Below are 72,089 nucleotides of genomic sequence, written 5' to 3'. Positions count from 1 at the left end.
GAGGCCATAGAGCACAGCAAACAAATAATCATGTGTTTAAATATCCTTGTCGTTTTGAAAAATTACCATTGTCACCTGCACAGAAATGCCATGCGGCCAACATTGAAGAAATGTGCTTCTCAAATCTGTCATTAACACTGTTTTCCACACGCTTTTTTCATTGCATTGCCATATAATCAATTGGTCATTGATGCGTCACGAATAACGACAATGCGTCGAAAATTAAAGAAATGTAAACATGAATTATGTTATTACTGTCTAAGCATCGCAAAGCTGTATGCGTAAAGGCGTCTGACGTCACAGTGGCTTGTCTGAAACAAAGGAATTAGAGAAACATGTGCTTACAGGGGCGTCGAACCGCCTTCTCCCGCTGATGGAGCAAAGTTGCTACAGTGACAAAGACAAGCTCCGCGCTCATGGGCAATTTATATGAGGCAACTGTGCTGCGAGTATCTAAGTAGTCGTCGTGCATGGATAAAATGCAATGTTTCAAACAGATCTGATGAATTCACCTACTTTGAAAAAGTGTGCGTTAGGGAGTTCTTTTGACACAAAGCGAAAATCTACAGTGAAGCGTCAATCAGCAGACAGCCGTGTGTTCTTTAGTAATGAGCCTGTTGTCAAAACGGCAGAAAAAAATGTTCACAAACGAAATATTGTTTCTACACTTAAAATGAACAAAGAAAAAATGAGCTAGCCTGATATAAGTCATGTTCATGACGATGCAAATGTAACGAGATTTCGAACTGTTCTGTTGCACACGTTGGGACTCATTTTATTTTTCTACAAAAAACATTTGCCATGACGGGAATCGAACCCGGGCCGCCCTGCGTTACAAGGTAGATGCCTATCCGCTAGACCATTTGGGAAAACTTGATATGTACACCCTAAGATATCTAAGTGTCATTTCGATGAGGTCTGTAGCAGAGGCCATAGAGCACAGCAAACAAATAATCATGTGTTTAAATATCCTTGTCGTTTTGAAAAATTACCATTGTCACCTGCACAGAAATGCCATGCGGCCAACATTGAAGAAATGTGCTTCTCAAATCTGTCATTAACACTGTTTTCCACACGCTTTTTTCATTGCATTGCCATATAATCAATTGGTCATTGATGCGTCACGAATAACGACAATGCGTCGAAAATTAAAGAAATGTAAACATGAATTATGTTATTACTGTCTAAGCATCGCAAAGCTGTATGCGTAAAGGCGTCTGACGTCACAGTGGCTTGTCTGAAACAAAGGAATTAGAGAAACATGTGCTTACAGGGGCGTCGAACCGCCTTCTCCCGCTGATGGAGCAAAGTTGCTACAGTGACAAAGACAAGCTCCGCGCTCATGGGCAATTTATATGAGGCAACTGTGCTGCGAGTATCTAAGTAGTCGTCGTGCATGGATAAAATGCAATGTTTCAAACAGATCTGATGAATTCACCTACTTTGAAAAATTGTGCGTTAGGGAGTTCTTTTGACACAAAGCGAAAATCTACAGTCAAGCGTCAATCAGCAGACAGCCGTGTGTTCTTTAGTAATGAGCCTGTTGTCAAAACGGCAGAAAAAAATGTTCACAAACGAAATATTGTTTCTACACTTAAAATGAACAAAGAAAAAATTAGCTAGCCTGATATAAGTCATGTTCATGACGATGCAAATGTAACGAGATTTCGAACTGTTCTGTTGCACACGTTGGGACTCATTTTATTTTTCTACAAAAATCATTTGCCATGACGGGAATCGAACCCGGGCCGCCCTGCGTGACAAGGCAGATTCCTATCCGCTAGACCATTTGGGAAGACTTGATACTTACACCCTAAGATATCTAAGTGTCATTTCGATGAGGTCTGTAGCAGAGGCCATAGAGCACAGCAAACAAATAATCATGTGTTTAAATATCCTTGTCGTTTTGAAAAATTACCATTGTCACCTGCACAGGAATGCCATGCGGCCACATTGAAGAAATGTGCTTCTCAAATCTGTCATTAACACTGTTTTCCACACGCTTTTTTCATTGCATTGCCATATAATCAATTGGTCATTGATGCGTCACGAATAACGACAATGCGTCGAAAATTAAAGAAATGTAAACATGAATTATGTTATTACTGTCTAAGCATAGCAAAGCTGTATGCGTAAAGGCGTCTGACGTCACAGTGGCTTGCCTGAAACAAAGGAATTAGAGAAACATGTGCTTACAGGGGCGTCGAACCGCCTTCTCCCGCTGATGGAGCAAAGTTGCTGCAGTGACAAAGACAAGCTCCGCGCTCATGGGCAATTTATATGAGGCAACTGTGCTGCGAGTATCTAAGTAGTCGTCGTGCATGGATAAAATGCAATGTTTCAAACAGATCTGATGAATTCACCTACTTTGAAAAAGTGTGCGTTAGGGAGTTCTTTTGACACAAAGCGAAAATCTACAGTCAAGCGTCAATCAGCAGACAGCCGTGTGTTCTTTAGTCATGAGCCTGTTGTCAAAACGGCAGAAAAAAATGTTCACAAACGAAATATTGTTTCTACACTTAAAATGAACAAAGAAAAAATTAGCTAGCCTGATATAAGTCATGTTCATGACGATGCAAATGTAACGAGATTTCGAACTGTTCTGTTGCACACGTTGGGACTCATTTTATTTTTCTACAAAAAACATTTGCCATGACGGGAATCGAACCCGGGCCGCCCTGCGTTACAAGGTAGATGCCTATCCGCTAGACCATTTGGGAAAACTTGATATGTACACCCTAAGATATCTAAGTGTCATTTCGATGAGGTCTGTAGCAGAGGCCATAGAGCACAGCAAACAAATAATCATGTGTTTAAATATCCTTGTCGTTTTGAAAAATTACCATTGTCACCTGCACAGGAATGCCATGCGGCCAACATTGAAGAAATGTGCTTCTCAAATCTGTCATTAACACTGTTTTCCACACGCTTTTTTCATTGCATTGCCATATAATCAATTGGTCATTGATGCGTCACGAATAACGACAATGCGTCGAAAATTAAAGAAATGTAAACATGAATTATGTTATTACTGTCTAAGCATCGCAAAGCTGTATGCGTAAAGGCGTCTGACGTCACAGTGGCTTGTCTGAAACAAAGGAATTAGAGAAACATGTGCTTACAGGGGCGTCGAACCCCCTTCTCCCGCTGATGGAGCAAAGTTGCTACAGTGACAAAGACAAGCTCCGCGCTCATGGGCAATTTATATGAGGCAACTGTGCTGCGAGTATCTAAGTAGTCGTCGTGCATGGATAAAATGCAATGTTTCAAACAGATCTGATGAATTCACCTACTTTGAAAAAGTGTGCGTTAGGGAGTTCTTTTGACACAAAGCGAAAATCTACAGTCAATCGTCAATCAGCAGACAGCCGTGTGTTCTTTAGTAATGAGCCTGTTGTCAAAACGGCAGAAAAAAATGTTCACAAACGAAATATTGTTTCTACACTTAAAATGAACAAAGAAAAAATTAGCTAGCCTGATATAAGTCATGTTCATGACGATGCAAATGTAACGAGATTTCGAACTGTTCTGTTGCACACGTTGGGACTCATTTTATTTTTCTACAAAAAACATTTGCCATGACGGGAATCGAACCCGGGCCGCCATGGGTTACAAGGTAGATGCCTATCCGCTAGACCATTTGGGAAAACTTGATATGTATACCCTAAGATATCTAAGTGTCATTTCGATGAGGTCTGTAGCAGAGGCCATAGAGCACAGCAAACAAATAATCATGTGTTTAAATATCCTTGTCGTTTTGAAAAATTACCATTGTCACCTGCACAGGAATGCCATGCGGCCAACATTGAAGAAATGTGCTTCTCAAATCTGTCATTAACACTGTTTTCCACACGCTTTTTTCATTGCATTGCCATATAATCAATTGGTCATTGATGCGTCACGAATAACGACAATGCGTAGAAAATTAAAGAAATGTAAACATGAATTATGTTATTACTGTCTAAGCATCGCAAAGCTGTATGCGTAAAGGCGTCTGACGTCACAGTGGCTTGCCTGAAACAAAGGAATTAGAGAAACATGTGCTTACAGGGGCGTCGAACCGCCTTCTCCCGCTGATGGAGCAAAGTTGCTACAGTGACAAAGACAAGCTCCGCGCTCATGGGCAATTTATATGGGGCAACTGTGCTGCGAGTATCTAAGCAGTCGTCGTGCATGGATAAAATGCAATGTTTCAAACAGATCTTATGAATTCACCTACTTTGAAAAAGTGTACGTTAGGAAGTTCTTTTGACACAAAGCGAAAATCTACAGTCAAGCGTCAATCAGCAGACAGCCTTGTGTTCTTTAGTCATGAGCCTGTTGTCAAAACGGCAGAAAAAAATGTTCACAAACGAAATATTGTTTCTACACTTAAAATGAACAAAGAAAAAATTAGCTAGCCTGATATAAGTCATGTTCATGACGATGCAAATGTAACGAGATTTCGAACTGTTCTGTTGCACACGTTGGGACTCATTTTATTTTTCTACAAAAAACATTTGCCATGACGGGAATCGAACCCAGGCCGCCCTGCGTGACAAGGCAGATTCCTATCCGCTAGACCATTTGGGAAGACTTGATATGTACACCCTAAGATATATAAGTGTCATTTCGATGAGGTCTGTAGCAGAGGCCATAGAGCACAGCAAACAAATAATCATGTGTTTAAATATCCTTGTCGTTTTGAAAAATTACCATTGTCACCTGCACAGGAATGCCATGCGGCCAACATTGAAGAAATGTGCTTCTCAAATCTGTCATTAACACTGTTTTCCACACGCTTTTTTCATTGCATTGCCATATAATCAATTGGTCATTGATGCGTCACGAATAACGACAATGCGTCGAAAATTAAAGAAATGTAAACATGAATTATGTTATTACTGTCTAAGCATCGCAAAGCTGTATGCGTAAAGGCGTCTGACGTCACAGTGGCTTGTCTGAAACAAAGGAATTAGAGAAACATATGCTTACAGGGGCGTCGAACCGCCTTCTCCCGCTGATGGAGCAAAGTTGCTACAGTGACAAAGACAAGCTCCGCGCTCATGGGCAATTTATATGAGGCAACTGTGCTGCGAGTATCTAAGTAGTCGTCGTGCATGGATAAAATGCAATGTTTCAAACAGATCTGATGAATTCACCTACTTTGAAAAAGTGTGCGTTAGGGAGTTCTTTTGACACAAAGCGAAAATCTACAGTCAAGCGTCAATCAGCAGACAGCTGTGTGTTCTTTAGTAATGAGCCTGTTGTCAAAACGGCAGAAAAAAATGTTCACAAACGAAATATTGTTTCTACACTTAAAATGAACAAAGAAAAAATTAGCTAGCCTGATATAAGTCATGTTCATGACGATGCAAATGTAACGAGATTTCGAACTGTTCTGTTGCACACGTTGGGACTCATTTTATTTTTCTACAAAAAATATTTGCCATGACGGGAATCGAACCCGGGCCGCCCTGCGTTACAAGGTAGATGCCTATCCGCTAGACCATTTGAGAAAACTTGATATGTACACCCTAAGATATCTAAGTGTCATTTCGATGAGGTCTGTAGCAGAGGCCATAGAGCACAGCAAACAAATAATCATGTGTTTAAATATCCTTGTCGTTTTGAAAAATTACCATTGTCACCTGCACAGGAATGCCATGCGGCCAACATTGAAGAAATGTGCTTCTCAAATCTGTCATTAACACTGTTTTCCACACGCTTTTTTCATTGCATTGCCATATAATCAATTGGTCATTGATGCGTCACGAATAACGACAATGCGTCGAAAATTAAAGAAATGTAAACATGAATTATGTTATTACTGTCTAAGCATCGCAAAGCTGTATGCGTAAAGGCGTCTGACGTCACAGTGGCTTGCATGAAACAAAGGAATTAGAGAAACATGTGCTTACAGGGGCGTCGAACCGCCTTCTCCCGCTGATGGAGCAAAGTTGCTACAGTGACAAAGACAAGCTCCGCGCTCATGGGCAATTTATATGAGGCAACTGTGCTGCGAGTATCTAAGTAGTCGTCGTGCATGGATAAAATGCAATGTTTCAAACAGATCTGATGAATTCACCTACTTTGAAAAAGTGTGCGTTAGGGAGTTCTTTTGACACAAAGCGAAAATCTACAGTCAAGCGTCAATCAGCAGACAGCTGTGTGTTCTTTAGTAATGAGCCTGTTGTCAAAACGGCAGAAAAAAATGTTCACAAACGAAATATTGTTTCTACACTTAAAATGAACAAAGAAAAAATTAGCTAGCCTGATATAAGTCATGTTCATGACGATGCAAATGTAACGAGATTTCGAACTGTTCTGTTGCACACGTTGGGACTCATTTTATTTTTCTACAAAAAATATTTGCCATGACGGGAATCGAACCCGGGCCGCCCTGCGTTACAAGGTAGATGCCTATCCGCTAGACCATTTGAGAAAACTTGATATGTACACCCTAAGATATCTAAGTGTCATTTCGATGAGGTCTGTAGCAGAGGCCATAGAGCACAGCAAACAAATAATCATGTGTTTAAATATCCTTGTCGTTTTGAAAAATTACCATTGTCACCTGCACAGGAATGCCATGCGGCCAACATTGAAGAAATGTGCTTCTCAAATCTGTCATTAACACTGTTTTCCACACGCTTTTTTCATTGCATTGCCATATAATCAATTGGTCATTGATGCGTCACGAATAACGACAATGCGTCGAAAATTAAAGAAATGTAAACATGAATTATGTTATTACTGTCTAAGCATCGCAAAGCTGTATGCGTAAAGGCGTCTGACGTCACAGTGGCTTGCCTGAAACAAAGGAATTAGAGAAACATGTGCTTACAGGGGCGTCGAAGCGCCTTCTCCCGCTGATGGAGCAAAGTTGCTACAGTGACAAAGACAAGCTCCGCGCTCATGGGCAATGTATATGAGGCAACTGTGCTGCGAGTATCTAAGTCGTCGTCGTGCATGGATAAAATGCAATGTTTCAAACAGATCTGATGAATTCACCTACTTTGAAAAAGTGTGCGTTAGGGAGTTCTTTTGACACAAAGCGAAAATCTACAGTCAAGCGTCAATCAGCAGACAGCCGTGTGTTCTTTAGTAATGAGCCTGTTGTCAAAACGGCAGAAAAAAATGTTCACAAACGAAATATTGTTTCTACACTTAAAATGAACAAAGAAAAAATTAGCTAGCCTGATATAAGTCATGTTCATGACGATGCAAATGTAACGAGATTTCGAACTGTTCTGTTGCACACGTTGGGACTCATTTTATTTTTCTACAAAAATAATTTGCCATGACGGGAATCGAACCCGGGCCGCCCTGCATGACAAGGCAGATTCCTATCCGCTAGACCATTTGGGAAGACTTGATATGTACACCCTAAGATATCTAAGTGTCATTTCGATGAGGTCTGTAGCAGATGCCATAGAGCACAGCAAACAAATAATCATGTGTTTAAATATCCTTGTCGTTTTGAAAAATTACCATTGTCACCTGCACAGGAATGCCATGCGGCCAACATTGAAGAAATGTGCTTCTCAAATCTGTCATTAACACTGTTTTCCACACGCTTTTTTCATTGCATTGCCATATAATCAATTGGTCATTGATGCGTCACGAATAACGACAATGCGTCGAAAATTAAAGAAATGTAAACATGAATTATGTTATTACTGTCTAAGCATCGCAACGCTGTATGCGTAAAGGCGTCTGACGTCACAGTGGCTTGCCTGAAACAAAGGAATTAGAGAAACATGTGCTTACAGGGGCGTCGAACCGCCTTCTCCCGCTGATGGAGCAAAGTTGCTGCAGTGACAAAGACAAGCTCCGCGCTCATGGGCAATTTATATGAGGCAACTGTGCTGCGAGTATCTAAGTAGTCGTCGTGCATGGATAAAATGCAATGTTTCAAACAGATCTGATGAATTCACCTACTTTGAAAAAGTGTGCGTTAGGGAGTTCTTTTGACACAAAGCGAAAATCTACAGTCAAGCGTCAATCAGCAGACAGCCGTGTGTTCTTTAGTGATGAGCCTGTTGTCAAAACGGCAGAAAAAAATGTTCACAAACGAAATATTGTTTCTACACTTAAAATGAACAAAGAAAAAATGAGCTAGCCTGATATAAGTCATGTTCATGACGATGCAAATGTAACGAGATTTCGAACTGTTCTGTTGCACACGTTGGGACTCATTTTATTTTTCTACAAAAAACATTTGCCATGACGGGAATCGAACCCGGGCCGCCATGGGTTACAAGGTAGATGCCTATCCGCTAGACCATTTGAGAAAACTTGATATGTACACCCTAAGATATCTAAGTGTCATTTCGATGAGGTCTGTAGCAGAGGCCATAGAGCACAGCAAACAAATAATCATGTGTTTAAATATCCTTGTCGTTTTGAAAAATTACCATTGTCACCTGCACAGGAATGCCATGCGGCCAACATTGAAGAAATGTGCTTCTCAAATCTGTCATTAACACTGTTTTCCACACGCTTTTTTCATTGCATTGCCATATAATCAATTGGTCATTGATGCGTCACGAATAACGACAATGCGTCGAAAATTAAAGAAATGTAAACATGAATTATGTTATTACTGTCTAAGCATCGCAAAGCTGTATGCGTAAAGGCGTCTGACGTCACAGTGGCTTGCCTGAAACAAAGGAATTAGAGAAACATGTGCTTACAGGGGCGTCGAACCGCCTTCTCCCGCTGATGGAGCAAAGTTGCTACAGTGACAAAGACAAGCTCCGCGCTCATGGGCAATTTATATGGGGCAACTGTGCTGCGAGTATCTAAGCAGTCGTCGTGCATGGATAAAATGCAATGTTTCAAACAGATCTGATGAATTCACCTACTTTGAAAAAGTGTGCGTTAGGGAGTTCTTTTGACACAAAGCGAAAATCTACAGTCAAGCGTCAATCAGCAGACAGCCGTGTGTTCTTTAGTAATGAGCCTGTTGTCAAAACGGCAGAAAAAAATGTTCACAAACGAAATATTGTTTCTACACTTAAAATGAACAAAGAAAAAATTAGCTAGCCTGATATAAGTCATGTTCATGACGATGCAAATGTAACGAGATTTCGAACTGTTCTGTTGCACACGTTGGGACTCATTTTATTTTTCTACAAAAATCATTTGCCATGACGGGAATCGAACCCGGGCCGCCCTGCGTGACAAGGCAGATTCCTATCCGCTAGACCATTTGGGAAGACTTGACACGTACACCCTAAGATATCTAAGTGTCATTTCGATGAGGTCTGTAGCAGATGCCATAGAGCACAGCAAACAAATAATCATGTGTTTAAATATCCTTGTCGTTTTGAAAAATTACCATTGTCACCTGCACAGGAATGCCATGCGGCCAACATTGAAGAAATGTGCTTCTCAAATCTGTCATTAACACTGTTTTCCACACGCTATTTTCATTGCATTGCCATATAATCAATTGGTCATTGATGAGTCACGAATAACGACAATGCGTCGAAAATTAAAGAAATGTAAACATGAATTATGTTATTACTGTCTAAGCATCGCAAAGCTGTATGCGTAAAGGCGTCTGACGTCACAGTGGCTTGTCTGAAACAAAGGAATTAGAGAAACATGTGCTTACAGGGGCGTCGAACCGCCTTCTCCCGCTGATGGAGCAAAGTTGCTACAGTGACAAAGACAAGCTCCGCGCTCATGGGCAATTTATATGAGGCAACTGTGCTGCGAGTATCTAAGTAGTCGTCGTGCATGGATAAAATGCAATGTTTCAAACAGATCTGATGAATTCACCTACTTTGAAAAAGTGTGCGTTAGGGAGTTCTTTTGACACAAAGCGAAAATCTACAGTCAAGCGTCAATCAGCAGACAGCCGTGTGTTCTTTAGTAATGAGCCTGTTGTCAAAACGGCAGAAAAAAATGTTCACAAACGAAATATTGTTTCTACACTTAAAATGAACAAAGAAAAAATTAGCTAGCCTGATATAAGTCATGTTCATGACGATGCAAATGTAACGAGATTTCGAACTGTTCTGTTGCACACGTTGGGACTCATTTTATTTTTCTACAAAAATAATTTGCCATGACGGGAATCGAACCCGGGCCGCCCTGCGTGACAAGGCAGATTCCTATCCGCTAGACCATTTGGGAAGACTTGATATGTACACCCTAAGATATCTAAGTGTCATTTCGATGAGGTCTGTAGCAGAGGCCATAGAGCACAGCAAACAAATAATCATGTGTTTAAATATCCTTGTCGTTTTGAAAAATTACCATTGTCACCTGCACAGGAATGCCATGCGGCCAACATTGAAGAAATGTGCTTCTCAAATCTGTCATTAACACTGTTTTCCACACGCTATTTTCATTGCATTGCCATATAATCAATTGGTCATTGATGCGTCACGAATAACGACAATGCGTCGAAAATTAAAGAAATGTAAACATGAATTATGTTATTACTGTCTAAGCATCGCAAAGCTGTATGCGTAAAGGCGTCTGACGTCACAGTGGCTTGCCTGAAACAAAGGAATTAGAGAAACATGTGCTTACAGGGGCGTTGAACCGCCTTCTCCCGCTGATGGAGCAAAGTTGCTACAGTGACAAAGACAAGCTCCGCGCTCATGGGCAATTTATATGAGGCAACTGTGCTGCGAGTATCTAAGTAGTCGTCGTGCATGGATAAAATGCAATGTTTCAAACAGATCTGATGAATTCACCTACTTTGAAAAAGTGTGCGTTAGGGAGTTCTTTTGACACAAAGCGAAAATCTACAGTCAAGCGTCAATCAGCAGACAGCTGTGTGTTCTTTAGTAATGAGCCTGTTGTCAAAACGGCAGAAAAAAATGTTCACAAACGAAATATTGTTTCTACACTTAAAATGAACAAAGAAAAAATTAGCTAGCCTGATATAAGTCATGTTCATGACGATGCAAATGTAACGAGATTTCGAACTGTTCTGTTGCACACGTTGGGACTCATTTTATTTTTCTACAAAAAACATTTGCCATGACGGGAATCGAACCCGGGCCGCCATGGGTTACAAGGTAGATGCCTATCCGCTAGACCATTTGAGAAAACTTGATATGTACACCCTAAGATATCTAAGTGTCATTTCGATGAGGTCTGTAGCAGAGGCCATAGAGCACAGCAAACAAATAATCATGTGTTTAAATATCCTTGTCGTTTTGAAAAATTACCATTGTCACCTGCACAGGAATGCCATGCGGCCAACATTGAAGAAATGTGCTTCTCAAATCTGTCATTAACACTGTTTTCCACACGCTTTTTTCATTGCATTGCCATATAATCAATTGGTCATTGATGCGTCACGAATAACGACAATGCGTCGAAAATTAAAGAAATGTAAACATGAATTATGTTATTACTGTCTAAGCATCGCAAAGCTGTATGCGTAAAGGCGTCTGACGTCACAGTGGCTTGCCTGAAACAAAGGAATTAGAGAAACATGTGCTTACAGGGGCGTCGAACCGCCTTCTCCCGCTGATGGAGCAAAGTTGCTACAGTGACAAAGACAAGCTCCGCGCTCATGGGCAATTTATATGGGGCAACTGTGCTGCGAGTATCTAAGCAGTCGTCGTGCATGGATAAAATGCAATGTTTCAAACAGATCTGATGAATTCACCTACTTTGAAAAAGTGTGCGTTAGGGAGTTCTTTTGACACAAAGCGAAAATCTACAGTCAAGCGTCAATCAGCAGACAGCCGTGTGTTCTTTAGTAATGAGCCTGTTGTCAAAACGGCAGAAAAAAATGTTCACAAACGAAATATTGTTTCTACACTTAAAATGAACAAAGAAAAAATTAGCTAGCCTGATATAAGTCATGTTCATGACGATGCAAATGTAACGAGATTTCGAACTGTTCTGTTGCACACGTTGGGACTCATTTTATTTTTCTACAAAAATCATTTGCCATGACGGGAATCGAACCCGGGCCGCCCTGCGTGACAAGGCAGATTCCTATCCGCTAGACCATTTGGGAAGACTTGACACGTACACCCTAAGATATCTAAGTGTCATTTCGATGAGGTCTGTAGCAGATGCCATAGAGCACAGCAAACAAATAATCATGTGTTTAAATATCCTTGTCGTTTTGAAAAATTACCATTGTCACCTGCACAGGAATGCCATGCGGCCAACATTGAAGAAATGTGCTTCTCAAATCTGTCATTAACACTGTTTTCCACACGCTATTTTCATTGCATTGCCATATAATCAATTGGTCATTGATGAGTCACGAATAACGACAATGCGTCGAAAATTAAAGAAATGTAAACATGAATTATGTTATTACTGTCTAAGCATCGCAAAGCTGTATGCGTAAAGGCGTCTGACGTCACAGTGGCTTGTCTGAAACAAAGGAATTAGAGAAACATGTGCTTACAGGGGCGTCGAACCGCCTTCTCCCGCTGATGGAGCAAAGTTGCTACAGTGACAAAGACAAGCTCCGCGCTCATGGGCAATTTATATGAGGCAACTGTGCTGCGAGTATCTAAGTAGTCGTCGTGCATGGATAAAATGCAATGTTTCAAACAGATCTGATGAATTCACCTACTTTGAAAAAGTGTGCGTTAGGGAGTTCTTTTGACACAAAGCGAAAATCTACAGTCAAGCGTCAATCAGCAGACAGCCGTGTGTTCTTTAGTAATGAGCCTGTTGTCAAAACGGCAGAAAAAAATGTTCACAAACGAAATATTGTTTCTACACTTAAAATGAACAAAGAAAAAATTAGCTAGCCTGATATAAGTCATGTTCATGACGATGCAAATGTAACGAGATTTCGAACTGTTCTGTTGCACACGTTGGGACTCATTTTATTTTTCTACAAAAATCATTTGCCATGACGGGAATCGAACCCGGGCCGCCCTGCGTGACAAGGCAGATTCCTATCCGCTAGACCATTTGGGAAGACTTGACACGTACACCCTAAGATATCTAAGTGTCATTTCGATGAGGTCTGTAGCAGATGCCATAGAGCACAGCAAACAAATAATCATGTGTTTAAATATCCTTGTCGTTTTGAAAAATTACCATTGTCACCTGCACAGGAATGCCATGCGGCCAACATTGAAGAAATGTGCTTCTCAAATCTGTCATTAACACTGTTTTCCACACGCTATTTTCATTGCATTGCCATATAATCAATTGGTCATTGATGAGTCACGAATAACGACAATGCGTCGAAAATTAAAGAAATGTAAACATGAATTATGTTATTACTGTCTAAGCATCGCAAAGCTGTATGCGTAAAGGCGTCTGACGTCACAGTGGCTTGTCTGAAACAAAGGAATTAGAGAAACATGTGCTTACAGGGGCGTCGAACCGCCTTCTCCCGCTGATGGAGCAAAGTTGCTACAGTGACAAAGACAAGCTCCGCGCTCATGGGCAATTTATATGAGGCAACTGTGCTGCGAGTATCTAAGTAGTCGTCGTGCATGGATAAAATGCAATGTTTCAAACAGATCTGATGAATTCACCTACTTTGAAAAAGTGTGCGTTAGGGAGTTCTTTTGACACAAAGCGAAAATCTACAGTCAAGCGTCAATCAGCAGACAGCCGTGTGTTCTTTAGTAATGAGCCTGTTGTCAAAACGGCAGAAAAAAATGTTCACAAACGAAATATTGTTTCTACACTTAAAATGAACAAAGAAAAAATTAGCTAGCCTGATATAAGTCATGTTCATGACGATGCAAATGTAACGAGATTTCGAACTGTTCTGTTGCACACGTTGGGACTCATTTTATTTTTCTACAAAAATAATTTGCCATGACGGGAATCGAACCCGGGCCGCCCTGCGTGACAAGGCAGATTCCTATCCGCTAGACCATTTGGGAAGACTTGATATGTACACCCTAAGATATCTAAGTGTCATTTCGATGAGGTCTGTAGCAGAGGCCATAGAGCACAGCAAACAAATAATCATGTGTTTAAATATCCTTGTCGTTTTGAAAAATTACCATTGTCACCTGCACAGGAATGCCATGCGGCCAACATTGAAGAAATGTGCTTCTCAAATCTGTCATTAACACTGTTTTCCACACGCTATTTTCATTGCATTGCCATATAATCAATTGGTCATTGATGCGTCACGAATAACGACAATGCGTCGAAAATTAAAGAAATGTAAACATGAATTATGTTATTACTGTCTAAGCATCGCAAAGCTGTATGCGTAAAGGCGTCTGACGTCACAGTGGCTTGCCTGAAACAAAGGAATTAGAGAAACATGTGCTTACAGGGGCGTTGAACCGCCTTCTCCCGCTGATGGAGCAAAGTTGCTACAGTGACAAAGACAAGCTCCGCGCTCATGGGCAATTTATATGAGGCAACTGTGCTGCGAGTATCTAAGTAGTCGTCGTGCATGGATAAAATGCAATGTTTCAAACAGATCTGATGAATTCACCTACTTTGAAAAAGTGTGCGTTAGGGAGTTCTTTTGACACAAAGCGAAAATCTACAGTCAAGCGTCAATCAGCAGACAGCTGTGTGTTCTTTAGTAATGAGCCTGTTGTCAAAACGGCAGAAAAAAATGTTCACAAACGAAATATTGTTTCTACACTTAAAATGAACAAAGAAAAAATTAGCTAGCCTGATATAAGTCATGTTCATGACGATGCAAATGTAACGAGATTTCGAACTGTTCTGTTGCACACGTTGGGACTCATTTTATTTTTCTACAAAAAATATTTGCCATGACGGGAATCGAACCCGGGCCGCCCTGCGTTACAAGGTAGATGCCTATCCGCTAGACCATTTGAGAAAACTTGATATGTACACCCTAAGATATCTAAGTGTCATTTCGATGAGGTCTGTAGCAGAGGCCATAGAGCACAGCAAACAAATAATCATGTGTTTAAATATCCTTGTCGTTTTGAAAAATTACCATTGTCACCTGCACAGGAATGCCATGCGGCCAACATTGAAGAAATGTGCTTCTCAAATCTGTCATTAACACTGTTTTCCACACGCTTTTTTCATTGCATTGCCATATAATCAATTGGTCATTGATGCGTCACGAATAACGACAATGCGTCGAAAATTAAAGAAATGTAAACATGAATTATGTTATTACTGTCTAAGCATCGCAAAGCTGTATGCGTAAAGGCGTCTGACGTCACAGTGGCTTGCCTGAAACAAAGGAATTAGAGAAACATGTGCTTACAGGGGCGTCGAACCACCTTCTCCCGCTGATGGAGCAAAGTTGCTACAGTGACAAAGACAAGCTCCGCGCTCATGGGCAATTTATATGGGGCAACTGTGCTGCGAGTATCTAAGCAGTCGTCGTGCATGGATAAAATGCAATGTTTCAAACAGATCTGATGAATTCACCTACTTTGAAAAAGTGTGCGTTAGGAAGTTCTTTTGACACAAAGCGAAAATCTACAGTCAAGCGTCAATCAGCAGACAGCCGTGTGTTCTTTAGTCATGAGCCTGTTGTCAAAACGGCAGAAAAAAATGTTCACAAACGAAATATTGTTTCTACACTTAAAATGAACAAAGAAAAAATTAGCTAGCCTGATATAAGTCATGTTCATGACGATGCAAATGTAACGAGATTTCGAACTGTTCTGTTGCACACGTTGGGACTCATTTTATTTTTCTACAAAAAACATTTGCCATGACGGGAATCGAACCCGGGCCACCCTGCGTGACAAGGCAGATTCCTATCCGCTAGACCATTTGGGAAGACTTGATATGTACACCCTAAGATATCTAAGTGTCATTTCGATGAGGTCTGTAGCAGAGGCCATAGAGCACAGCAAACAAATAATCATGTGTTTAAATATCCTTGTCGTTTTGAAAAATTACCATTGTCACCTGCACAGGAATGCCATGCGGCCAACATTGAAGAAATGTGCTTCTCAAATCTGTCATTAACACTGTTTTCCACACGCTTTTTTCATTGCATTGCCATATAATCAATTGGTCATTGATGCGTCACGAATAACGACAATGCGTAGAAAATTAAAGAAATGTAAACATGAATTATGTTATTACTGTCTAAGCATCGCAACGCTGTATGCGTAAAGGCGTCTGACGTCACAGTGGCTTGCCTGAAACAAAGGAATTAGAGAAACATGTGCTTACAGGGGCGTCGAAACGGCTTGTCCCCCTGATGGAGCAAAGTTGCTACAGTGACAAAGACAAGCTCCGCGCTCATGGGCAATTTATATGGGGCAACTGTGCTGCGAGTATCTAAGCAGTCGTCGTGCATGGATAAAATGCAATGTTTCAAACAGATCTGATGAATTCACCTACTTTGAAAAAGTGTGTGTTAGGGAGTCCTTTTGAAACAAAGTGAAAATCTACAGTCAAGCGTCAATCAGCAGACAGCCGTGTGTTCTTTAGTCATGAGCCTGTTGTCAAAACGGCAGAAAAAAATGGTCACTAACGAAATATTGTTTCTACACTTAAAATGAACAAAGAAAAAAATGAGCTAGCCTGATATAAGTCATGTTCATGACGATGCAAATGTAACGAGATTTCGAACTGTTCTGTTGCACACGTTGGGACTCATTTTATTTTTCGACAAGAATCATTTGCCATGACGGGAATCGAACCCGGGCCTCCTTGCGTTACAAGGCAGATTCCTATCCGCTAGACCATTTGGGAAGACTTGATATGTAAACCCTAAGATATCTAAGTGTCATTTCGATGAGGTCTGTAGCAGAGGCCATAGAGCACACCAAACAAATAATCATGTGTTTAAATATCCTTGTCGTTTTGAAAAATTACCATTGTCACCTGCACAGGAATGCCATGCGGCCAACATTGAAGAAATGTGCTTCTCAAATCTGTCATTAACACTGTTTTCCACACGCTTTTTTCATTGCATTGCCATATAATCAATTGGTCATTGATGCGTCACGAATAACGACAATGCGTCGAAAATTAAAGAAATGTAAACATGAATTATGTTATTACTGTCTAAGCATCGCAAAGCTGTATGCGCAAAGGCGTCTGACGTCACTGTGGCTTGCCTGAAACAAAGGAATTAGAGAAACATGTGCTTACAGGGGCGTCGAACCGGCTTGTCCCCCTGATGGAGCAAAGTTGCTACAGTGACAAAGACAAGCTCCGCGCTCATGGGCAATTTATATGGGGCAACTGTGCTGCGAGTATCTAAGCAGTCGTCGTGCATGGATAAAATGCAATGTTTCAAACAGATCTGATGAATTCACCTACTTTGAAAAAGTGTGTGTTAGGGAGTCCTTTTGAAACAAAGCGAAAATCTACAGTCAAGCGTCAATCAGCAGACAGCCGTGTGTTCTTTAGTCATGAGCCTGTTGTCAAAACGGCAGAAAAAAATGGTCACTAACGAAATATTGTTTCTACACTTAAAATGAACAAAGAAAAAAATGAGATAGCCTGATATAAGTCATGTTCATGACGATGCAAATGTAACGAGATTTCGAACTGTTGTGTTGCACACGTTGGGACTCATTTTATTTTTCGACAAGAATCATTTGCCACGACGGGAATCAAACCCAGGACTCCCTGCGTTACAAGGCAGATTCCTATCCGCTAGACCATTTGGGAAGACTTGATATGTAAACCCTAAGATATCTAAGTGTCATTTCGATGAGGTCTGTAGCAGAGGCCATAGAGCACACCAAACAAATAATCATGTGTTTAAATATCCTTGTCGTTTTGAAAAATTACCATTGTCACCTGCACAGGAATGCCATGCGGCCAACATTGAAGAAATGTGCTTCTCAAATCTGTCATTAACACTGTTTTCCACACGCTTTTTTCATTGCATTGCCATATAATCAATTGGTCATTGATGCGTCACGAATAACGACAATGCGTCGAAAATTAAAGAAATGTAAACATGAATTATGTTATTACTGTCTAAGCATCGCAAAGCTGTATGCGTAAAGGCGTCTGACGTCACTGTGATTTGCCTGAAACAAAGGAATTAGAGAAACATGTGCTTACCGGGGCGTCGAACCGGCTTGTCCCCCTGATGGAGCAAAGTTGCTACAGTGACAAAGACAAGCTCCGCGCTCATGGGCAATTTATATGGGGCAACTGTGCTGCGAGTATCTAAGCAGTCGTCGTGCATGGATAAAATGCAATGTTTTAAACAGATCTGATGAATTCACCTACTTTGAAAAGTGTGTGTTAGGGAGTCCTTTTGAAACAAAGCGAAAATCTACAGTCAAGCGTCAATCAGCAGACAGCCGTGTGTTCTTTAGTCATGAGCCTGTTGTCAAAACGGCAGAAAAAAATGGTCACTAACGAAATATTGTTTCTACACTTAAAATGAACAAAGAAAAAAATGAGCTAGCCTGATATAAGTCATGTTCATGACGATGCAAATGTAACGAGATTTCGAACTGTTCTGTTGCACACGTTGGGACTCATTTTATTTTTCTACAAGATTCACTTGCCATGACGGGAATCGAACCCGGGCCGCCCTGCGTTACAAGGCAGATTCCTATCCGCTAGACCATTTGGGAAGACTTGATATGTAAACCCTAAGATATCTAAGTGTCATTTCGATGAGGTCTGTATCAGAGGCCATAGAGCACAGCAAACAAATAATCATGTGTTTAAATATCCTTGTCGTTTTGAAAAATTACCATTGTCACCTGCACAGGAATGCCATGCGGCCAACATTGAAGAAATGTGCTTCTCAAATCTGTCATTAACACTGTTTTCCACACGCTTTTTTCATTGCATTGCCATATAATCAATTGGTCATTGATGCGTCACGAATAACGACAATGCGTCGAAAATTAAAGAAATGTAAACATGAATTATGTTATTACTGTCTAAGCCTCGCAAAGCTGTATGCGCAAAGGCGTCTGACGTCACTGTGGCTTGCCTGAAACAAAGGAATTAGAGAAACATGTGCTTACCGGGGCGTCGAACCGGCTTGTCCCCCTGATGGAGCAAAGTTGCTACAGTGACAAAGACAAGCTCCGCGCTCATGGGCAATTTATATGGGGCAACTGTGCTGCGAGTATCTAAGCAGTCGTCGTGCATGGATAAAATGCAATGTTTCAAACAGATCTGATGAATTCACCTACTTTGAAAAAGTGTGCGTTAAGGGAGTCCTTTTGACACAAAGCGAAAATCTACAGTCAAGCGTCAATCAGCAGACAGCCGTGTGTTCTTTAGTCATGAGCCTGTTGTCAAAACGGCAGAAAAAAATGGTCACAAACGAAATATTGTTTCTACACTTAAAATGAACAAAGAAAAAATGAGCTAGCCTGATATAAGTCATGTTCATGACGATGCAAATGTAACGAGATTTCAAACTGTTCTGTTGCACACGTTGGGACTCATTTTATTTTTCTACAAAAATCATTTGCCATGACGGGAACCGAACCCGGGCCGCCCTGCGTTACAAGGCAGATTCCTATCCGCTAGACCATTTGGGAAGACTTGATATGTACACCTTAAGATATCTAAGTGTCATTTCGATGAGGTCTGTAGCAGAGGCCATAGAGCACAGCAAACAAATAATCATGTGTTTAAATATCCTTGTCGTTTTGAAAAATTACCATTGTCACCTGCACAGGAATGCCATGCGGCCAACATTGAAGAAATGTGCTTCTCAAATCTGTCATTAACACTGTTTTCCACACGCTTTTTTCATTGCATTGCCATATAATCAATTGGTCATTGATGCGTCACGAATAACGACAATGCGTCGAAAATTAAAGAAATGTAAACATGAATTATGTTATTACTGTCTAAGCATCTCAAAGCTGTATGCGTAAAGGCGTCTGACGTCACAGTGGCTTGCCTGAAACAAAGGAATTAGAGAAACATGTGCTTACAGGGGCGTCGAACCGGCTTGTCCCCCTGATGGAGCAAAGTTGCTACAGTGACAAAGACAAGCTCCGCGCTCATGGGCAATTTATATGGGGCAACTGTGCTGCGAGTATCTAAGCAGTCGTCGTGCATGGAAAAAATGCAATGTTTCAAACAGATCTGATGAATTCACCTACTTTGAAAAAGTGTGCGTTAAGGGAGTCCTTTTGACACAAAGCGAAATTCTACAGTCAAGCGTCAATCAGCAGACAGCCGTGTGTTCTTTAGTCATGAGCCTGTTGTCAAAACGGCAGAAAAAAATGGTCACAAACGAAATATTGTTTCTCCACTTAAAATGAACAAAGACAAAATGAGCTAGCCTGATATAAGTCATGTTCATGACGATGCAAATGTAACGAGATTTCGAACTGTTCTGTTGCACACGTTGGGACTCATTTTATTTTTCTACAAGAATCATTTGCCATGACGGGAATCGAACCCGTTCCGCCCTGCGTTACAAGGCAGATTCCTATCCGCTAGACCATTTGGGAAGATTTCATAGGTGCACCCTAAGATATCTAAGTGTCATTTCGATGAGGTCTGTCGCAGAGGCCATAGAGCACACCAAACAAATAATCATGTGTTTAAATATCCTTGTCGTTTTGAAAAATTACCATTGTCACCTGCACAGGAATGCCATGCGGCCAACATTGAAGAAATGTGCTTCTCAAATCTGTCATTAACACTGTTTTCCACACGCTTTTTTCATTGCATTGCCATATAATCAATTGGTCATTGATTCGTCACGAATAACGACAATGCGTCGAAAATTAAAGAAATGTAAACATGAATTATGTTATTACTGTCTAAGCATCGCAAAGCTGTATGCGCAAAGGCGTCTGACGTCACTGTGGCTTGCCTGAAACAAAGGAATTAGAGAAACATGTGCTTACAGGGGCGTCGAACCGGCTTGTCCCCCTGATGGAGCAAAGTTGCTACAGTGACAAAGACAAGCTCCGCGCTCATGGGCAATTTATATGGGGCAACTGTGCTGCGAGTATCTAAGCAGTCGTCGTGCATGGATAAAATGCAATGTTTCAAACAGATCTGATGAATTCACCTACTTTGAAAAAGTGTGCGTTAAGGGAGTCCTTTTGACACAAAGCGAAAATCTACAGTCAAGCGTCAATCAGCAGACAGCCGTGTGTTCTTTAGTCATGAGCCTGTTGTCAAAAGGCAGAAAAAAATGGTCACAAACGAAATATTGTTTCTACACTTAAAATGAACAAAGACAAAATGAGCTAGCCTGATATAAGTCATGTTCATGACGATGCAAATGTAACGAGATTTCGAACTGTTCTGTTGCACACGTTGGGACTCATTTTATTTTTCTACAAGAATCATTTGCCATGACGGGAATCGAACCCAGGCCGCCCTGCGTTACAAGGCAGATTCCTATCCGCTAGACCATTTGGGAAGATTTCATAGGTGCACCCTAAGATATCTAAGTGTCATTTCGATGAGGTCTGTAGCAGAGGCCAAAGAGCACACCAAACAAATAATCATGTGTTTAAATATCCTTGTCGTTTTGAAAAATTACCATTGTCACCTACACAGGAATGCCATGCGGCCAACATTGAAGAAATGTGCTTCTCAAATCTGTCATTAACACTGTTTTCCACACGCTTTTTTCATTGCATTGCCATATAATCAATTGGCCATTGATGCGTCACGAATAACGACAATGCGTCGTAAATTAAAGAAATGTAAACATGAATTATGTTATTACTGTCTAAGCATCGCAAAGCTGTATGCGCAAAGGCGTCTGACGTCACTGTGGCTTGCCTGAAACAAAGGAATTAGAGAAACATGTGCTTACAGGGGCGTCGAACCGGCTTGTCCCCCTGATGGAGCAAAGTTGCTACAGTGACAAAGACAAGCTCCGCACTCATGGGCAATTTATATGGGGCAACTGTGCTGCGAGTATCTAAGCAGTCGTCGTGCATGGATAAAATGCAATGTTTCAAACAGATCTGATGAATTCACCTACTTTGAAAAAGTGTGCGTTAAGGGAGTCCTTTTGACACAAAGCGAAAATCTACAGTCAAGCGTCAATCAGCAGACAGCCGTGTGTTCTTTAGTCATGAGCCTGTTGTCAAAACGGCAGAAAAAAATGGTCACAAACGAAATATTGTTTCTCCACTTAAAATGAACAAAGAAAAAATGAGCTAGCCTGATATAAGTCATGTTCATGACGATGCAAATGTAACGAGATTTCGAACTGTTCTGTTGCACACGTTGGGACTCATTTTATTTTTCAACAAGAATCATTTGCCATGACGGGAATCGAACCCATGCCGCCCTGCGTTACAAGGCAGATTCCTATCCGCTAGACCATTTGGGAAGATTTCATATGTGCACCCTAAGATATCTAAGTGTCATTTCGATGAGGTCTGTAGCAGAGGCCATAGAGCACACCAAACAAATAATCACTTGTTTAAATATCCTTGTTTTTTTGAAAAATTACCATTGTCACCTGCACAGGAATGCCATGCGGCCAACATTGAAGAAATGTGCTTCTCAAATCTGTCATTAACACTGTTTTCCACACGCTTTTTTCATTGCATTGCCATATAATCAATTGGTCATTGATGCGTCACGAATAACGACAATGCGTCGAAAATTAAAGAAATGTAAACATGAATTATGTTATTACTGTCTAAGCATCGCAAAGCTGTATGCGTAAAGGCGTCTGACGTCACAGTGGCTTGCCTGAAACAAAGGAATTAGAGAAACATGTGCTTACAGGGGCGTCGAACCGGCTTGTCCCCCTGATGGAGCAAAGTTGCTACAGTGACAAAGACAAGCTCCGCGCTCATGGGCAATTTATATGGGGCAACTGTGCTGCGAGTATCTAAGCAGTCGTCGTGCATGGATAAAATGCAATGTTTCAAACAGATCTGATGAATTCACCTACTTTGAAAAAGTGTGCGTTAAGGGAGTCCTTTTGACACAAAGCGAAAATCTACAGTCAAGCGTCAATCAGCAGACAGCCGTGTGTTCTTTAGTCATGAGCCTGTTGTCAAAACGGCAGAAAAAAATGGTCACAAACGAAATATTGTTTCTACACTTAAAATGAACAAAGACAAAATGAGCTAGCCTGATATAAGTCATGTTCATGACGATGCAAATGTAACGAGATTTCGAACTGTTCTGTTGCACACGTTGGGACTCATTTTATTTTTCTACAAGAATCATTTGCCATGACGGGAATCGAACCCGGGCCGCCCTGCGTTACAAGGCAGATTCCTATCCGCTAGACCATTTGGGAAGATTTCATATGTGCACCCTAAGATATCTAAGTGTCATTTCGATGAGGTCTGTAGCAGAGGCCATAGAGCACACCAAACAAATAATCACGTGTTTAAATATCCTTGTCGTTTGGAAAAATTACCATTGTCACTTGCACAGGAATGCCATGCGGCCAACATTGAAGAAATGTGCTTCTCAAATCTGTCATTAACACTGTTTTCCACACGCTTTTTTCATTGCATTGCCATATAATCAATTGTTCATTGATGCGTCACGAATAACGACAATGCGTCGTAAATTAAAGAAATGTAAACATGAATTATGTTATTACTGTCTAAGCATCGCAAAGCTGTATGCGCAAAGGCGTCTGACGTCACTGTGGCTTGCCTGAAACAAAGGAATTAGAGAAACATGTGCTTACAGTGGCGTCGAACCGGCTTGTCCCCCTGATGGAGCAAAGTTGCGACAGTGACAAAGACAAGCTCCGCGCTCATGGGCAACTTATATGGGGCAACTGTGCTGCGAGTATCTAAGCAGTCGTCGTGCATGGATAAAATGCAATGTTTCAAACAGATCTGATGAATTCACCTACTTTGAAAAAGTGTGCGTTAAGGGAGTCCTTTTGACACAAAGCGAAAATCTACAGTCAAGCGTCAATCAGAAGACAGCCGTGTGTTCTTTAGTCATGAGCCTGTTGTCAAAACGGCTGAAAAAAATGGTCACAAACGAAATATTGTTTCTACACTTAAAATGAACAAAGAAAAAATGAGCTAGCCTGATATAAGTCATGTTCATGACGATGCAAATGTAACGAGATTTCAAACTGTTCTGTTGCACACGTTGGGACTCATTTTATTTTTCTACAAGAATCATTTGTCATGACGGGAATCGAACCCGGGCCGCCCTGCGTTACAAGGCAGATTCCTATCCGCTAGACCATTTGGGAAGATTTCATATGTAGACCCTAAGATATCCAAGTGTCATTTCGATGAGGTCTGTAGCAGAGGCCATAGAGCACACCAAACAAATAATCACTTGTTTAAATATCCTTGTTTTTTTGAAAAATTACCATTGTCACCTGCACAGGAATGCCATGCGGCCAACATTGAAGAAATGTGCTTCTCAAATCTGTCATTAACACTGTTTTCCACACGCTTTTTTCATTGCATTGCCATATAATCAATTGGTCATTGATGCGTCACGAATAACGACAATGCGTCGAAAATTAAAGAAATGTAAACATGAATTATGTTATTACTGTCTAAGCATCGCAAAGCTGTATGCGTAAAGGCGTCTGACGTCACAGTGGCTTGCCTGAAACAAAGGAATTAGAGAAACATGTGCTTACAGGGGCGTCGAACCGGCTTGTCCCCCTGATGGAGCAAAGTTGCTACAGTGACAAAGACAAGCTCCGCGCTCATGGGCAATTTATATGGGGCAACTGTGCTGCGAGTATCTAAGCAGTCGTCGTGCATGGATAAAATGCAATGTTTCAAACAGATCTGATGAATTCACCTACTTTGAAAAAGTGTGCGTTAAGGGAGTCCTTTTGACACAAAGCGAAAATCTACAGTCAAGCGTCAATCAGCAGACAGCCGTGTGTTCTTTAGTCATGAGCCTGTTGTCAAAACGGCAGAAAAAAATGGTCACAAACGAAATATTGTTTCTACACTTAAAATGAACAAAGACAAAATGAGCTAGCCTGATATAAGTCATGTTCATGACGATGCAAATGTAACGAGATTTCGAACTGTTCTGTTGCACACGTTGGGACTCATTTTATTTTTCTACAAGAATCATTTGCCATGACGGGAATCGAACCCGGGCCGCCCTGCGTTACAAGGCAGATTCCTATCCGCTAGACCATTTGGGAAGATTTCATATGTAGACCCTAAGATATCCAAGTGTCATTTCGATGAGGTCTGTAGCAGAGGCCATAGAGCACACCAAACAAATAATCATGTGTTTAAATATCCTTGTCGTTTTGAAAACTTACCATTGTCACCTGCACAGGAATGCCATGCGGCCAACATTGAAGAAATGTGCTTCTCAAATCTGTCATTAACACTGTTTTCCACACGCTTTTTTCATTGCATTGCCATATAATCAATTGGTCATTGATGCGTCACGAATAACGACAATGCGTCGAAAATTAAAGAAATGTAAACATGAATTATGTTATTACTGTCTAAGCATCGCAAAGCTGTATGCGTAAAGGCGTCTGACGTCACAGTGGCTTGCCTGAAACAAAGGAATTAGAGAAACATGTGCTTACAGGGGCGTCGAAACGGCTTGTCCCCCTGATGGAGCAAAGTTGCGACAGTGACAAAGACAAGCTCCGCGCTGATGGGCAACTTATATGGGGCAACTGTGCTGCGAGTATCTAAGCAGTCGTCGTGCATGGATAAAATGCAATGTTTCAAACAGATCTGATGAATTCACCTACTTCTAAAAAGTGTGCGTTAAGGGAGTCCTTTTGACACAAAGCGAAAATCTACAGTCAAGCGTCAATCAGAAGACAGCCGTGTGTTCTTTAGTCATGAGCCTGTTGTCAAAACGGCTGAAAAAAATGGTCACAAACGAAATATTGTTTCTACACTTAAAATGAACAAAGAAAAAATGAGCTAGCCTGATATAAGTCATGTTCATGACGATGCAAATGTAACGAGATTTCAAACTGTTCTGTTGCACACGTTGGGACTCATTTTATTTTTCTACAAGAATCATTTGTCATGACGGGAATCGAACCCGGGCCGCCCTGCGTTACAAGGCAGATTCCTATCCGCTAGACCATTTGGGAAGATTTCATATGTAGACCCTAAGATATCCAAGTGTCATTTCGATGAGGTCTGTAGCAGAGGCCATAGAGCACACCAAACAAATAATCATGTGTTTAAATATCCTTGTCGTTTTGAAAACTTACCATTGTCACCTGCACAGGAATGCCATGCGGCCAACATTGAAGAAATGTGCTACTCAAATCTGTCATTAACACTGTTTTCCACACGCTTTTTTCATTGCATTGCCATATAATCAATTGTTCATTGATGCGTCACGAATAACGACAATGCGTCGTAAATTAAAGAAATGTAAACATGAATTATGTTATTACTGTCTAAGCATCGCAAAGCTGTATGCGCAAAGGCGTCTGACGTCACTGTGGCTTGCCTGAAACAAAGGAATTAGAGAAACATGTGCTTATAGGGGCGTCGAACCGGTTTGTCCCCCTGATGGAGCAAAGTTGCGACAGTGACAAAGACAAGCTCCGCGCTCATGGGCAACTTATATGGGGCAACTGTGCTGCGAGTATCTAAGCAGTCGTCGTGCATGGATAAAATGCAATGTTTCAAACAGATCTGATGAATTCACCTACTTTGAAAAAGTGTGCGTTAAGGGAGTCCTTTTGACACAAAGCGAAAATCTACAGTCAAGCGTCAATCAGAAGACAGCCGTGTGTTCTTTAGTCATGAGCCTGTTGTCAAAACGGCAGAAAAAAATGGTCACAAACGAAATATTGTTTCTACACTTAAAATGAACAAAGAAAAAATGAGCTAGCCTGATATAAGTCATGTTCATGACGATGCAAATGTAACGAGATTTCAAACTGTTCTGTTGCACACGTTGGGACTCATTTTATTTTTCTACAAGAATCATTTGCCATGACGGGAATCGAACCCGGGCCGCCCTGCGTTACAAGGCAGATTCCTATCCGCTAGACCATTTGGGAAGATTTCATATGTGCACCCTAAGATATCTAAGTGTCATTTCGATGAGGTCTGTAGCAGAGGCCATAGAGCACACCAAACAAATAATCACTTGTTTAAATATCCTTGTTTTTTTGAAAAATTACCATTGTCACCTGCACAGGAATGCCATGCGGCCAACATTGAAGAAATGTGCTTCTCAAATCTGTCATTAACACTGTTTTCCACACGCTTTTTTCATTGCATTGCCATATAATCAATTGGTCATTGATGCGTCACGAATAACGACAATGCGTCGAAAATTAAAGAAATGTAAACATGAATTATGTTATTACTGTCTAAGCATCGCAAAGCTGTATGCGTAAAGGCGTCTGACGTCACAGTGGCTTGCCTGAAACAAAGGAATTAGAGAAACATGTGCTTACAGGGGCGTCGAACCGGCTTGTCCCCCTGATGGAGCAAAGTTGCTACAGTGACAAAGACAAGCTCCGCGCTCATGGGCAATTTATATGGGGCAACTGTGCTGCGAGTATCTAAGCAGTCGTCGTGCATGGATAAAATGCAATGTTTCAAACAGATCTGATGAATTCACCTACTTTGAAAAAGTGTGCGTTAAGGGAGTCCTTTTGACACAAAGCGAAAATCTACAGTCAAGCGTCAATCAGCAGACAGCCGTGTGTTCTTTAGTCATGAGCCTGTTGTCAAAACGGCAGAAAAAAATGGTCACAAACGAAATATTGTTTCTACACTTAAAATGAACAAAGACAAAATGAGCTAGCCTGATATAAGTCATGTTCATGACGATGGAAATGTAACGAGATTTCGAACTTTTCTGTTGCACACGTTGGGACTCATTTTATTTTTCTACAAGAATCATTTGCCATGACGGGAATCGAACCCGGGCCGCCCTGCGTTACAAGGCAGATTCCTATCCGCTAGACCATTTGGGAAGATTTCATATGTGCACCCTAAGATATCTAAGTGTCATTTCGATGAGGTCTGTAGCAGAGGCCATAGAGCACACCAAACAAATAATCACGTGTTTAAATATCCTTGTCGTTTGGAAAAATTACCATTGTCACTTGCACAGGAATGCCATGCGGCCAACATTGAAGAAATGTGCTTCTCAAATCTGTCATTAACACTGTTTTCCACACGCTTTTTTCATTGCATTGCCATATAATCAATTGGTCATTGATGCGTCACGAATAACGACAATGCGTCGAAAATTAAAGAAATGTAAACATGAATTATGTTATTACTGTCTAAGCATCGCAAAGCTGTATGCGTAAAGGCGTCTGACGTCACAGTGGCTTGCCTGAAACAAAGGAATTAGAGAAACATGTGCTTACAGGGGCGTCGAACCGGCTTGTCCCCCTGATGGAGCAAAGTTGCTACAGTGACAAAGACAAGCTCCGCGCTCATGGGCAATTTATATGGGGCAACTGTGCTGCGAGTATCTAAGCAGTCGTCGTGCATGGATAAAATGCAATGTTTCAAACAGATCTGATGAATTCACCTACTTTGAAAAAGTGTGCGTTAAGGGAGTCCTTTTGACACAAAGCGAAAATCTACAGTCAAGCGTCAATCAGCAGACAGCCGTGTGTTCTTTAGTCATGAGCCTGTTGTCAAAACGGCAGAAAAAAATGGTCACAAACGAAATATTGTTTCTACACTTAAAATGAACAAAGACAAAATGAGCTAGCCTGATATAAGTCATGTTCATGACGATGGAAATGTAACGAGATTTCGAACTTTTCTGTTGCACACGTTGGGACTCATTTTATTTTTCTACAAGAATCATTTGCCATGACGGGAATCGAACCCGGGCCGCCCTGCGTTACAAGGCAGATTCCTATCCGCTAGACCATTTGGGAAGATTTCATATGTGCACCCTAAGATATCTAAGTGTCATTTCGATGAGGTCTGTAGCAGAGGCCATAGAGCACACCAAACAAATAATCACGTGTTTAAATATCCTTGTCGTTTGGAAAAATTACCATTGTCACTTGCACAGGAATGCCATGCGGCCAACATTGAAGAAATGTGCTTCTCAAATCTGTCATTAACACTGTTTTCCACACGCTTTTTTCATTGCATTGCCATATAATCAATTGTTCATTGATGCGTCACGAATAACGACAATGCGTCGTAAATTAAAGAAATGTAAACATGAATTATGTTATTACTGTCTAAGCATCGCAAAGCTGTATGCGCAAAGGCGTCTGACGTCACTGTGGCTTGCCTGAAACAAAGGAATTAGAGAAACATGTGCTTACAGTGGCGTCGAACCGGCTTGTCCCCCTGATGGAGCAAAGTTGCGACAGTGACAAAGACAAGCTCCGCGCTCATGGGCAACTTATATGGGGCAACTGTGCTGCGAGTATCTAAGCAGTCGTCGTGCATGGATAAAATGCAATGTTTCAAACAGATCTGATGAATTCACCTACTTTGAAAAAGTGTGCGTTAAGGGAGTCCTTTTGACACAAAGCGAAAATCTACAGTCAAGCGTCAATCAGAAGACAGCCGTGTGTTCTTTAGTCATGAGCCTGTTGTCAAAACGGCTGAAAAAAATGGTCACAAACGAAATATTGTTTCTACACTTAAAATGAACAAAGAAAAAATGAGCTAGCCTGATATAAGTCATGTTCATGACGATGCAAATGTAACGAGATTTCAAACTGTTCTGTTGCACACGTTGGGACTCATTTTATTTTTCTACAAGAATCATTTGTCATGACGGGAATCGAACCCGGGCCGCCCTGCGTTACAAGGCAGATTCCTATCCGCTAGACCATTTGGGAAGATTTCATATGTAGACCCTAAGATATCCAAGTGTCATTTCGATGAGGTCTGTAGCAGAGGCCATAGAGCACACCAAACAAATAATCATGTGTTTAAATATCCTTGTCGTTTTGAAAACTTACCATTGTCACCTGCACAGGAATGCCATGCGGCCAACATTGAAGAAATGTGCTACTCAAATCTGTCATTAACACTGTTTTCCACACGCTTTTTTCATTGCATTGCCATATAATCAATTGTTCATTGATGCGTCACGAATAACGACAATGCGTCGTAAATTAAAGAAATGTAAACATGAATTATGTTATTACTGTCTAAGCATCGCAAAGCTGTATGCGCAAAGGCGTCTGACGTCACTGTGGCTTGCCTGAAACAAAGGAATTAGAGAAACATGTGCTTACAGGGGCGTCGAACCGGCTTGTCCCCCTGATGGAGCAAAGTTGCGACAGTGACAAAGACAAGCTCCGCGCTCATGGGCAACTTATATGGGGCAACTGTGCTGCGAGTATCTAAGCAGTCGTCGTGCATGGATAAAATGCAATGTTTCAAACAGATCTGATGAATTCACCTACTTTGAAAAAGTGTGCGTTAAGGGAGTCCTTTTGACACAAAGCGAAAATCTACAGTCAAGCGTCAATCAGAAGACAGCCGTGTGTTCTTTAGTCATGAGCCTGTTGTCAAAACGGCAGAAAAAAATGGTCACAAACGAAATATTGTTTCTACACTTAAAATGAACAAAGAAAAAATGAGCTAGCCTGATATAAGTCATGTTCATGACGATGCAAATGTAACGAGATTTCAAACTGTTCTGTTGCACACGTTGGGACTCATTTTATTTTTCTACAAGAATCATTTGCCATGACGGGAATCGAACCCGGGCCGCCCTGCGTTACAAGGCAGATTCCTATCCGCTAGACCATTTGGGAAGATTTCATATGTGCACCCTAAGATATCTAAGTGTCATTTCGATGAGGTCTGTCGCAGAGGCCATAGAGCACACCAAACAAATAATCATGTGTTTAAATATCCTTGTCGTTTTGAAAAATTACCATTGTCACCTGCACAGGAATGCCATGCGGCCAACATTGAAGAAATGTGCTTCTCAAATCTGTCATTAACACTGTTTTCCACACGCTTTTTTCATTGCATTGCCATATAATCAATTGGTCATTGATGCGTCACGAATAACGACAATGCGTCGAAAATTAAAGAAATGTAAACATGAATTATGTTATTACTGTCTAAGCATCGCAAAGCTGTATGCGTAAAGGCGTCTGACGTCACAGTGGCTTGCCTGAAACAAAGGAATTAGAGAAACATGTGCTTACAGGGGCGTCGAACCGGCTTGTCCCCCTGATGGAGCAAAGTTGCTACAGTGACAAAGACAAGCTCCGCGCTCATGGGCAATTTATATGGGGCAACTGTGCTGCGAGTATCTAAGCAGTCGTCGTGCATGGATAAAATGCAATGTTTCAAACAGATCTGATGAATTCACCTACTTTGAAAAAGTGTGCGTTAAGGGAGTCCTTTTGACACAAAGCGAAAATCTACAGTCAAGCGTCAATCAGCAGACAGCCGTGTGTTCTTTAGTCATGAGCCTGTTGTCAAAACGGCAGAAAAAAATGGTCACAAACGAAATATTGTTTCTACACTTAAAATGAACAAAGACAAAATAAGCTAGCCTGATATAAGTCATGTTCATGACGATGCAAATGTAACGAGATTTCAAACTGTTCTGTTGCACACGTTGGGACTCATTTTATTTTTCTACAAGAATCATTTGTCATGACGGGAATCGAACCCAGGCCGCCCTGCGTTACAAGGCAGATTCCTATCCGCTAGACCATTTGGGAAGATTTCATACGTAGACCCTAAGATATCTAAGTGTCATTTCGATGAGGTCTGTAGCAGAGGCCATACAGCACACCAAACAAATAATCATGTGTTTAAATATCCTTGTCGTTTTGAAAAATTACCATTGTCACCTGCACAGGAATGCCATGCGGCCAACATTGAAGAAATGTGCTTCTCAAATCTGTCATTAACACTGTTTTCCACACGCTTTTTTCATTGCATTGCCATATAATCAATTGGTCATTGATGCGTCACGAATAACGACAATGCGTCGAAAATCAAAGAAATGTAAACATGAATTATGTTATTACTGTCTAAGCATCGCAAAGCTGTATGCGTAAAGGCGTCTGACGTCACTGTGGCTTGCCTGAAACAAAGGAATTAGAGAAACATGTGCTTACAAGGGGCGTCGAACCGGCTTGTCCCCCTGATGGAGCAAAGTTGCTACAGTGACAAAGACAAGCTCCGCGCTCATGAGCAATTCATATGGGACAACTGTGCTGCGAGTATCTAAGCAGTCGTCGTGCATGGATAAAATGCAATGTTTCAAACAGATCTGATGAATTCACCTACTTTGAAAAAGTGTGCGTTAAGGGAGTCCTTTTGACACAAAGCGAAAATCTACAGTCAAGCGTCAATCAGCAGACAGCCGTGTGTTCTTTAGTCATGAGCCTGTTGTCAAAACGGCAGAAAAAAATGGTCACAAACGAAATATTGTTTCTACACTTAAAATGAACAAAGAAAAAATGAGCTAGCCTGATATAAGTCATGTTCATGACGATGCAAATGTAATGAGATTTCGAACTGTTCTGTTGCACACGTTGGGACTCATTTTATTTTTCTACAAGAATCATTTGCCATGACGGGAATCGAACCCGGGCCACCCTGCGTTACAAGGCAGATTCCTATCCGCTAGACCATTTGGGAAGATTTCATAGGTGCACCCTAAGATATCTAAGTGTCATTTCGATGAGGTCTGTAGCAGAGGCCAAAGAGCACACCAAACAAATAATCATGTGTTTAAATATCCTTGTCGTTTTGAAAAATTACCTTTGTCACCTGCACAGGAATGCCATGCGGCCAACATTGAAGAAATGTGCTTCTCAAATCTGTCATTAACACTGTTTTCCACACGCTTTTTTCATTGCATTGCCATATAATCAATTGGTCATTGATACGTCACGAATAACGACAATGCGTCGAAAATTAAAGAAATGTAAACATGAATTATGTTATTACTGTCTAAGCATCGCAAAGCTGTATGCGCAAAGGCGTCTGACGTCACTGTGGCTTGCCTGAAACAAAGGAATTAGAGAAACATGTGCTTACAAGGGGCGTCGAACCGGCTTGTCCCCCTGATGGAGCAAAGTTGCTACAGTGACAAAGACAAGCTCCGCGCTCATGGGCAACTTATATGGGGCAACTGTGCTGCGAGTATCTAAGCAGTCGTCGTGCATGGATAAAATGCAATGTTTCAAACAGATCTGATGAATTCACCTACTTTGAAAAAGTGTGCGTTAAGGGAGTCCTTTTGACACAAAGCGAAAATCTACAGTCAAGCGTCAATCAGCAGACAGCCGTGTGTTCTTTAGTCATGAGCCTGTTGTCAAAACGGCAGAAAAAAATGGTCACAAACGAAATATTGTTTCTACACTTAAAATGAACAAAGAAAAAATGAGCTAGCCTGATATAAGTCATGTTCATGACGATGCAAATGCAACGAGATTTCGAACTGTTCTGTTGCACACGTTGGGACTCATTTTATTTTTCTACAAGAATCATTTGCCATGACGGGAATCTAACCCGGGCCGCCCTGCGTTACAAGGCAGATTCCTATCCGGTAGACCATTTGGGAAGATTTCATATGTGCACCCTAAGATATCTAAGTGTCATTTCGATGAGGTCTGTCGCAGAGGCCATAGAGCACACCAAACAAATAATCACGTGTTTAAATATCCATGTCGTTTTGAAAAATTACCATTGTCACCTGCACAGGAATGCCATGCGGCCAACATTGAAGAAATGTGCTTCTCAAATCTGTCATTAACACTGTTTTCCACACGCTTTTTTCATTGCATTGCCATATAATCAATTGGTCATTGATGCGTCACGAATAACGACAATACGTCGAAAATTAAAGAAATGTAAACATGAATTATGTTATTACTGTCTAAGCATCGCAAAGCTGTATGCGCAAAGGCGTCTGACGTCACTGTGGCTTGCCTGAAACAAAGGAATTAGAGAAACATGTGCTTACAGGGGCGTCGAACCGCTTGTCCCCCTGATGGAGCAAAGTTGCTACAGTGACAAAGACAAGCTCCGCGCTCATGGGCAATTTATATGGGGCAACTGTGCTGCGAGTATCTAAGCAGTCGTCGTGCATGGATAAAATGCAATGTTTCAAACAGATCTGATGAATTCACCTACTTTGAAAAAGTGTGCGTTAAGGGAGTCCTTTTGACACAAAGCGAAAATCGACAGTCAAGCGTCAATCAGCAGACAGCCGTGTGTTCTTTAGTCATGAGCCTGTTGTCAAAACGGCAGAAAAAAATGGTCACAAACGAAATATTGTTTCTACACTTAAAATGAACAAAGAAAAAATGAGCTAGCCTGATATAAGTCATGTTCATGACGATGCAAATGTAACGAGATTTCGAACTGTTCTGTTGCACACGTTGGGACTCATTTTATTTTTCTACAAGAATCATTTGCCATGACGGGAATCTAACCCGGGCCGCCCTGCGTTACAAGGCAGATTCCTATCCGGTAGACCATTTGGGAAGATTTCATATGTGCACCCTAAGATATCTAAGTGTCATTTCGATGAGGTCTGTCGCAGAGGCCATAGAGCACACCAAACAAATAATCACGTGTTTAAATATCCATGTCGTTTTGAAAAATTACCATTGTCACCTGCACAGGAATGCCATGCGGCCAACATTGAAGAAATGTGCTTCTCAAATCTGTCATTAACACTGTTTTCCACACGCTTTTTTCATTGCATTGCCATATAATCAATTGGTCATTGATGCGTCACGAATAACGACAATGCGTCGAAAATTAAAGAAATGTAAACATGAATTATGTTATTACTGTCTAAGCATCGCAAAGCTGTATGCGTAAAGGCGTCTGACGTCACAGTGGCTTGCCTGAAACAAAGGAATTAGAGAAACATGTGCTTACAGGGGCGTCGAACCGGCTTGTCCCCCTGATGGAGCAAAGTTGCTACAGTGACAAAGACAAGCTCCGCGCTCATGGGCAATTTATATGGGGCAACTGTGCTGCGAGTATCTAAGCAGTCGTCGTGCATGGATAAAATGCAATGTTTCAAACAGATCTGATGAATTCACCTACTTTGAAAAAGTGTGCGTTAAGGGAGTCCTTTTGACACAAAGCGAAAATCGACAGTCAAGCGTCAATCAGCAGACAGCCGTGTGTTCTTTAGTCATGAGCCTGTTGTCAAAACGGCAGAAAAAAATGGTCACAAACGAAATATTGTTTCTCCACTTAAAATGAACAAAGACAAAATGAGCTAGCCTGATATAAGTCATGTTCATGACGATGCAAATGTAACGAGATTTCGAACTGTTCTGTTGCACACGTTGGGACTCATTTTATTTTTCTACAAAAATCATTTGCCATGACGGGAATCGAACCCGGGCCGCCCTGCGTTACAAGGCAGATTCCTATCCGCTAGACCATTTGGGAAGATTTCAAATGTAGACCCTAAGATATGTAGTGTCATTTCGATGAGGTCTGTAGCAGAGGCCATAGAGCACACCAAACAAATAATCATGTGTTTAAATATTCTTGTCGTTTTGAAAAATTACCATTGTCACCTGCACAGGAATGCCATGCGGCCAACATTGAAGAAATGTGCTTCTCAAATCTGTCATTAACACTGTTTTCCACACGCTTTTTTCATTGCATTGCCATATAATCAATTGGTCATTGATGCGTCACGAATAACGACAATACGTCGAAAATTAAAGAAATGTAAACATGAATTATTTTATTACTGTCTAAGCATCGCAAAGCTGTATGCGCAAAGGCGTCTGACGTCACTGTGGCTTGCCTGAAACAAAGGAATTAGAGAAACATGTGCTTACAGGGGCGTCGAACCGCTTGTCCCCCTGATGGAGCAAAGTTGCTACAGTGACAAAGACAAGCTCCGCGCTCATGGGCAATTTATATGGGGCAACTGTGCTGCGAGTATCTAAGCAGTCGTCGTGCATGGATAAAATGCAATGTTTCAAACAGATCTGATGAATTCACCTACTTTGAAAAAGTGTGCGTTAAGGGAGTCCTTTTGACACAAAGCGAAAATCGACAGTCAAGCGTCAATCAGCAGACAGCCGTGTGTTCTTTAGTCATGAGCCTGTTGTCAAAACGGCAGAAAAAAATGGTCACAAACGAAATATTGTTTCTACACTTAAAATGAACAAAGAAAAAATGAGCTAGCCTGATATAAGTCATGTTCATGACGATGCAAATGTAACGAGATTTCGAACTGTTCTGTTGCACACGTTGGGACTCATTTTATTTTTCTACAAGAATCATTTGCCATGACGGGAATCGAACCCGGTCCGCCCTGCGTTAAAAGGCAGATTCCTATCCGCTAGACAATTTGGGAAGATTTCATATGTAGACCCTAAGATATCTAAGTGTCATTTCGATGAGGTCTGTAGCAGAGGCCATAGAGCACACCAAACAAATAATCATGTGTTTAAATATCCTTGTCGTTTTGAAAAATTACCATTGTCACCTGCACAGGAATGCCATGCGGCCAACATTGAAGAAATGTGCTTCTCAAATCTGTCATTAACACTGTTTTCCACACGCTTTTTTCATTGCATTGCCATATAATCAATTGGTCATTGATGCGTCACGAATAACGACAATGCGTCGAAAATTAAAGAAATGTAAACATGAATTATGTTATTACTGTCTAAGCATCGCAAAGCTGTATGCGCAAAGGCGTCTGACGTCACAGTGGCTTGCCTGAAACAAAGGAATTAGAGAAACATGTGCTTACAAGGGCGTCGAACCGGCTTGTCCCCCTGATGGAGCAAAGTTGCTACAGTGACAAAGACAAGCTCCGCGCTCATGGGCAATTTATATGGGGCAACTGTGCTGCGAGTATCTAAGCAGTCGTCGTGCATGGATAAAATGCAATGTTTCAAACAGATCTGATGAATTCACCTACTTTGAAAAAGTGTGCGTTAAGGGAGTCCTTTTGACACAAATCGAAAATCTACAGTCAAGCGTCAATCAGCAGACAGCCGTGTGTTCTTTAGTCATGAGCCTGTTGTCAAAACGGCAGAAAAAAATGGTCACAAACGAAATATTGTTTCTACACTTAAAATGAACAAAGAAAAAAAGAGCTAGCCTGATATAAGTCATGTTCATGACGATGCAAATGTAACGAGATTTCGAACTGTTCTGTTGCACACGTTGGGACTCATTTTATTTTTCTACAAGAATCATTTGCCATGACGTGAATCTAACCCGGGCCGCCCTGCGTTACAAGGCAGATTCCTATCCGGTAGACCATTTGGGAAGATTTCATATGTGCACCCTAAGATATCTAAGTGTCATTTCGATGAGGTCTGTCGCAGAGGCCATAGAGCACACCAAACAAATAATCACGTGTTTAAATATCCATGTCGTTTTGAAAAATTACCATTGTCACCTGCACAGGAATGCCATGCGGCCAACATTGAAGAAATGTGCTTCTCAAATCTGTCATTAACACTGTTTTCCACACGCTTTTTTCATTGCATTGCCATATAATCAATTGGTCATTGATGCGTCACGAATAACGACAATGCGTCGAAAATTAAAGAAATGTAAACATGAATTATGTTATTACTGTCTAAGCATCGCAAAGCTGTATGCGTAAAGGCGTCTGACGTCACAGTGGCTTGCCTGAAACAAAGGAATTAGAGAAACATGTGCTTACAGGGGCGTCGAACCGGCTTGTCCCCCTGATGGAGCAAAGTTGCTACAGTGACAAAGACAAGCTCCGCGCTCATGGGCAATTTATATGGGGCAACTGTGCTGCGAGTATCTAAGCAGTCGTCGTGCATGGATAAAATGCAATGTTTCAAACAGATCTGATGAATTCACCTACTTTGAAAAAGTGTGCGTTAAGGGAGTCTTTTTGACACAAAGCGAAAATCTACAGTCAAGCGTCAATCAGCAGACAGCCGTGTGTTCTTTAGTCATGAGCCTGTTGTCAAAACGGCAGAAAAAAATGGTCACAAACGAAATATTGTTTCTCCACTTAAAATGAACAAAGACAAAATGAGCTAGCCTGATATAAGTCATGTTCATGACGATGCAAATGTAACGAGATTTCGAACTGTTCTGTTGCACACGTTGGGACTCATTTTATTTTTCTACAAAAATCATTTGCCATGACGGGAATCGAACCCGGGCCGCCCTGCGTTACAAGGCAGATTCCTATCCGCTAGACCATTTGGGAAGATTTCAAATGTAGACCCTAAGATATGTAGTGTCATTTCGATGAGGTCTGTAGCAGAGGCCATAGAGCACACCAAACAAATAATCATGTGTTTAAATATTCTTGTCGTTTTGAAAAATTACCATTGTCACCTGCACAGGAATGCCATGCGGCCAACATTGAAGAAATGTGCTTCTCAAATCTGTCATTAACACTGTTTTCCACACGCTTTTTTCATTGCATTGCCATATAATCAATTGGTCATTGATGCGTCACGAATAACGACAATACGTCGAAAATTAAAGAAATGTAAACATGAATTATTTTATTACTGTCTAAGCATCGCAAAGCTGTATGCGCAAAGGCGTCTGACGTCACTGTGGCTTGCCTGAAACAAAGGAATTAGAGAAACATGTGCTTACAGGGGCGTCGAACCGCTTGTCCCCCTGATGGAGCAAAGTTGCTACAGTGACAAAGACAAGCTCCGCGCTCATGGGCAATTTATATGGGGCAACTGTGCTGCGAGTATCTAAGCAGTCGTCGTGCATGGATAAAATGCAATGTTTCAAACAGATCTGATGAATTCACCTACTTTGAAAAAGTGTGCGTTAAGGGAGTCCTTTTGACACAAAGCGAAAATCGACAGTCAAGCGTCAATCAGCAGACAGCCGTGTGTTCTTTAGTCATGAGCCTGTTGTCAAAACGGCAGAAAAAAATGGTCACAAACGAAATATTGTTTCTACACTTAAAATGAACAAAGAAAAAATGAGCTAGCCTGATATAAGTCATGTTCATGACGATGCAAATGTAACGAGATTTCGAACTGTTCTGTTGCACACGTTGGGACTCATTTTATTTTTCTACAAGAATCATTTGCCATGACGGGAATCGAACCCGGTCCGCCCTGCGTTAAAAGGCAGATTCCTATCCGCTAGACAATTTGGGAAGATTTCATATGTAGACCCTAAGATATCTAAGTGTCATTTCGATGAGGTCTGTAGCAGAGGCCATAGAGCACACCAAACAAATAATCATGTGTTTAAATATCCTTGTCGTTTTGAAAAATTACCATTGTCACCTGCACAGGAATGCCATGCGGCCAACATTGAAGAAATGTGCTTCTCAAATCTGTCATTAACACTGTTTTCCACACGCTTTTTTCATTGCATTGCCATATAATCAATTGGTCATTGATGCGTCACGAATAACGACAATGCGTCGAAAATTAAAGAAATGTAAACATGAATTATGTTATTACTGTCTAAGCATCGCAAAGCTGTATGCGCAAAGGCGTCTGACGTCACAGTGGCTTGCCTGAAACAAAGGAATTAGAGAAACATGTGCTTACAAGGGCGTCGAACCGGCTTGTCCCCCTGATGGAGCAAAGTTGCTACAGTGACAAAGACAAGCTCCGCGCTCATGGGCAATTTATATGGGGCAACTGTGCTGCGAGTATCTAAGCAGTCGTCGTGCATGGATAAAATGCAATGTTTCAAACAGATCTGATGAATTCACCTACTTTGAAAAAGTGTGCGTTAAGGGAGTCCTTTTGACACAAAGCGAAAATCTACAGTCAAGCCTCAATCAGCAGACAGCCGTGTGTTCTTTAGTCATGAGCCTGTTGTCAAAACGCAGAAAAAAATGGTCACAAACGAAATATTGTTTCTACACTTAAAATGAACAAAGAAAAAATGAGCTAGCCTGATATAAGTCATGTTCATGACGATGCAAATGTAACGAGATTTCGAACTGTTCTGTTGCACACGTTGGGACTCATTTTATTTTTCTACAAGAATCATTTGCCATGACGGGAATCGAACCCGGTCCTCCCTGCGTTACAAGGCAGATGCCTATCCGCTAGACCATTTGGGGAGACTTGATATGTACCCCCTAAGATATCTAAGTGTCATTTCGATGAGGTCTGTAGCAGAGGCCATCGAGCACAGCAAACAAATAATCATGTGTTGAAATATCCTTGTCGTTTTGAAAAATTACCATTGTCACCTGCACAGGAATACCATGCGGCCAACATTGAAGAAATGTGCTTCTCAAATCTGTCATTAACACTGTTTTCCACACGCTTTTTTCATTGCATTGCCATATAATCAATTGGTCATTGATGCGTCACGAATAACGACAATGCGTCGAAAATGAAAGAAATGTAAACATGAATTATGTTATTACTGTCTAAGCATCGCAAAGCTGTATGCGCAAAGGCGTCTGACGTCACAGTGGCTTGCCTGAAACAAAGGAATTAGAGAAACATGTGCTTACAGGGGCGTCGAACCGGCTTGTCCCCCTGATGGAGCAAAGTTGCTAAAGTGACAAAGACAAGCTCCGCGCTCATGGGCAATTTATATGGGGCAACTGTGCTGCGAGTATCTAAGCAGTCGTCGTGCATGGATAAAATGCAATGTTTCAAACAGATCTGATGAATTCACCTACTTTGAAAAAGTGTGCGTTAAGGGAGTCCTTTTGACACAAAGCGAAAATCTACAGTCAAGCGTCAATCAGCAGACAGCCGTGTGTTCTTTAGTCATGAGCCTGTTGTCAAAACGGCAGAAAAAAATGGTCACAAACGAAATATTGTTTCTACACTTAAAATGAACAAAGAAAAAATGAGCTAGCCTGATATAAGTCATGTTCATGACGATGCAAATGCAACGAGATTTCGAACTGTTCTGTTGCACACGTTGGGACTCATTTTATTTTTCTACAAGAATCATTTGCCATGACGGGAATCTAACCCGGGCCGCCCTGCGTTACAAGGCAGATTCCTATCCGGTAGACCATTTGGGAAGATTTCATATGTGCACCCTAAGATATCTAAGTGTCATTTCGATGAGGTCTGTCGCAGAGGCCATAGAGCACACCAAACAAATAATCACGTGTTTAAATATCCATGTCGTTTTGAAAAATTACCATTGTCACCTGCACAGGAATGCCATGCGGCCAACATTGAAGAAATGTGCTTCTCAAATCTGTCATTAACACTGTTTTCCACACGCTTTTTTCATTGCATTGCCATATAATCAATTGGTCATTGATGCGTCACGAATAACGACAATGCGTCGAAAATTAAAGAAATGTAAACATGAATTATGTTATTACTGTCTAAGCATCGCAAAGCTGTATGCGTAAAGGCGTCTGACGTCACAGTGGCTTGCCTGAAACAAAGGAATTAGAGAAACATGTGCTTACAGGGGCGTCGAACCGGCTTGTCCCCCTGATGGAGCAAAGTTGCTACAGTGACAAAGACAAGCTCCGCGCTCATGGGCAATTTATATGGGGCAACTGTGCTGCGAGTATCTAAGCAGTCGTCGTGCATGGATAAAATGCAATGTTTCAAACAGATCTGATGAATTCACCTACTTTGAAAAAGTGTGCGTTAAGGGAGTCTTTTTGACACAAAGCGAAAATCTACAGTCAAGCGTCAATCAGCAGACAGCCGTGTGTTCTTTAGTCATGAGCCTGTTGTCAAAACGGCAGAAAAAAATGGTCACAAACGAAATATTGTTTCTCCACTTAAAATGAACAAAGACAAAATGAGCTAGCCTGATATAAGTCATGTTCATGACGATGCAAATGTAACGAGATTTCGAACTGTTCTGTTGCACACGTTGGGACTCATTTTATTTTTCTACAAAAATCATTTGCCATGACGGGAATCGAACCCGGGCCGCCCTGCGTTACAAGGCAGATTCCTATCCGCTAGACCATTTGGGAAGATTTCAAATGTAGACTCTAAGATATGTAGTGTCATTTCGATGAGGTCTGTAGCAGAGGCCATAGAGCACACCAAACAAATAATCATGTGTTTAAATATTCTTGTCGTTTTGAAAAATTACCATTGTCACCTGCACAGGAATGCCATGCGGCCAACATTGAAGAAATGTGCTTCTCAAATCTGTCATTAACACTGTTTTCCACACGCTTTTTTCATTGCATTGCCATATAATCAATTGGTCATTGATGCGTCACGAATAATGACAATGCGTCGAAAATTAAAGAAATTTAAACATGAATTATGTTATTACTGTCTAAGCATCGCAAAGCTGTATGCGTAAAGGCGTCTGACGTCACAGTGGCTTGCCTGAAACAAAGGAATTAGAGAAACATGTGCTTACAGGGGCGTCGAACCGGCTTGTCCCCCTGATGGAGCAAAGTTGCTCCAGTGACAAAGACAAGCTCCGCGCTCATGGGCAATTTATATGGGGCAACTGTGCTGCGAGTATCTAAGCAGTCGTCGTGCATGGATAAAATGCAATGTTTCAAACAGATCTGATGAATTCACCTACTTTGAAAAAGTGTGCGTTAAGGGAGTCCTTTTGACACAAAGCGAAAATCTACAGTCAAGCGTCAATCAGCAGACAGCCGTGTGTTCTTTAGTCATGAGCCTGTTGTCAAAACGGCAGAAAAAAATGGTCACAAACGAAATATTGTTTCTACACTTAAAATGAACAAAGAAAAAATGAGCTAGCCTGATATAAGTCATGTTCATGACGATGCAAATGTAACGAGATTTCGAACTGTTCTGTTGCACACGTTGGGACTCATTTTTTTTTTCTACAAGAATCATTTGCCATGACAGGAATCGAACCCGGGCCTCCCTGCGTTACAAGGCAGATTCCTATCCGCTAGACCATTTGGGAAGATTTCATATGTAGACCCTAAGATATCTAAGTGGCATTTCGATGAGGTCTGTAGCAGAGGCCATAGAGCACACCAAACAAATAATCATGTGTTTAAATATCCTTGTCGTTTTGAAAAATTACCATTGTCACCTGCACAGGAATGCCATGCGGCCAACATTGAAGAAATGTGCTTCTCAAATCTGTCATTAACACTGTTTTCCACACGCTTTTTTCATTGCATTGCCATATAATCAATTGGTCATTGATGCGTCACGAATAACGACAATGCGTCGAAAATTAAAGAAATGTAAACATGAATTATGTTATTACTGTCTAAGCATCGCAAAGCTGTATGCGTAAAGGCGTCTGACGTCACAGTGGCTTGCCTGAAACAAAGGAATTAGAGAAACATGTGCTTACAGGGGCGTCGAACCGGCTTGTCCCCCTGATGGAGCAAAGTTGCTACAGTGACAAATACAAGCTCCGCGCTCATGGGCAATTTATATGGGGCAACTGTGCTGCGAGTATCTAAGCAGTCGTCGTGCAAGTATAAAATGCAATGTTTCAAACAGATCTGATGAATTCACCTACTTTGAAAAAGTGTGCGTTAAGGGAGTCCTTTTGACACAAAGCGAAAATCTACAGTCAAGCGTCAATCAGCAGACAGCCGTGTGTTCTTTAGTCATGAGCCTGTTGTCAAAACGGCAGAAAAAAATGGTCACAAACGAAATATTGTTTCTACACTTAAAATGAACAAAGAAAAAATGAGCTAGCCTGATATAAGTCATGTTCATGACGATGCAAATGTAACGAGATTTCAAACTGTTCTGTTGCACACGTTGGGACTCATTTTATTTTTCTACAAGAATCATTTGCCATGACGGGAATCTAACCCGGGCCGCCCTGCGTTACAAGGCAGATTCCTATCTGCTAGACCATTTGGGAAGATTTCATATGTAGACCCTAAGATATCTAAGTGTCATTTCGATGAGGTCTGTAGCAGAGGCCATAGAGCACACCAAACAAATAATCATGTGTTTAAATATCCTTGTCGTTTTGAAAAATTACCATTGTCACCTGCACAGGAATGCCATGCGGCCAACATTGAAGAAATGTGCTTCTCAAATCTGTCATTAACACTGTTTTCCACACGCTTTTTTCATTGCATTGCCATATAATCAATTGGTCATTGATGCGTCACGAATAACGACAATGCGTCGAAAATTAAAGAAATGTAAACATGAATTATGTTATTACTGTCTAAGCATCGCAAAGCTGTATGCGCAAAGGCGTCTGACGTCACAGTGGCTTGCCTGAAACAAAGGAATTAGAGAAACATGTGCTTACAGGGGCGTCGAACCGGCTTGTCCCCCTGATGGAGCAAAGTTGCTACAGTGACAAAGACAAGCTCCGCGCTCATGGGCAATTTATATGGGGCAACTGTGCTGCGAGTATCTAAGCAGTCGTCGTGCATGGATAAAATGCAATGTTTCAAACAGATCTGATGAATTCACCTACTTTGAAAAAGTGTGCGTTAAGGGAGTCCTTTTGACACAAAGCGAAAATCTACAGTCAAGCGTCAATCAGCAGACAGCCGTGTGTTCTTTAGTCATGAGCCTGTTGTCAAAACGGCAGAAAAAAATGGTCACAAACGAAATATTGTTTCTACACTTAAAATGAACAAAGAAAAAATGAGCTAGCCTGATATAAGTCATGTTCATGACGATGCAAATGTAACGAGATTTCGAACTGTTCTGTTGCACACGTTGGGACTCATTTTTTTTTTCTACAAGAATCATTTGCCATGACGGGAAACGAACCCGGGCCGCCCTGCGTTACAAGGCAGATGCCTATCCGCTAGACCATTTGGGAAGACTTGATATGTACACCCTAAGATATCTAAGTGTCATTTCGATGAGGTCTGTAGCAGAGGCCATTGAGCACACCAAACAAATAATCATGTGTTTAAATATCCTTGTCGTTTTGAAAAATTACCATTGTCACCTGCACAGGAATGCCATGCGGCCAACATTGAAGAAATGTGCTTCTCAAATCTGTCATTAACACTGTTTTCCACACGCTTTTTTCATTGCATTGCCATATAATCAATTGGTCATTGATGCATCACGAATAACGACAATGCGTCGTAAATTAAAGAAATGTAAACATGAATTATGTTATTACTGTCTAAGCATCGCAAAGCTGTATGCGCAAAGGCGTCTGACGTCACTGTGGCTTGCCTGAAACAAAGGAATTAGAGAAACATGTGCTTACAGGGGCGTCGAACCGGCTTGTCCCCCTGATGGAGCAAAGTTGCTACAGTGACAAAGACAAGCTCCGCGCTCATGGGCAATTTATATGGGGCAACTGTGCTGCGAGTATCTAAGCAGTCGTCGTGCATGGATAAAATACAATGTTTCAAACAGATCTGATGAATTCACCTACTTTGAAAAAGTGTGCGTTAAGGGAGTCCTTTTGACACAAAGCGAAAATCTACAGTCAAGCGTCAATCAGCAGACAGCCGTGTGTTCTTTAGTCATGAGCCTGTTGTCAAAACGGCAGAAAAAAATGGTCACAAACGAAATATTGTTTCTACACTTAAAATGAACAAAGAAAAAATGAGCTAGCCTGATATAAGTCATGTTCATGACGATGCAAATGTAACGAGATTTCGAACTGTTCTGTTGCACACGTTGGGACTCATTTTATTTTTCTACAAGAATCATTTGCCATGACTGGAAACGAACCCGGGCCGCCCTGCGTTACAAGGCAGATGCCTATCCGCTAGACCATTTGGGAAGACTTGATATGTACACCCTAAGATATCTAAGTGTCATTTCGATGAGGTCTGTAGCAGAGGCCATAGAGCACACCAAACAAATAATCATGTGTTTAAATATCCTTGTCGTTTTGAAAAATTACCATTGTCACCTGCACAGGAATGCCATGCGGCCAACATTGAAGAAATGTGCTTCTCAAATCTGTCATTAACACTGTTTTCCACACGCTTTTTTCATTGCATTGCCATATAATCAATTGGTCATTGATGCGTCACGAATAACGACAATGCGTCGTAAATTAAAGAAATGTAAACATGAATTATGTTATTACTGTCTAAGCATCGCAAAGCTGTATGCGCAAAGGCGTCTGACGTCACTGTGGCTTGCCTGAAACAAAGGAATTAGAGAAACATGTGCTTACAGGGGCGTCGAACCGGCTTGTCCCCCTGATGGAGCAAAGTTGCTACAGTGACAAAGACAAGCTCCGCGCTCATGGGCAATTTATATGGGGCAACTGTGCTGCGAGTATCTAAGCAGTCGTCGTGCATGGATAAAATACAATGTTTCAAACAGATCTGATGAATTCACCTACTTTGAAAAAGTGTGCGTTAAGGGAGTCCTTTTGACACAAAGCGAAAATCTACAGTCAAGCGTCAATCAGCAGACAGCCGTGTGTTCTTTAGTCACGAGCCTGTTGTCAAAACGGCAGAAAAAAATGGTCACAAACGAAATATTGTTTCTACACTTAAAATGAACAAAGAAAAAATGAGCTAGCCTGATATAAGTCATGTTCATGACGATGCAAATGTAACGAGATTTCGAACTGTTCTGTTGCACACGTTGGGACTCATTTTATTTTTCTACAAGAATTATTTGCCATGACGGGAATCGAACCCGGGCCACCCTGCGTTACAAGGCAGATGCCTATCCGCTAGACCATTTGGGAAGACTTGATATGTACACCCTAAGATATCTAAGTGTCATTTCGATGAGGTCTGTAGCAGAGGCCATAGAGCACACCAAACAAATAATCATGTGTTTAAATATCCTTGTCGTTTTGAAAAATTACCATTGTCACCTGCACAGGAATGCCATGCGGCCAACATTGAAGAAATGTGCTTCTCAAATCTGTCATTAACACTGTTTTCCACACGCTTTTTTCATTGCATTGCCATATAATCAATTGGTCATTGATGCGTCACGAATAACGACAATGCGTCGTAAATTAAAGAAATGTAAACATGAATTATGTTATTACTGTCTAAGCATCGCAAAGCTGTATGCGCAAAGGCGTCTGACGTCACTGTGGCTTGCCTGAAACAAAGGAATTAGAGAAACATGTGCTTACAGGGGCGTCGAACCGGCTTGTCCCCCTGATGGAGCAAAGTTGCTACAGTGACAAAGACAAGCTCCGCGCTCATGGGCAATTTATATGGGGCAACTGTGCTGCGAGTATCTAAGCAGTCGTCGTGCATGGATAAAATGCAATGTTTCAAACAGATCTGATGAATTCACCTACTTTGAAAAAGTGTGCGTTAAGGGAGTCCTTTTGACACAAAGCGAAAATCTACAGTCAAGCGTCAATCAGCAGACAGCCGTGTGTTCTTTAGTCATTAGCCTGTTGTCAAAACGGCAGAAAAAAATGGTCACAAACGAAATATTGTTTCTACACTTAAAATGAACAAAGAAAAAATGAGCTAGCCTGATATAAGTCATGTTCATGACGATGCAAATGTAACGAGATTTCGAACTGTTCTGTTGCACACGTTGGGACTCATTTTATTTTTCTACAAGAATCATTTGCCATGACGGGAATCGAACCCGGGCCGCCCTGCGTTACAAGGCAGATTCCTATCCGCTAGACCATTTGGGAAGATTTCATATGTAGACCCTAAGATATCTAAGTGTCATTTCGATGAGGTCTGTAGCAGAGGCCATTGAGCACACCAAACAAATAATCATGTGTTTAAATATCCTTGTCGTTTTGAAAAATTACCATTGTCACCTGCACAGGAATGCCATGCGGCCAACATTGAAGAAATGTGCTTCTCAAATCTGTCATTAACACTGTTTTCCACACGCTTTTTTCATTGCATTGCCATATAATCAATTGGTCATTGATGCGTCACGAATAACGACAATGCGTCGTAAATTAAAGAAATGTAAACATGAATTATGTTATTACTGTCTAAGCATCGCAAAGCTGTATGCGCAAAGGCGTCTGACGTCACTGTGGCTTGCCTGAAACAAAGGAATTAGAGAAACATGTGCTTACAGGGGCGTCGAACCGGCTTGTCCCCCTGATGGAGCAAAGTTGCTACAGTGACAAAGACAAGCTCCGCGCTCATGGGCAATTTATATGGGGCAACTGTGCTGCGAGTATCTAAGCAGTCGTCGTGCATGGATAAAATGCAATGTTTCAAACAGATCTGATGAATTCACCTACTTTGAAAAAGTGTGCGTAAGGGAGTTCTTTTGACACAAAGCGAAAATCTACAGTCAAGCGTCAATCAGCAGACAGCCGTGTGTTCTTTAGTCATGAGCCTGTTGTCAAAACGGCAGAAAAAAATGGTCACAAACGAAATATTGTTTCTACACTTAAAATGAACAAAGAAAAAATTAGCTAGCCTGATATAAGTCATGTTCATGACGATGCAAATGTAACGAGATTTCGAACTGTTCTGTTGCACACGTTGGGACTCATTTTTTTTTTCTACAAGAATCATTTGCCATGACAGGAATCGAACCCGGGCCGCCCTGCGTTACAAGGCAGATTCCTATCCGCTAGACCATTTGGGAAGATTTCATATGTAGACCCTAAGATATCTAAGTGGCATTTCGATGAGGTCTGTAGCAGAGGCCATAGAGCACACCAAACAAATAATCATGTGTTTAAATATCCTTGTCGTTTTGAAAAATTACCATTGTCACCTGCACAGGAATGCCATGCGGCCAACATTGAAGAAATGTGCTTCTCAAATCTGTCATTAACACTGTTTTCCACACGCTTTTTTCATTGCATTGCCATATAATCAATTGGTCATTGATGCGTCACGAATAACGACAATGCGTCGAAAATTAAAGAAATGTAAACATGAATTATGTTATTACTGTCTAAGCATCGCAAAGCTGTATGCGTAAAGGCGTCTGACGTCACAGTGGCTTGCCTGAAACAAAGGAATTAGAGAAACATGTGCTTACAGGGGCGTGGAACCGGCTTGTCCCCCTGATGGAGCAAAGTTGCTACAGTGACAAATACAAGCTCCGCGCTCATGGGCAATTTATATGGGGCAACTGTGCTGCGAGTATCTAAGCAGTCGTTGTGCAAGGATAAAATGCAATGTTTCAAACAGATCTGATGAATTCACCTACTTTGAAAAAGTGTGCGTAAGGGAGTTCTTTTGACACAAAGCGAAAATCTACAGTCAAGCGTTAATCAGCAGACAGCCGTGTGTTCTTTAGTCATGAGCCTGTTGTCAAAACGGCAGAAAAAAATGGTCACAAACGAAATATTGTTTCTACACTTAAAATGAACAAAGAAAAAATGAGCTAGCCTGATATAAGTCATGTTCATGACGATGCAAATGTAACGAGATTTCGAACTGTTCTGTTGCACACGTTGGGACTCATTTTATTTTTCTACAAGAATCATTTGCCATGACGGGAATCGAACCCGGGCCGCCCTGCGTTACAAGGCAGATTCCTATCCGCTAGACCATTTGGGAAGATTTCATATGTAGACCGTAAGATATCTAAGAGTCATTTCGATGAGGTCTGTAGCAGAGGCCATAGAGCACACCAAACAAATAATCATGTGTTTAAATATCCTTGTCGTTTTGAAAAATTACCATTGTCACCTGCACAGGAATGCCATGTGGCCAACATTGAAGAAATGTGCTTCTCAAATCTGTCATTAACACTGTTTTCCACACGCTTTTTTCATTGCATTGCCATATAATCAATTGGTCATTGATGCGTCACGAATAACGACAATGCGTCGAAAATTAAAGAAATGTAAACATGAATTATGTTATTACTGTCTAAGCATCGCAAAGCTGTATGCGCAAAGGCGTCTGACGTCACTGTGGCTTGCCTGAAACAAAAGAATGAGAGAAACATGTGCTTACAGGGGCATCGAACCGGCTTGTCCCCCTGATGGAGCAAAGTTGCTACAGTGACAAAGACAAGCTCCGCGCTCATGGGCAATTTATATGGGGCAACTGTGCTGCGAGTATCTAAGCAGTCGTCGTGCATGGATAAAATGCAATGTTTCAAACAGATCTGATGAATTCACCTACTTTGAAAAAGTGTGCGTTAAGGGAGTTCTTTTGACACAAAGCGAAAATCTACAGTCAAGCGTTAATCAGCAGACAGCCGTGTGTTCTTTAGTCATGAGCCTGTTGTCAAAACGGCAGAAAAAAATGGTCACAAACGAAATATTGTTTCTACACTTAAAATGAACAAAGAAAAAATGAGCTAGCCTGATATAAGTCATGTTCATGACGATGCAAATGTAACGAGATTTCGAACTGTTCTGTTGCACACGTTGGGACTCATTTTATTTTTCTACAAGAATCATTTGCCATGACGGGAATCGAACCCGGGCCGCCCTGCGTTACAAGGCAGATTCCTATCCGCTAGACCATTTGGGAAGATTTCATATGTAGACCGTAAGATATCTAAGAGTCATTTCGATGAGGTCTGTAGCAGAGGCCATAGAGCACACCAAACAAATAATCATGTGTTTAAATATCCTTGTCGTTTTGAAAAATTACCATTGTCACCTGCACAGGAATGCCATGTGGCCAACATTGAAGAAATGTGCTTCTCAAATCTGTCATTAACACTGTTTTCCACACGCTTTTTTCATTGCATTGCCATATAATCAATTGGTCATTGATGCGTCACGAATAACGACAATGCGTCGAAAATTAAAGAAATGTAAACATGAATTATGTTATTACTGTCTAAGCATCGCAAAGCTGTATGCGCAAAGGCGTCTGACGTCACTGTGGCTTGCCTGAAACAAAAGAATGAGAGAAACATGTGCTTACAGGGGCATCGAACCGGCTTGTCCCCCTGATGGAGCAAAGTTGCTACAGTGACAAAGACAAGCTCCGCGCTCATGGGCAATTTATATGGGGCAACTGTGCTGCGAGTATCTAAGCAGTCGTCGTGCATGGATAAAATGCAATGTTTCAAACAGATCTGATGAATTCACCTACTTTGAAAAAGTGTGCGTTAAGGGAGTCCTTTTGACACAAAGCGAAAATCTACAGTCAAGCGTCAATCAGCAGACAGCCGTGTGTTCTTTAGTCATGAGCCTGTTGTCAAAACGGCAGAAAAAAATGGTCACAAACTAAATATTGTTTCTCCACTTAAAATGAACAAAGAAAAAATGAGCTAGCCTGATATAAGTCATGTTCATGACGATGCAAATGTAACGAGATTTCGAACTGTTCTGTTGCACACGTTGGGACTCATTTTATTTTTCTACAAGAATCATTTGCCATGACGGGAATCGAACCCGGGCCGCCCTGCGTTACAAGGCAGATTCCTATCCGCTAGACCATTTGGGAAGATTTCATATGTAGACCGTAAGATATCTAAGAGTCATTTCGATGAGGTCTGTAGCAGAGGCCATAGAGCACACCAAACAAATAATCATGTGTTTAAATATCCTTGTCGTTTTGAAAAATTACCATTGTCACCTGCACAGGAATGCCATGTGGCCAACATTGAAGAAATGTGCTTCTCAAATCTGTCATTAACACTGTTTTCCACACGCTTTTTTCATTGCATTGCCATATAATCAATTGGTCATTGATGCGTCACGAATAACGACAATGCGTCGAAAATTAAAGAAATGTAAACATGAATTATGTTATTACTGTCTAAGCATCGCAAAGCTGTATGCGCAAAGGCGTCTGACGTCACTGTGGCTTGCCTTAAACAAAGGAATTAGAGAAACATGTGCTTACAGGGGCGTCGAACCGGCTTGTCCCCCTGATGGAGCAAAGTTGCTACAGTGACAAAGACAAGCTCCGCGCTCATGGGCAATTTATATGGGGCAACTGTGTTGCGAGTATCAAAGCAGTCGTCGTGCATGGATAAAATGCAATGTTTCAAACAGATCTGATGAATTCACCTACTTTGAAAAAGTGTGCGTTAAGGGAGTCCTTTTGACACAAAGCGAAAATCTACAGTCAAGCATCAATCAGCAGACAGCCATGTGTTCTTTAGTCATGAGCCTGTTGTCAAAACGGCAGAAAAAAATGGTCACAAACGAAATATTGTTTCTACACTTAAAATGAACAAAGAAAAAATGAGCTAGCCTGATATAAGTCATGTTCATGACGATGCAAATGTAACGAGATTTCGAACTGTTTTGTTGCACACGTTGGGACTCATTTTATTTTTCTACAAGAATCATTTGCCATGACGGGAATCGAAACCGGGCCGCCCTGCGTTACAAGGCAGATTCCTATCCGCTAGACCATTTGGGAAGATTTCATATGTAGACCCTAAGATATCTAAGTGGCATTTCGATGAGGTCTGTAGCAGAGGCCATAGAGCACACCGAACAAATAATCATGTGTTTAAATATCCTTGTCGTTTTGAAAAATTACCATTGTCACCTGCACAGGAATGCCATGCGGCCAACATTGAAGAAATGTGCTTCTCAAATCTGTCATTAACACTGTTTTCCACACGCTTTTTTCATTGCATTGCCATATAATCAATTGGTCATTGATGCGTCACGAATAACGACAATGCGTCGAAAATTAAAGAAATGTAAACATGAATTATTTTATTACTGTCTAAGCATCGCAAAGCTGTATGCGTAAAGGCGTCTGACGTCACAGTGGCTTGCCTGAAACAAAGGAATTAGAGAAACATGTGCTTACAAGGGGCGTCGAACCGGCTTGTCCCCCTGATGGAGCAAAGTTGCTACAGTGACAAAGACAAGCTCCGCGCTCATGGGCAATTTATATGGGGCAACTGTGCTGCGAGTATCTAAGCAGTCGTCGTGCATGGATAAAATGCAATGTTTCAAACAGATCTGATGAATTCACCTACTTTGAAAAAGTGTGCGTTAAGGGAGTCCTTTTGACACAAAGCGAAAATCTACAGTCAAGCGTCAATCAGCAGACAGCCGTGTGTTCTTTAGTCATGAGCCTGTTGTCAAAACGGCGGAAAAAAATGGTCACAAACGAAATATTGTTTCTACACTTAAAATGAACAAAGAAAAAATGAGCTAGCCTGATATAAGTCATGTTCATGACGATGCAAATGTAACGAGATTTCGAACTGTTCTGTTGCACACGTTGGGACTCTTTTTATTTTTCTACAAGAATCATTTGCCATGACGGGAATCGAACCCGGGCCGCCCTGCGTTACAAGGCAGATTCCTATCCGCTAGACCATTTGGGAAGATTTCATATGTGCACCCTAAGATATCTAAGTGTCATTTCGATGAGGTCTGTCGCAGAGGCCATAGAGCACACCAAACAAATAATCATGTGTTTAAATATCCTTGTCGTTTTGAAAAATTACCATTGTCACCTGCACAGGAATGCCATGCGGCCAACATTGAAGAAATGTGCTTCTCAAATCTGTCATTAACACTGTTTTCCACACGCTTTTTTCATTGCATTGCCATATAATCAATTGGTCATTGATGCGTCACGAATAACGACAATGCGTCGAAAATTAAAGAAATGTAAACATGAATTATGTTATTACTGTCTAAGATTCAAGATTCAAGATTCAAGATTCAAAGTGTTTATTATCATATGCACAGTAGAAAACATGTTTCACTGTACAACGAAATTCTTGCTTTGCTGTCCGCAGAATGCCAACCAATGTAAAATATACAATACTAAAGAATATACAATATATAATAAACAAATGTACAAGACAGCAAAATTTAAGGCATAAAATAAAATAGCAGCAATAATAATAATAAAACAGTGCAAATGTAGCAGTGCAATTATGCAAACTGGAAAGTTCAGTTATTGAGGTAGTACGGTTATATTAATCTCCTATGGGTTGTTTAGGAGTCTGATGGCAGTGGGAAAGAAGGAGTTCTTCAGTCGGGTGGTCCTGCATTTAACACTTCTGTACCTCCGGCCTGAGGGTAGAAGTGTGAACAGTCCGAGCTGGGGGTGGGTGGGGTCCTTGAGGATGGAGGCGGCTCTCCTGTGGACTCTGCGGTGGTAGATGCTCTGCAGAGAGGGCAGTGGAGTCCTGGTGATTTTCTCAGCAGTCTTCACCACTCTCTGCAGGCGTCTGCGGTCCATAGCAGTAGTGCTGCCATACCACACAGTGATACAGCTAGTTAGGATGCTCTCAACAATGCAGCTGTAGAAGTTGCTGAGGATCTTGGGCGACATGCCAAACTTCCTCAGCCTCCTCAGAAAGTACAGCCGCTGTTGGGCCTTCTTAACCAGCTGAGTGGTGTTAAGTGTCCAGGTGAGGTCCTCGCTGATGTGGACGCCCAGGTATTTGAAACTGCTCACCCTCTCTACTTCAAGTTCCCGGATGTACAGTGGCCGATGAGGTCCCCTCTTCTTCCTCATGTCCACTATCATCTCCTTCGTCTTGTCCGTATTGAGGGTGAGGTTGTTGTCCTCGCACCATGTTACCAGACTGGCCACCTCCCTCCTGTAAGCTGCTTCGTCCCCGCCAGTGATGCATTCTATCACTGCGGTGTCGTCTGCAAACTTTAGGATGATGTTGTCCTTGTGGGAGGCGACACAGTCGTGGGTGAACAGGGTGTAGAGAATGGGGCTGAGGACGCATCCCTGTGGGGTGCCAACATTTGTAATAATGCTGGCTGAAGTCCTATTGCCAATCCTGACAGACTGGGGCCTGCCAGTCAAAAAGTCTAGGAGCCAGTCACAGAGGGTGGGGTGCAGGCCAAGTGTGGACATTTTGTGGATGAGTCTGTGGGGGATGACTGTATTAAAAGCGGAGCTGTAGTCCACAAAGAGCGTCCTGATGTAGGAGTCTTTGTTTTCCAGGTGGGAGAGGGAATAGTGGAGGACAGCAGCGATAGCGTCTGAGGTGGACCTGTTGGGCCGGTAGGCATACTGCAGGGGGTCTAGGGTGTCCGGCATGCTGCTCTTAATGTGTGCCAGTACCACTCTCTCAAAACACTTCATAATGATTGGAGTGAGTGCTACTGGCCTGTAATCATTCAGGCAGGCAGGTTGGCTCTTCTTGGGGAGGGGGACGATGGTTGTGGTCTTGAAGCAGGAGGGAACAGTGCTGTGACTGAGGGAAAGGTTGAAGATGGAGGTGAGAACATCAGCCAGCTCGTTAGCACATGCTCTGAGAGCCCGCCCAGGGATGTTGTCTGGTCCTGCTGCCTTGCGGGGGTTGATCTTCCTCAGGGCTTTGTTTACCTGGCCTGATGAGATGGTTAGTGGAGGGGAGGGGGGTCGGGTGGTCCCGGTGTCTGTGTGCCTCCTCTCTGTGCTGTGGCTGGAGGTCTCAAAGCGGGTGTAGAAGATGTTAAGGTCGTCCGGCAGGCTGTCTGTGGAGCTGATGGTGTTGGTGGTGGTCCTGTAGTCTGTGATGTGCTGCAGGCCTTGCCACATCCGCCCGGAGTCAGCAGTGGAGTAGAAGCCGTCCAGCTTCTCTCTGTACTGCCTCTTGGCCGCTGTAATGGCTTTTTTCAGTCCATACTTCGCAGCTTTGTACTCCATCTCATTGCCTGATCTAAATGCAAGAGAGCGAGCACGCAGCATGTGGCGTACCTGACTGTTTATCCAGGGCTTCTGGTTGGGAAACTTCTTGACTTGTATGGTGGGCACGATGTTGTCAACACAAGTGCTAATGTACCCAGTCACATACTCAGCATAGTCCTGTATGCTGACAGAAGAGTCCTCCAGCGTGGCTGCAGCTTTAAACACATCCCAGTCTGTCTGAGCAAAACAGTCCTGCAGGGTGCTCTCAGTCTCTGGGGTCCAGAGTTTGATTTGTTTAGTGACAGGGTTTGTCTGTTTCAGTCTTTGTCTGAAGGCTGGATACAGGAACAACGAGATGTGGTCAGAGTGTCCAAAGTGGGGGCGGGGTGCAGCCTTGTATGCACTGCGTATACTGCTGTAAACATGATCCAGTGTATTCTTCTCACGGGTGGGAATATCCACATGTTGGTAGTATTTGGGAAATACAGTCCGTAAATTGCACTGGTTAAAGTCGCCGGCGGCGATAAAAACAGCATCAGGATGAGCAGTTTCTAACGCGCTGATAGCTTCGTGGAGTTTGCTGAGCGCTGCCGTGGAGTTAGCTCGCGGGGGGATGTAAACAGCGGCCAAAAACACAGCAGTAAATTCCCTCGGTAGATAGTAGGGACGGCATTTCAGCAGCAAAAACTCCACATCTGGCGAACAGTGCTTGTGAACGGTCTGTATGTCGCCACACCACGAGTTGTTGATAAACACACACACACCTCCCCCTTTGGTCTTACCGGAGGCTGCAGTCCTGTCTCCTCGGTGAACGGAGTGAGTCTGTAGCTGAACGGCGCATTCTGGGACTTTGTCTGAAAGCCAGGTCTCGGTGAAAATTATGTTGGCCGCATGGCATTCCTGTGCAGGTGACAATGGTAATTTTTCAAAACGACAAGGATATTTAAACACATGATTATTTGTTTGGTGTGCTCTATGGCCTCTGCTACAGACCTCATCGAAATGACACTTAGATATCTTAGGGTGCACATACCACGTCTTCCCAAATGGTCTAGCGGATAGGAATCTGCCTTGTTACGCAGGGTGGCCCGGGTTCGATTCCCGTCATGGTAAATTATTTTTGTAGAAAAATAAAATGAGTCCCAACGTGTGCAACAGAACAGTTTGAAATCTCGTTACATTTGCATCGTCATGAACATGACTTATATCAGGCTAGCTCATTTTTTCTTTGTTCATTTTAAGTGTAGAAACAATATTTCGTTTGTGACCATTTTTTTCTGCCGTTTTGACAAATTATGTGACCCATTACTTTCGCACGGTACTGTATAACCTTCTGTGGAAAAGGGTTCTACATGGAACCCAAAAGGTTTCTTCAAAGGGAGAGTGGAAGAAGAACCCTTTTTGGTTCTAGGTAGCACTTTTTTTCTCAGAGTGCAGGATCTGTGATGGGTCTGTCTGTCTCTATCTACGGTATATTCGCTTGAATGCCACAGCCTATTTGAGTATTGTTGCTGTCCATGTGCATCCCTTCATGGCCACAACTGACCCATCTTCTAATGGCTACTTCCAGCATGATAATGCACCATGTCACAAAGCAAAAGTTGTCTTAAACTGGTTTCATGAACATGACAATGAGTTCAGTGTTCTTCAGTGGCCTTCCCAGGATCTGAATCCAATAGAACACCTTTGGGATGTGGTAGAACGGGAGATTCACATTTTGAAAGTGAACCTGAAACATCTGCAGGAATTGAGTGATGCAATCATGTCATCATGGACCAGAATCTCAAAGGAATGTTTCCAACATCTTGTGGAATCAATGCCACGAAGAATTGAGGCTGTTTTGAGAGCAAAGGGAGGCCCTACCCAGTATTAGTATAGTGTTCCTCATAAAGTGCTCTGTGAGTGTATATCTAACTCTCTTTGTTTTTGCTGGTCTGTAGGATCTATGATGGCCGTCAGCCCATCCTGTGTATCATGGACACAGCCATGATCAAAACCATCCTCATCAAGGAATGCTACTCCCTTTTCACTAACAGGAGGGTAATACGCTACATTGAAGTGGGTGTATGGGGAAAAAAACATAAGGGCTCCTTAAATAGATAATATCATTGTTATGATAGCATTATTAATATTAGGTTAATCTTGCAGTATATAATAATAATTATTTTTCTAGAATATCTATCTCAACGGGCCTCTGTATGACGCCGTGTTTATCGCTGAGGATGATGCATGGAGACGGATCCGCAGTGTCCTGTCTCCCTCCTTCACCAGTGGGCGGATCAAAGAGGTACAGTCCCATCTCTCCTCTCCTTCTTTCATTCATTCCTTTATACAACACAAATAAATGAATGACTAACAACTCTGACGTGTGTATGTGTGTGTGTGTGTGTGTGTGTGTGTGTGTGTGTGTGTGTGTGAGAGTGTGTGTGTGATTTGTACTATGTGTATAGTGTGTATTCATTGTTGTTTGTTGTTGTGTGAAGCAGCAACTTTAATGAATTAATCCAAGACAAATTTTCATCCAGGACAATAAAGTATATTTGATCTTATCTTCGATAAGTTCAGTGGTCAGATGACAGAGTATAGAATAATAGTTCATCTTTGGAGTCACTTATTCTTTGACTATATACATAATGTATCCTGTATGGATGTATATTCTCAGGCTATATAAACATTACAATAATTCCTGTTTCAAACATGATATTAATATATGTTTTGCACATATTAATCCACGTATCAATCATGATATTTTTCCATGTATCCTTCCCAACTCAGATGCTCAGGATCATGAAGCAGCACTCTGGTAACTTGGTCAGCAATCTGAAGAAGACGGTTGATAACGATGAGCCCATTGAACTAAAGGAGTGAGTAAAGAGGGAGTAAAGGAGCCCCCTCCTTTACTCCCTCTTCACCTACGACTGCACACCTGTACATGGCTCAAACACCATTGTTAAGTTTGCAGACGACACAACGGTGATCGGTCTCATCAGCAACAACGATGAGTCGGCCTACAGGGAGGAGGCCCAGCACCTAACAGTGTGGTGCAACGACAATAACCTGGCTCTCAACACCAAGAAGACCAAAGAACTCATTGTGGACTTCAGGAAGTCTAAAGCTGGCGCACACACCCCCATCCTCATCAACGAGACTGAGGTGGAGCGAGTCACCAGCTTCAAGTTTCTGGGTGTCCACATCTCTGAGGACCTCTCCTGGACCCTCAACACCTCCACCCTGATAAAGAAGGCTCACCAGCGTCTCTTCTTCCTGAGGAGACTAAAGAAGGTCCATCTGTCTCCTCAGATCCTGGTGAATTTCTACCGCTGCACCATCGAGAGTATCCTTACCAACTGTGTCACAGTATGGTATGGCAACTGCTCGGCATCGGACCGGAAAGCACTGCAGAGGGTGGTGAAAACTGCCCAACGCATCACCGGTTCCTCACTCCCCTCCATCGAGGCTGTCCAGGGCAAACGATGCTTGCGTAAGGCACGCAGCATCGTCAAGGACATTTCTCACCCCAACCATAGACTTTTCACCCCACTCCCCTCCGGGAGGCGCTACAGGTCTCTCCGCACCCGAACCAGTAGGTTCAGAGGCAGCTTCTTCCCTGCGGCTGTCACCCTACTGAACTTGAACACTGCACCGACCTGACAACCTACTACCCCTGCAACCCCCACCCCCCCCCGGACAATTGCACTATTGCACTATTACTCCACTCCCCTCCCCTGCTCTTACTCATACCACTGCTTCTGTACATACCTGTCCATACTGTTCATACTGCACATAATGCACATATCCTTATATTTTCTTTAATACTACTGCACATACTGTACATACCTGTTTATACTGTTTATACGGCATTCCATATTTATATTTATTCTGCTATCTACCTCATGCTACTGTTAATACATATATACTGCTAGACTGCACTACCCATACAGCTCATATGCTGCTACACTGTTCATACTGTAACTATTTATTCTGCTATAATGCTACTGTTACTCATATACTGCTATACTGCACTGCTATATTATACTGCACTACTACTGATCATATATTGCACTACCTGTAAATACTGTTCATTGCACTTTCTGCTATTTTGCACTTCTGGTTAGACGCAAACTGCATTTCGTTGTCTCTGTACTTGTACTCTGCACAATGACAATAAAGTTGAATCTAATCTAATTTATCTCCGAGACGATAAGGTGAATTTGTAATTTCAGTGAACTCCCCCTTTAATTTTGTGGTTGTGGTTCTGGTGGTCAGAGATTGTGTGGTTGTGTTCCAGGTTCTTTGGACCATACAGTATGGATGTGGTCGTCAGTACTTCATTCAGTGTCGACATCGACTCCCTCCACAACCCCTCCGACCCCTTTGTGACCAACATCAAGAAAATGCTCAAGTTTGACATCTTCAGCCCACTGTTCCTCACAGTTGGTACAACTGCCCCCATATAGCTTTCAGTCATTTTGTGCTTAATAAATGAAGCTATTGATTTCATTGATTAGACTGACATAAAACACAGCTGCCAATGGTTTGCGCTCTACTCATTTGACAAACACATGGGCCCTGTCAAGAACCAACCTCTAGTTCCTAAATGCTGGACACTTGGAGATCTGAGTGGATTGGATACAGAAGTGTCTAGGGATAGAGCCTAGGAGTTGTTTCTGGACAGGGCTGTGCATTGAATAGGATTGGAGTCACGTATCATGGTATTTCCTGTTCCTGTTTGTAACCGTGGCATTTCCTGTCCGTCCAGCATTCTTCCCCTTCATGGGTCCTGTTATGGCAAACATGGAGGTATCCCTATTCCCTGCCTCGGTCACAGATTTCTTCTACGCTGTCTTTCAGAAGATCAAGTCCAATCGCGTGGCTAGCACCAGGAAGGTATGTAAATATAACTGATCAAATATACGATCTTCAGCCAGTATTGTGTAATACAATTGTAGAGATTTGGTAGCATCTGGTAGTTCTCATGTGATTTTGATCTGACGTAAGCCTGCTTCCAGAGTCGGGTAGATTTCCTGCAGCTGATGATAGACTCGCAGAAAGACAGCAACTCAAAGGGAGAGGAGCAGAGTAAAGGTGCCTGCCTTAAACACACACACACACACACACACACACACACACACACATACAGTACCTGCCTCAAACACCTATACCTACAAACACACCGTGGAAATACTCTACTTCGTCCCTTTCTCACACCTACCACCCCATTTCTCCCATCATCATAGGATTGAGTGACCATGAGATCTTGTCCCAGGCAATGATGTTCATCTTTGCTGGCTATGAGACCACCAGTAGCTCTCTGTCCTTCCTGGCCTACAATCTGGCAACCAACCCTCACATCATGACCAAGCTGCAGGAGGAGATAGACACTGTGTTTCCCAACAAGGTAACCCCTCTGCAGACTCCTATATAGTACTATTCATGTGGAACAGGAAATATGATAGTGACAGTGTTTTAGAGGGTACTGATGAGTGTGTAACCCCTGTGCACTGCAGACTCCTACAGTATCTATTACTATTGCTTTGGAACAGATGGTTAGATAGGTGACAGTATTTTGCAGTGTGCTAATGTGTCCGTAGCATCCCTGTGCAGACTTCTGCCCAGTATTATTCATTTGAAACAGGAAGTAGATAGGTGCTGTTGGAATCTTCAGAATAGTTAAAAGGCCAGTACCTGAGGACCTGAGGGATCTACAGGGTATATACCTTAAAAGCATGTCTGAAATGCAGTGGTGTGCATGACCATAGAGTGATTTCTAAACTAATACAATTATCTTAAAATAAATTATAAAACTAACAGGTAATCAGTGCAGAGACTTGTGTGATATGTGCTCTCCATCTGACTCGTGCTGCTGCATTTTGTATCATTTGCCAAGAGCTTTCTTTGGTCGACCAGACAGGAGAGTGTTACAGCAATCAAGGCTGCTAGTAATACAAGCATGCATTCGTCTCTCAGTGTCTGCCTGGGAGAGGAAAGGTTGCACCTTTACAGCTGTGTTCTGTAAAGGTCCATGTAATATTCAAGCTTTCTAAAAGCTTCCTAACGGTTGTAATGACTATCTTTAATCGGTAGCGATCAGGGAACAAGATCCCTTATAATAAATCCCTTATGAATAAATATTTCATTTACGAACGCTGTTTTGGTTCGGAAAACACGCTTTTTAAAATGCAGTGTCCTACCTGACATTCGGTTTGCATATAAACATGTTGTGAGTGCCAGGGGTGTTCTAGGGGAGTAGACTGACTTTTCTCTGGTGGCTGCCTCTCCCAATCGTGTGCGCATGCAGAAACACAACAGCTAATGTCCAACACTGCAAGTTCATTTCGGGGGGATATATTATTATTAGGGAGGATGTTGTTGTTTGGACAACTTCAGACAGAATTTCTCCACGATGGCAGATTTCCGGCAAACTTACTTACTCTTCTTTAAGTGATACAAATATGTTTTAGTCACATTCTTGATATGGGTTTCAAAATTAAGATCTGAGTCAATGGTAACACCTTGTTTTTTTGCCTGGTGCTTAGTGTTACTGTAAGTAGTGTCTTTAAGTGTGCAGACAGTTTGACCAGGACAAGGACAAAGAGCATTTTGGCATCAGCATTAATTAATTAATTCTAAGGTCATTAAGAACCTAGTTAATAACTTAACAACATAGTGCTATCTCAGTGCTATGATTGGCACAAAAGCCAGATTGGAACATGTCAAAGGTACAGTTGGGAAGAAGGAGATTATTTAACAGTTTGAACACCTTTTTTTCAAGAATTATAATTTTTTTGCTTAAAAAGGGAAGGTTGGAGATTGGCCTAAAATCGCTAAGGACTGAAGAGTCTGAGTTACTTTTCTTCAGGAGGGGTTTCACCATGGTAGTTTTAGGTGCAGATGAACAGACCCCCACTTTGCTGAGCATTTCTGTATGACCACTGCAAAAGAGTTCATAGTGCTTCCATGTGGTGGAAGGTGGGGTAACAAGTCATCAAACACATCTTCAGGTCTTGCCTGAGTGATCCTCCTCACCTAATATTGGTTCTCTTATCTCAGAAGTATGTTGCAAATTCCTCACATTTGTAGGTGGAGAGCAGATCACCAGGTGTCTTGTGGGCGGGATTTATAAGGCTGTCAATCGTTGAAAAGAGCACTGTTTGAGTTGTTATGATTCATTATCAATTTTGAGAAATGATCCCGTCTTGGCGTTTTTTTATTGCCTTATTAAAAGCAGAAAGATGCTCTCGAAGAATATCAAGGTGGACCTGCAGTTTTTGTCAGCTCAGACTTTCTGCAAATTCTTTTAAATTTGGCCACAGCCTTTTTCAGTTTGACTGGTGCTACAGAGTCGATAGTTGCCCTTAGTTTGGTGTTGAAGCTGGTTACTAAATCATTATCACAAGAGGAAGCTGTTGATGGTGTACTATTCATATTCATATTCATCATGAAATTCTCATCTGCTCAGCGACATGGCTAGATAAATAATAGAGTGAAAATATATTTTTTCCCCACTTCTAATAGACTGACATGCATTCATGTTTAGCCAGGTTTCAGATAAAAACATTACAGTGCAGCTTTCGCTCTGAGATAAGATCAATAAAGGTTTTGCCAGATAGGGACCTAATATTCAAAAGCACCATGGTAATGTTCTCTGGGCTGTTCGGTGCTGCCCGGCCACAGTTAATGGAATGGATACCAAGTTATTCACATTTGAACCACCTGACAGTTTTCTTGTAGTCTGTCGACTGTGATAGGAAATAATAGACTATAGCACATTCAGTATTCCAAGCAGTCAATCCACTAAAAGCAGCCCAGTTTAGTGGCATTTTGACTTCTGATTGATCCTTGTGTACATCTATCATTTACATTGTTCAGTGGAATCTAAATGTATTTTCTTCTAACTATCAAGATAACATTATTTTGCGATTTTTTTGTTTATTCATGTACAACAAAAAAGCAAGTCACTATTACACACGTACATTGAAAGTAATGGCGTTCTGTATGCGGGTGTCATGAAATTAGGCTATGCAGATTAGAATAAGTACAGTACTGTGTTCATTTCCCAAAAAAAGAACACAAAAAACTAACAGCTCTTCAGATTTGCGACGAAAAATAGTTAGTTCTGGGCTTCGGCTACGTGAACGACCAATCACTAGTGCTCATGTGAGTGTAATATCCCTGTGCAGGCTCCTATCCAGTACGAGGCTCTGATGCAGATGGACTATCTAGACAGCGTGATCAACGAGTCTCTCAGGTTGTACCCCATCGACTTGAAAGAGTCGCCAAGAAATCTGTTGAGATCAGCGGCATCACCATCCCCAAGGGTATGGTTGTCATGATACCCATCTGGACCTTGCACCGTGACCCCGATGTGTGGGAAGACCCAGAGGAGTTCAAACCAGAGAGGTAATGGGCCACATCTTAACCACAACCACAATATCAATCACAACAGCAACGATAAGAGCAGTGTTCCACAAACAACCATAAAACAAACCTAAATGCGACGACCAAACACAAACAGGTTTCTTCAACCATGTATAACCATCATATTACTGTGATTTAATTGATATGTTCTTTAACCCCTCCTCCTCTGAACTCTCCGTGTGTAGGTTCAGTAAGGAGAACAAGGAGAGCATCGACCCATACACCTACATGCCGTTCGGGTTGGGCCCACGGAACTGTATCGGGATGCGATTCGCTCTGGTATTGATGAAACTGGCGATGGTGGAGATTCTACAGAGGTTCAACTTCACCGTCTGCAAAGAGACAGATGTGAGACAAAATAATGATACAATGATTGTAAATATAATTTTGTACCCATGACTTTGTTGCGTTTCTATATGTAGCAGAGGTGATTTTGGAATCACACTCGCGTGATGAGGTAGCCCTGCCTGAGACATGTAAACTGAAGTGTCGCACTCAGACCTTGAGGGTGTCCTCTTGGCTTAATAGTAGCGTTTGTGTCTTCCACATGGGAGACCCGGGTTTGAACCCCCATACTACAATTCTGTACTTGCGTACTGCATGAGTATGTACTCCCCATTTAATTTCCCAGATTGCATTTTTCAGTACTAGGCGCCAATCATCCTCAGTATAGGCTACCTACTAAATGATGGAAGTGTGAGATTTAAAAAAAAGCTATTTGTATTTCTGCAAAACTCCCTCGAGACTTCATAGGGCCATTTTAATGTATGTCGACCCAGGAGAGGTTGTCCAGGAGTTTGAGTTTATTTGAATTTATAGTGCAATGCTACCCGAACGTAACAGTGACACTGTATTAGGTAACATTCATAGTGTAACGCTGACATCTGTTTTACTCGTTCCTTCATACTTTAACTGTGTGTCAACTCTCACCAGATCCCCATTGAGATGGACCTACAGAACACTCTGATGCCCATACGGCCCATCAAACTCAAGCTGCTGTCCCGCTGCCAGGAGTCCAACGACAACCAGCTCAAAGCAGACAGCTAGTGATGAGGACCTGCCCTGCTGCAGGTCTCTCAGTTATTATGTTACACATAGATCTAGGATCAGCCCCAACACTGGCTACTTTCAAAAATGGGCTTAAAAAAAAAAAAGGGCTTCGCTTTTGCCTTAAATTGAAACTAAATTGGCGCTAATAATTGCACTGTGACCCTAAAATGCACTGTGACTTTTATTCTTTTTTTATGTCTTTTATGCGTTTTTATTCTAATTTTTTTTTCATGCTCTTTCCTTTTTATCTATTTTACGTAAAGCACTTTGAATTGCCTCTGTGTATGAAATGTGCTATATAAATAAACTTGCCTTGCCTTGCCTTGCCTCGCCTCGCCTCTGGGCTCTGCTGCTACTGTATGCTGCTCTCTTTGTATCTGTCTATTAGTGGAGGTCCAGGACTAGTTGTACAGAGACAGTTGTCTGTCGTCTGCAGTGCAGGGATTTGCATGTGACTTGTGTATGTTTTGTACTTGTCTGGTAGTGGGTCTCTATCATCACGCTAAAAACGTGTGTATAATCACAAACTAAATCATAACATGAGAATGAACAACATGCCATCAAAACATGACAATAAATAGGTGTTAGATTAGATTCAACTTTATTGTCATTGTGCAGAGTACAAGTAGATTCAAGATGGTTTTATTGTCATATGCACAACAATTACAGAGCAATCGCTGGCAATGAAATTCTTAAGTCTTGGGCTCCTCCAACAGTGCAATAAGAAGTGTAAATAATAAAAATAAAAGAAACAACAACAATAACAATAATTACCTAAATACAAAACTAAATAAATGTAAATGTAAATGTAAAATGTAAAAAGTGAAATGTAAACAGACGTTTTTATCCAGATGTCGACTGGTATAAAGTGGCATTTTATAAAGTGGCATGTTATAAAGTGGCATAGTTAAAGTGTCATTGTGGTGAGCTAAGTAGCTCAGGAGTTCAACAGTCTTATTGCCTGTGGGATGAAGTACAGAGACAACGAAATGCAGTTAGCGTCTAACCAGAAGTGCAAAAAAGCAGAAAAGTGCAATGTGAACAATATATACAGGTAGAGCAGTATAAGCAATATATGAGCAGTATAAGTAGTGCAGTATAAGCAGTATATGAGCAGTATAAGCAGTATATGAGCAGTATAAGTAGTGCAGTATAAGCAATATATGTATTAACAGTAACATTATAAGCAGAATAAATATAGAATGCAGTATGAACAGTATAAGCAGTAAATGAGCTGTATAAGTAGTGCAGTTACCAATGTATTGGGTCTGTCGATGGGTATCGTAGTGCAGCAGTAGTCAAAATGTACCTGCATTTTATCGGTTGAAGTGCCATCTCATCTGTCATAAGATTTGACTTGTAAAACTGAAAAGTAGGATACAACTAATAGCCTAAATGTATAAACACAGACCACAACCAAAAAACAACATGGGAAAATCGTTTACGCATCCTCTGCAGCAGGAACAGTGCAGAGAAAAAGTATGTACAGTAAACCCCATAACTGAATACACTTCATACGCTTCAGCGCGACACAGAACGCCTATACTGCAACAAAGTAAAAAGATGAGACAGACACGTGTCTTCAATAACTTGCATGTTTAATCAAAATACAAGCATTCGGCACATCGTTAACTTGTTTATAAGAGAGGGAGAGACTGGCGTAAGGAGGCCAGGGCGCAGCTGCGCGCAGGGACAGTTGCGAACTGGCGCAGATTGGAAGTTAAAGGTAGATTTAATTGAACAGCTAATCGTACCGGCTGAAATTGCTAGCACTAATTTGCGGCCAGACATGCTGCTGTGGTCTGAAGCACAGAAGCTAGTTTATATTATCGAACTCACGGTCCCTTGGGAAGACCGGGTTGACGAGGCTTATGAACGAAAGAAAGCTAAATATGCAGAATTAGCGGCAGACGCGACACAGCGTGGGTGGACCGCTTTTGTTCGCCCAGTGGAAATTGGTTGTCGAGGATTTGTGGCCAAGACAACCTATGCACTGCTAACGGAGCTGGGTATTCGCGGACGAGAATTGAAACTGGCGATAAAGAATATGTCGGTAGCAGCGGAGAGCGCTAGCCAGTGGCTGTGGCTGAGGCGGAAGATCAGTAGCTGGGGTTCCCGTTAAAGGTAAGATGCAACAGCGACTTGACTAGAGCATGAGGTAGCATAGCTTGGCATTGTTTGGCTATATTAATGAGAAGGCATCGTGTCATATTGTGGTGGTGAGGGGTTTTGTACTGCCATTGTTTGGCTATATTTATGAGAGGATATCGTGTCATAGTGTGGTGGGGGGGGTTAGTACTGCTAGCCAGTGTAGGCTAGCCATGAAGTTGCACGGACACAAACATTCCCCCACAACATAAATAAAGGGCACACTCACCCCTCCTTTCCCTAATCCGGGACCGTATCCACCCGGGGGCTTCCCCACCTCTAACCCTTCCCTCTACCCTAAATTAGGGTTTGAATCCCTGCATCTACACTTATATAAAGACATAAACATAAACACATGCACACACTATTTAGGCCCCCACATACACCGTTCCCTTACCTTACAGAAAACATTTACCCTAGATAGGGCATCACACACACACACTGATGGGGTGGGTAGGCTGATAGGTTGGTTGTAGGGTTTAAGTTAAAGATAGTATTGAGGTAGTGGTGTTGAGGGGGGTGTTTCCAGGACGCTGGACTACACAGTTAAGCCTTCTCGAGGTGTCGTGGGCCTAACTTAACGAAACACCGGTGACAGAAGGTGCCCACTTGATAACCCCAATGACATGCTGCTTACCTCAGTTGGCTAGAGTAGGTAACCGGTGAATGGTACCACCTGAGGAATGACTCCGTAGACCTATGACGGCGTAGCCTGATGTTTGCTATGGTGTTGCATCGAATGGTGGATATATCACTCGCTTTGTTGGTTTGATTTGGCCTTCTACATCTGTTTTACCTTGGATCATGGCACAAGGGATTATAACATCTTGTCCTGTGTATTAATAAATGCTAAAGCTAGCTTAGGCTAGTGACTGTTGTGAATAGAGCAGCTGACAACTAGGGAAAGACCTTGTGACAGAATGGAAAGACAGCTGACAGGAGGAAATAGACCCCACCGGGGCGGCATTGGGTTAGCAACTCAATGCTGCAGTAACCAAGGTTGTATAAACCTAGTGGTTACACCCTACCTAGCTACAGAAACGACTTTGAGAAAAACACCCCTAGAGTCTGCGAGAGCGGGGGCGGAAGATGACTCATCTATGGCTAACATGGTTATTGACTCTGGAACGGACCTGACTACGAGTAGGGAAAACATGGCTGTGGAAGGCACTAGATCAGAGATGGGTGGGAAGAAGCTCCAAACTTGTTCATGCGGCTGGCAAAAGGTAACAACTTTGAAGGGTCTTAGAATCCATCAAGGGAGGAGGAAGTGCTTGGTAGAGGGAACACAGGGATCCCGCATTGACAATTATTTCCTCAGAAGTATGTCAAGTCAGTCGGTTGAAGTCCAGCGGCAGGAAGTAAACCACAGTTCGCAGGACATCAGCACCCCTGAAGTAGGTCCTAGCACTGAAGAAGACAGAGAGACCAGCCAGCCCAAAAGGGAAAAGATTAGTGCCCAGAAGCCGAGAGTTAAATGGCCAGGGGCTTCAGAAAACAGGGTATGGGAAGGTATCAACAGTGACTTGAGTAGGATTTTAGACAAGTTGAAAGGTACTGCCGAGAGTAAACTGGAGAAAATGGGCGATATTATCTATGATTATGGAGCAGAAAGATTTGGCGTGTCCGAGAAAAAGAAGAAGACAGGTACTGAGGTAATTAAATCTAGGCGCCAACAGGAAATGGATAGACTTATCAGGGAGAGAAGACAGCTCAGGAAACAGTGGAGGAAAGCTACAGAGGCTGAGAAGGAAGGGTTAAATAGGCTGCAGGTAGATGTGAAGGAGAGACTGGCAGTGTTAAGAAGAGCAGAGAGCATTAGGAAAAACAGGAAAAAGAGAGAGCGAGCTAGAACAGCATTTTACAAAGATCCATTTAGATTTGTGAAATCGTTATTTAGTAAGGGGAAAAATGGTAGCCTTAGGGCTCCAAAACAGGAGCTTGAGGGACATCTGGAGGAAGTGCATAGAGACAGAGAAAGGTCTAGACAGCTACCCCTCCCCCCTGACATTCCACCTATTGGAGAGATAACCAGTCAGTGTGACGATAGCCCACCTAGGTGGAAAGAGGTACAAGAGATAGTAAGGCGGGCTAGGGCGTCTTCAGCCCCAGGGCCCAATGGAGTCCCTTACAGGCTGTACAAGAGTGCGCCAGATGTGCTGAGGTTCTTATGGACATTGATGAAGGTAGTCTGGAAGAAACAGGTTATTCCTAGGGCATGGCGTAGAGCAGGGGGAATTTTTATTCCCAAAGAAAGAGACTCTGTAGACATTAGTCAGTTTAGGCCTATAAGCCTTCTTAATGTGGAAGGGAAGGTTTTCTTTAGTGTGGTGGCACAGAGGTTGTCTAGTTACTTAGTAAAGAATAGCTTAATTGACACTACGGTGCAAAAGGCTGGAATTCCAGGCTTCTCCGGGTGCTTGGAACACACCAGCATGATTTGGAATCAAATTCAGACAGCTAGACATGAGAAGAAAGACCTTCATGTGGTATTTTTGGATCTGGCGAATGCTTTTGGGTCAGTACCGCATAGTCTGTTATGGGAGGCGTTTGACTTTTTTAAAGTGCCAGACAGTATAAAGAGGTTAGTTAAAGCTTACTTTTGTGACATTCAACTCTGTTTTACTACAGCAGAGTACACTACAGCTTGGCAACAGCTAGAGATAGGCATTATGGCAGGCTGTACAATTTCCCCTTTGGCCTTTACCATGGCAATGGAAGTCATAATCAGAGCCTCGAAATGGGTAGTGGGTGGGGAAAGGTTGCAGGGAGGGCTGCGCCTCCCACCAATCAGGGCTTACATGGATGACATGACAACTATGACATCAACAGCCCCTTGTACTAGGAGGCTACTGGATAAACTAAATAGCAACCTAGAATGGGCTAGGATGAAAGTGAAGCCAAGCAAGTCTAGGAGTATCTCCATTGTCAAAGGGAAGATAGCTGATAAAAAGTTTTTCATTGGTGGGGAAGTGGTTCCAACAGTGTTAGAGAAACCGGTTAAAAGCTTAGGAAGATGGTATGACGCAAGCCTCAATGACAAGAGTCAATGTGAGGAGTTGAGGCAGGAGATGATTCAAGGCATCAAAGGTATAGATAAGTCAGGGCTCCCAGGCAAGCTAAAGTTGTGGTGCCTACAGTTTGGATTGTTGCCTCGGCTGATGTGGCCACTGACAGTTTACGAGGTTCCCATATCGAAGGTTGAAAAAATGGAAAGGTTGATTAACTCTAATATTAGAAAGTGGCTTGGAGCCCCGCGCTGTCTGACCAGTGTGGCCCTGTATGGAAAGGGCATGCTAGAGCTGCCGATTTCTAGTCTGACAGAGGAATTTAAATGTGCCAAGGCTAGACTGGAAATGACTCTAACCCAGTCAAAGGACCCAGTTGTTAGAAGTGCAGCGCCCATAGTTAAAACTGGAAGGAAATGGAAGCCTAAAGAGGCAGTGCAACAGGCACAGGCAGCCCTTAGCCATAGGGATATCATTGGGCAGGTTCAGCATGGACGTGGAGGTCTAGGGCTGTGTGCAGGAAAACCTGTGTGGAGTAAGGCAACAGCAGTAGAAAGGAGGAAACTGGTAGTGGAAGAAATACACAGACAGGAGGAGATGATAAGATGTACAAGGGCGGTGGCACAGGCAAAACAAGGCCAGTGGGTAAACTGGGAGAGTGTAGTGAAGAGAAGCTTGAAGTGGAAGGATTTGTGGAGCATGGAGGCAAGCAGAATTAAATTTATCATAGGGGCTACTTATGACGTACTGCCATCTCCCCAAAATCTTAATCAATGGTTGGGTGAGGATGCTGCCTGCCCGTTATGTTCCAGCGTATGCACACTTAGGCATATAATGACTGGGTGTAGAATCAGTCTTTCTCAAGGGCGATACACGTGGCGTCACAATCAAGTGTTGAAATGTTTAGCTGCTGCAGTTGAGGGAAAACGGCTAGAAGTAAACTCGCTAGCTAGTAGTGGCCAGCGGAAAGACATTGCATTTATAAGAGAGGGAGAGACTGGCGTAAGGAGGCCAGGGCGCAGCTGCGCGCAGGGACAGTTGCGAACTGGCGCAGATTGGAAGTTAAAGGTAGATTTAATTGAACAGCTAATCGTACCGGCTGAAATTGCTAGCACTAATTTGCGGCCAGACATGCTGCTGTGGTCTGAAGCACAGAAGCTAGTTTATATTATCGAACTCACGGTCCCTTGGGAAGACCGGGTTGACGAGGCTTATGAACGAAAGAAAGCTAAATATGCAGAATTAGCGGCAGACGCGACACAGCGTGGGTGGACCGCTTTTGTTCGCCCAGTGGAAATTGGTTGTCGAGGATTTGTGGCCAAGACAACCTATGCACTGCTAACGGAGCTGGGTATTCGCGGACGAGAATTGAAACTGGCGATAAAGAATATGTCGGTAGCAGCGGAGAGCGCTAGCCAGTGGCTGTGGCTGAAGATCAGTAGCTGGGGTTCCCGTTAAAGGTAAGATGCAACAGCGACTTGACTAGAGCATGAGGTAGCATAGCTTGGCATTGTTTGGCTATATTAATGAGAAGGCATCGTGTCATATTGTGGTGGTGAGGGGTTTTGTACTGCCATTGTTTGGCTATATTTATGAGAGGATATCGTGTCATAGTGTGGTGGGGGGGGTTAGTACTGCTAGCCAGTGTAGGCTAGCCATGAAGTTGCACGGACACAAACATTCCCCCACAACATAAATAAAGGGCACACTCACCCCTCCTTTCCCTAATCCGGGACCGTATCCACCCGGGGGCTTCCCCACCTCTAACCCTTCCCTCTACCCTAAATTAGGGTTTGAATCCCTGCATCTACACTTATATAAAGACATAAACATAAACACATGCACACACTATTTAGGCCCCCACATACACCGTTCCCTTACCTTACAGAAAACATTTACCCTAGATAGGGCATCACACACACACACTGATGGGGTGGGTAGGCTGATAGGTTGGTTGTAGGGTTTAAGTTAAAGATAGTATTGAGGTAGTGGTGTTGAGGGGGGTGTTTCCAGGACGCTGGACTACACAGTTAAGCCTTCTCGAGGTGTCGTGGGCCTAACTTAACGAAACACCGGTGACAGAAGGTGCCCACTTGATAACCCCAATGACATGCTGCTTACCTCAGTTGGCTAGAGTAGGTAACCGGTGAATGGTACCACCTGAGGAATGACTCCGTAGACCTATGACGGCGTAGCCTGATGTTTGCTATGGTGTTGCATCGAATGGTGGATATATCACTCGCTTTGTTGGTTTGATTTGGCCTTCTACATCTGTTTTACCTTGGATCATGGCACAAGGGATTATAACATCTTGTCCTGTGTATTAATAAAAAAAGGAAAGTGTAATCAGGTTTTATCAATTGTATTATTTTAAATGTGAAATAAATAGCATCAGTGCAGAGGCTATAACACACTAAAAAAGTCACATTAAATCACGGAAAGTAGGCT

General features: G+C 42.1%; 1 pseudogene across 1 annotated transcript; it reads left to right on the top strand.

Annotated features, from left to right (window-relative positions):
• The first annotated feature begins 50,943 nt into the window (after positions 1 to 50,943).
• LOC310821252 (cytochrome P450 3A27-like) lies at positions 50,944 to 63,834 on the top strand (annotated as a pseudogene). Its single transcript has 10 exons — positions 50,944 to 50,948; positions 56,958 to 57,057; positions 57,191 to 57,304; positions 57,793 to 57,881; positions 59,306 to 59,454; positions 59,777 to 59,904; positions 60,027 to 60,102; positions 60,255 to 60,415; positions 63,198 to 63,417; positions 63,621 to 63,834. The product of its transcript is annotated as a cytochrome P450 3A27-like (transcript).
• The last annotated feature ends 8,255 nt before the right edge of the window (positions 63,835 to 72,089 follow it).

The sequence above is a fragment of the Argentina silus genome (assembly GCF_951799395.1).
Source record: "Argentina silus genome assembly, chromosome: 1".
NCBI lineage: Eukaryota > Metazoa > Chordata > Actinopteri > Argentiniformes > Argentinidae > Argentina > Argentina silus.
The sequence above is the reverse complement of the archived record's forward strand: the minus strand, read 5'-3'. Positions and strand labels throughout refer to the sequence as shown.